The following is a 68,863-nucleotide window of genomic DNA, read 5'->3' as shown; positions in this document are numbered from 1 at the left end:
TATGTATAGCCAATTAAATGCTAAATAGCAAAAACATTTCACTTTTTTTCAAGTTGAAATGACATTAAAAGTTTCCTCTTTATATATTTGTTCTGGGAAGGCGCACAATTTTTCTACTCCAATGTGGTCCACGGACACGGTATACAGAATGCACCGTTTCATTGTTTTCTTTCTGCTTCGCTTCCTTTTATAATGCCTTCTCTGCTTCTCTTTCACAATGTGATAAGTCGTTTCTTATTACTACTGAGGAAAGTTGGCTATGATTTCTTATTTTTCTGATATTTTTAAAGATTCCTTTCTTTGGTTGTTGCGACTCAAAACGAACTAGAATAGGCCGGCTGTTATTGGTTATGTCACTGGACTCTGGTCTCTTTCCCAATCGTATAATTTTTCTAGGCCTATCTTTGTTTGACACTCCAACTATTTCGTCTTTGCTTGGTGCAGATTTCTCAGATTTCATTTCCAGTTTAGCGATTAACCCTTTTACCTCTCTTTCATATTGTTAAGAATTTAAACGCCGTTCAAACACTATCAGGATGAGAAAAGTCAAGGAGAAATTATACGTAGATTATTGCGTCACTAATGATTTTTAACGTGAAGCTACCTAAAATGATACAGATTTTCAATGTTTTACCTTAATATTCCTCCGTGTGTTGGTTGGGATCTATGAGCGCGTCAAGAACTCTCCTCCTCCCCCTCCACTCCACGTGCTAGATATATATATTTTTTGTTCATTTTGGCAAGTTAAATACCTTATGTAAGATGCATTACCTGTCACTGGCGTTTATTTGGAGAGAATTATCGAAAAGATAGCGGCAATGAGTTTATGGCATATTTTAGTTTAAACGTTAAAGTATAAAATTAGCTGAGAATATGGTTCACACGACATCCGTTCTCCTTGTTTGGTTGTCTTATGTTATATAAATTCAACCATAAAGAGATCTCACTTTCACGAAATGACGCATTCGACTGAAAATTGAACATCACATATATTTTCGTTGGTGTGGCATTTTCTCATTTTGTAATCACTGAATATAAACTAATATGAAGTCTTTTTCACATGTTGAACTGCCTATCTATCTTGACGTAGCCATCAGATCAGAAACCATTTTAGATATTTGGTGAACGAGAACGAAAACCTTGACTAGGCAATCTATAACAAAAACTTAAAGAATATTTTCTTGCTGTCGGGATTGTTCTACGTCCATCTACGAGATTATTGGGGAATCAGTGTTGTTGAAATCTCCAACAACGACATAATTACGTTTCTCCAAGACTACGCTACGGTGTAATTGACGTCATGTCAAGCTCTGTTACACTCACGGTACAAGTGCACGACGTTCCTGTGGTTTAGTCATCATGTTTTATCAAGATTACCCTCGTCAGTTCTCGATTACCATCATATTCTTACTACGACTGTGCTACCTATCACCATAAATTACTATGTTGCGCCAACGAATGAAAACGTGCTATAAATTGCCCAAGTTCTGATAAGTCTATTTTGAAAAGTCTATTATGAGCTTATTAACCTTACATTTTCCCAAGAGTTCTGAAGTCTGAGGTCGTGAGTCAGAATATGTATGTATGACTGGGTGTCGGTAAATATTTTATCAGTGTAGATTATATTACTCATAAAATAATTCTTGTCGAAATTCTGAATATTTTTGTTAGCGTTAACATTCAGCTCGCTCCTGGCACCCAAGATTATCTACCATCGATGAAGTTTAAGCTGCAAAGTCCCCCATAAAATAATTTAAGATCCTTGAAGTTGGTGACTAGAATTAATTTCTTATGGACTTATTGATGCTCTCTGAGGTATGTGTTGAGAAATAAGTTCCGTATGACCGGTAGGTGTACACTAAGAATGATATGATTTTGTGATGTTGTTCATTTAAGTTTGCCGGCTTTTATACCGTTAATCAGAAGAAGAGAAACTAGAAATGGTCTGTTTAATGTTTCATTCGCTGTTTTGGCTGTATCTAGCTCTAAATCTATACTGATAGGTGCTATTCATTTGTGTGTCTTTTGTACAATCTTTGTCAAAGTCTCGGTCAAAACTTATGATTTCTCCAATTGTTGACATATTCTCATTTGAATATCAAATGATATTCCGTCAGGTGATAGCAAACGCTCATTCATTTGATTGAAACTGCATATTCAAGAATTTTCAAAATAAAAATATTTCATGGAATGAGAAAGCTCTATAAATCTACTTGTGTTAACATTGACAGGTCATGGACATGGGATTCTGTGAATTAGGCGGGAAAAAAACACGAACATTAGTCAATTAACTGAATACACGATGGTTGTCAATGTGTACACAGCTCCATTCGAAATAACGAGGCGATCATTTCTGTTGATGGACCAATCAATGATACATTATGATTATTGGCTTGCCTGTAATCAAATACAGTGTGAAAGGCCTCGCGAATAGATCAAGCGGTGTGGACAATAAAGAAATCTCATTTAATCTCTAAAGATTGCTCAAGTCTCGTAAATCTTGCTGGCTTATGTTTCTGTTTCATTGTCAATATACCTTCGCCTCGAATATACATTGTACCTTTAATACAGCTAAGTTGTTAGTGATCTAAGAGTGTCTAATAATGCCGGCTATCAGATTTCACTAGTCCGGAAATAAGTGAACACCTTATGACATACTACTGCCACTGCAATATATACGTAAAAAATATATACACGATCAATAAAGTAATAACTACAGTCATTTTGGAGGCAATCTGTTTTATATCTGTGATGTAAATTTTGTAATACATTCTGTCTTGATAAAGGAACTGATTGCATCGATATGTATGTTAATTGTTAGAACTGTCGTAATTGCTTCATTTGTTCTCTACAGGTGTTCATCATCTTCCTACTTACAGATTTGAGCAGCTTTCTATCTACATATATTGATCTGTTTACTATCTACATATATTGATCAGCTTCATATCTACATATATTGATCAGTTTACTATCTACATATATTGATCTGTTTACTATCGACATATATTGATCATATACATATATTGATCTGTTTACTATCTACATATATTGATCTGTTTACTATCTACATATATTGATCTGTTTACTATCTACATATATTGATCTGTTTACTATCTATATATATTGATCAGATTCCTATCTACATATATTGATCTGCTACCTATCTACATATGTTGATCAGCTTCCTATCTACATATATTGATCTGCTACCTATCTACATATCTGCTACCTATCTACATATATTGATCAGATTCCTATCTACATATATTGATCTGTTTACTATCTACATATATTGATCTGTTTACTATCTACATATATTGATCTGTTTACTATCTACATATATTGATCTGTTTGCTATCGACATATATTGATCTGTTTACTATCTACATATATTGATCAGCTTCCTATCTACATATATTGATCAGCTTCCTATCTACATATATTGATCTGTTTACTATCTATATATTGATCTGTTTATATCTACATATATTGATCTGTTTACTATCTACATATATTGATCAGATTCCTATCTACATATATTGATCTGCTACCTATCTACATATGTTGATCAGCTTCCTATCTACATATATTGATCTGTTTACTATCTACATATATTGATCTACATATATATTGATCAGATTCCTATCTACATATATTGATCTGTTTACTATCTACATATATTGATCATATATATATTGATCAGATTCCTATCTACATATATTGATCTGTTTACTATCTACATATATTGATCAGCTACCTATCTACATATATTGATCTGTTTACTATCTACATATATTGATCAGTTTCCTATCTACATATATTGATCTTACTATCTACATATATTGATCAGCTACCTATCTACATATATTGATCTGTTTACTATCTACATATATTGATCTGTTTACTATCTACATATATTGATCAGCTTCATATCTACATATATTGATCAGTTTACTATCTACATATATTGATCTGTTTACTATCGACATATATTGATCTGTTTACTATCTACATATATTGATCTGTTTGCTATCGACATATATTGATCTGTTTACTATCTACATATATTGATCTGTTTACTATCTACATATATTGATCAGCTTCATATCTACATATATTGATCAGTTTACTATCTACATATATTGATCTGTTTACTATCTACATATATTGATCAGTTTACTATCTACATATATTGATCAGATTCCTATCTACATATATTGATCTGTTTACTATCTACATATATTGATCTGTTTACTATCTACATATATTGATCTGTTTACTATCTACATATATTGATCAGCTACCTATCTACATATATTGATCTGTTTACTATCTACATATATTGATCTGTTTACTATCTACATATATTGATCAGATTCCTATCTACATATATTGATCTGCTACCTATCTACATATATTGATCAGATTCCTATCTACATATGTTGATCAGCTTCCTATCTACATATATTGATCTGTTTACTATCTACATATATTGATCAGCTTCCTATCTACATATATTGATCAGCTTCCTATCTACATATATTGATCTGTTTACTATCTACATATGTTGATCAGTTTTCTATATGTTGATCAGCTTCCTATCTACATATATTGATCAGATTCCTATCTACATATATTGATCTGTTTACTATCTACATATATTGATCTGTACTATCTACATATATTGATCAGCTACCTATCTACATATATTGATCTGTTTACTATCTACATATATTGATCTGTTTACTATCTACATATATTGATCAGCTTCCTATCTACATATATTGATCAGATTCCTATCTACATATATTGATCTGTTTACTATCTACATATATTGATCTGTTTACTATCTACATATACTGATCAGCTTCCTATCTACATATATTGATCAGATTCCTATCTACATATATTGATCTGTTTACTATCTACATATATTGATCTGTTTACTATCTACATATATTGATCAGTTTCCTATCTACATATATTGATCAGCTTCCTATCTACATATATTGATCAGCTTCCTATCTACATATATTGATCAGCCCCCACCCCCTTCTAGGTTTCCGTAAAGAACGAAACAGTTGTACTTTAGTTTACATTTCCCCCTTGGTCCCCTACCCCCTTCTAGGTTTCCGTAATGGACGAGACAGCTGTACTTAAGTTTACATTCCCTCCTAGGTCCCCCACCCCCTGCTAGGTTTCCGTAAAGGACGAAACAGCTGTACTTTAGTTTACATTTCCCCCTAGGTTATTTATGAATATATCGTCTTGAGTGTTTATGTCATCATTTGTTGGTGCGTCTCCAACAAGTTCTCAATTGGCAACATTCAGTGTGTAAATACGTCATTGCTAGTATGGTAAATAAATTCAAATGGTTTTTGCATGTTTATATTCCTGAAATCATTTTAAAGTTTTATTATGACAATCCAATTAAAAGAGAGTATTTATGGATATTGTTTTTATTGTTTTTATGCATACTCAGTGACCCCTAGTTTAATTCTGAGTCTTAACATCATTACGTGTATATACTTACATAACGTATGTATATTTACACCCGACATACTGACCCCTAGTTTAATTCTGAGTCTTGAAAATATTACGTGTATATACTCACATAACGTAATGTATTTATTCCAATAAACGCCCCGGGGGCGTGAAATTTTTTATTAGACAGGGGGCGATTAACAGAACACAAAATTTCATAATTTGTTGGTCGCGACATGCCATGGCTGCCACTTAAAAACATTGTTTAACAAACTAACGAATTACTCAGCAAAGATTGCATTTGAAAATTGCAGTAATTCCAACATCGTTGTAGCTTTAAACATTGTTGTCAATTGCATTCTGATAACCTGAATTTTTGTATGAAATGACTCGATGTCAATCGTGTCAGCTTCAGTCAAAAACGTACAATGTTCATCATCGCTTGTAGACCTAGTTTGCATAACAAAATAAAAAAAACACAGCGGTATATAACCCAGTCTGTTTCTTAATAAATCCCACCTACCTGATAACAATGTATGGGACAAAACGAAATTACGACACTGCTTTCAAGCTTAAAGTAATCGCCTTCGCAGAGTACAAGGGTAAACATGCCGCCGCGAAAGTGTTTCGTGTTGACAGAAAACGAGTGCGGGACTGGTGTCAAAGCAAAGAAAAATTAAAAAAATCATTCTAAAACATCTAAACGCTGTAAAGGAGGTGGAAGGCATGTCAGATATGAAGATATTGACAAAAATCTGATGAGATGGCTACAGGACAGACGGGAGGCCGGAATACGAGTGACTGGGAGAGCATTGCGGTTTGAGGCCCTGCGTATGCATAAGGCAAATGGTAGTCAATCGTTCAAAGCCTCATATAGGTGGTTTTCTAAATTCAAAAAGAGACATAACATTTCGTGCAGGCGATCTACGCATGTGGCACAACATGAAGTTTCATTAATTGATGATCGTATTGAAAGTTTTTTTAATTTCGTGTTAAGAATGCATCGGCTACGAGAATACCCCGATAGCCATATTGCTAACATGGACGAAATCCCGGTGTGGTTTGACATGCCAGGAAAATCGACATTGGCCCCCCCTCCCCCGGGGCCAGACAAAAATCCTGGGCGAACGAGGGAAGTGTAAAATTTTGGTTAAAAAAACTCTGGGGTGTGAATAATACAAAAAATTAGTATGGTGACGCTTTCCGGCATCATATGCCAAGATGTAAAAAAAACGCTGGTTCGTCAAAAATATAATTCAGACATCTGTGTTATACCCGGAGGATGTACATGTAAGCTACAGTCAGCCGATGTGTCGTGGAATAAACCCTTCAAACAAAAACTTGGAGAGTTGTATTACGAATGGTGTTTCAGTGGCCCCATTGAGAAAACCAAAGCAGTGAATCGTAAAGCCCCATCTAAAGCTGTAATGTTGTCTTGGGTCAAGACAGCATGGGATAGCATTAGCCTGGACACAATCAGAAGATCGTTAAAAATGCGGTATCAAAAATTAGCTGGACGGTAGCGAGGATCATATTTTCCAGCATGATCCTGACGATGAGGAATTCCAGGGGTTTAGTGAAAAGGATGTCCAAGCTGCAGATGACGTTTTTTTTTTTTTTTTTGTAAAATTTAATGGGTGATGTGAACGCGCCTTCTATTCCACAAATAGAACTGAGTGAAAGCGAGACTGGCGAAAGTGAAAGTAAAAGTGAAGACAGCAGTTCGTACGGCAGTCCCGGCCGTTAGGACTGCAGTATATTGAAATGGACCGTGGATTAACTTGATATTACTTGTGTACATGTCGTGACAGTGTAATTTTCTTGTGCCAAAATTCATTTGTTCATGTTCATGGATACCAGGAATTTAAAATTTATTAAAAGGTAAGCTTTGTAACCTGACTCCTGAGTTGTTGAAATTTACTGAGAAAACAGGTGGGGGCGTTTATTAGAGACGGGGCGTTTATTGGAATAAATACGGTATGTAAATTTTCACCCGACATAGCGACCTCTTGTTTAATTCTGAGTGTTAAACGGTAGTAGATATGTTTACTTGTATGGTGTATGTATATAAAAAACGATAAATGTACAAGCTGATGATTTATTAAAGAAAATATAAACACATGGAAATGCAAACAACACGTAAACAATGGAAGTTGAATACAAATTAGGTAGCAGTTGCACGATATCAAATCATGTTTCGCCTGGATTGAAACAGTTATCATTAAAGCTTCGGTACATCAAACTGTCATATTTTACAGTATCTCCACCAGTTTGTTGGTGCATGATACAGCGGGTCTTTTTGTTTCACAAATACATAACGTACAAGATCACACAAGCAAAGCAGTAATAAAGTATAAACAACAAACACAGAAAGGACGAAGATTCTTACTTACAAAATTGACAAGTTACAAGAAAATAGAACTGTTGATATGGATGGACAATTCAAGTGATATGACGTCATTACAAGCCACTATATGGAAAAATGTCTCTTTATCGTAATCGTATTTTCAATATTTCACTTGTCCGTGTTTTTGATAGGTCAACTCTGTATCTTATATGACTAAAACACCAAAATGCGAAAAGTGTCAATCAAATACAAAATCAAAAATGAGTTGTCTGTGTGTTTATGTAATTTCGAATATCTTTTCTCTTCTGTCTGCTCATTCTGGAATGTCCTTTCTGTAACCGAGTTCTCGTAGAACTTCCGCTTCCGCTGGAATTTGACGATTGTCTTCGTTGGTGGTGCTGACCTACCGACAAACACGTGAAATAAATACAATTGTTGAGATGATTGTTTTGTCATTAAAACGTTTGAATACAATAACTTCTACGATCTAAGACTTGTGATTTTATTAAAGGTTTCGACTTTATTATGACGTAGGCCCACAGTATCACTGACGAGTCCTACAAGGACGAAACAGCTGTTTGATATAGCATCACTGACGAGTCCCAGAGGGACGAAACAAATGTATGATGCAGCATCACTGACGAGTCCTAGAAGGACGAAACAACTGTATGATGCAGCATCACTGACGAGTCCTAGAAGGACGAAACAACTGTATGATGTAGCATCACTGACGAGTCCCAGAGGGACGAAACAAATGTATGATGCAGCATCACTGACGAGTCCTAGAAGGACGAAACAACTGTATGATGTAGCTTCACTGACGAGTCCCAGAGGGACGAAACAGATGTATGATGCAGCATCACTGACGAGTCCTAGAAGGACGTAACAGCTGTATGATACAGTTTCTGTGTTGTATTATATATTATTTTCTAATGCGTCCTTTGTTAATGTTTGATAACATATATAGTCAATGACGTCAAAAGGTTGTAGAAAAACAAATAAGTGACTATTAGTCCAATACAATCTAGAATTAGACAAAGTGAAGCAGAATAATGAACTGAACTTTATCATAGCACTATTTTATCATTCTAGTACTCTTTAGCAATGTAAAGTACTACTTAATGGGAAACCAGGTGGCGACTGTGGAAAACCAAAACTATTCAAAAGAAATGTTTAGATGTAAAAATCTCATAATTCAATAAAACATTCTGAGTTTGCAACACACATACACACAGAAATATATCAGATTTACAAAATAAAAATACGTAAAAGTGTACACACTACTTACGTGTATCTGAGACGCCTTCCACTTTGGTCGTTTTGTTGCTGAAAATAAAAATGGCACTTGACAATCAAATCATTAAGTGGTAATGAATTGTTTTTCGATTGAGTGTTAATGAACTTAAATATAAGATAATTGTTTCGATTTGATGTCCAAGTTTAAATGCTTTTAGTCTGACATACATTTAGCAATATTCGCTGTTTACGACATACTGTATTTTCGTTGGACTTATTTTTTGCAGTTTTTCGAAAAAGGGAGAGAGAAAAAAAAGAAGAAAAATGTTGCTTTGTGGACATTTCATGTCACAGACAGATACACCACTATAATTGTATTTATACTGATTTTAACAGCTCATGGACAAGTGAACCCATGGATTAAGAGTACCGCAGACATCAACGAAAATCTTACCTGGTTCTCTGAAAGGTTTCCTTGAGACCATCCTTCCAGAAAGTAAGGAGACTGTGCTTTTTGATAAGATATCCTATTAGACATATCGAACCAACACTCGCCATACAAAATGAGGTCAGCCACGCAACATTCTTTGTGTCTTCAATGAAGGAAATGTACCTGTTCCCGGAGTCTGTGACGTCATTGGCTGACGTGGCGTAGTCAGGAATGATAATTGTTATCAAGGAAGTGTCTGAAAACGACATGGTTCCATGTCCTGTAAATCTGATATTTCTATCGAATATACAAATGAAGTGAAACACATTAAAACGATTATAAGGAATCCTGATAATGTACTGTAAAACATCAGTTTTCATACAGAATTTATTTTTGACGACAAAGAGATACACATAGATCATGGTTTTATATATTACTGATTACCTGAAGGATGAGCAAATGACATACATTCCAGAATTATTCGATCTCGTAAAAATAATCAATCTATGATACCAATTGTCGACTTAATGTTTTTTATCTTTGATAAACTTTTGCTCTGGAATAAATACTACAACTGTTAGAACAACGACCTCGTGGATTAGTGTATATAGTTGACAATGATGTCTCTTTTGTGTCAATCTAAATTTTGAACACAATTTGAATAAAGTCAAAACTTTAACAAAATAACCCACCAGAGTTACCATCTGTGTCTGAAGCGGTAACCGTTATATAATTAACTGTTCCATTCCCAAGTGTTGCGAGGTCACGTGCAGCAAATAACGACCCAGTTCCGGATATTCCAAAAAAGTTAGTACTAAGTAATGACTGATTGATTGTGTAAGAGACTGTTCCTGCAAAACAATAATAAAAAAAGAACGCTTTTTATCAATAAATTTCCAAATTCCGTCTAATATCGGGATATTTCTTTAGTTGTCACATCTAAGTCTCCTTCCATACATTTGAAAGCACACATTTGTTTCCTTTCAAGATATTATTTTAAACAGGGGATTTAGCGGATGTTTCTCTATTGATTTGATAAAAGGAAGAAAATCGCATCAAATAAAGATATCAAATTGATGCGATCATTTACTAACAGATTTTTTTTTATACCAGAACTGATTATTCTTTCAGCAAGACTGAGGTGAATATATATTTTCAAAGGTAGCTAAACCATCGCATTTACACAGGAAAATATCGACAGGCAAAGTAGCAGTAGTGATTAACGACAAATCTGAGGCGAATCGGAGACGATGGCACGACGGCTTTCAGCAAACGTTCGTATGTTTTCGGTAAATAGCTAAGGTGTCAATATCTTGCATAGAATTTGTCAGTTTTGTAATTTTTTTCAGCAAAGTACAAGTGGAACCAGACAATGGTAAACACATTGACAGATGATAAAGCACACGATCACTTTAAAGTGAACAAGTGTTTAAACAAAACAATAAAAGAAAAGAAGATATTGACGTATTTAGATGTGTTCCTCATATTTAAATATTATACATTGTATGGAATGTTTCGTCTGTTTGTCGCTGAGGAAGGATACCAGCAATTATCTGAAAGTGATGCCAACATGCTTCAGATTCAATCCACGTTTACATACAAATGTGTTAATATCCGTATCAGGCATTACAACTACCAAAGATAACTTTTGTAGACTTTTTCATTGTAGACTATAAAGAGTTGAAACAAATCCAAATATAAATATATCAAAAGCTTACTGATGATATCTTTACACACCAACCAATACAAGTCACCAGAATAGCAAAGCCTAGTACATACCATAGAGTGCTGAATAATCTGCATCATTAGCAGTCACGGTTCCTATGACGTCACCAGTTTTTGCGGATACGCTGGACGTAAATGTGTATGTTTCGTAATCAAATGTTGGGTTGTTATCATTAATATCGTTAATTGTAACCGTCAGTGAAGCAGTTCCGGTTAATTCACCGTCATCAGCAGTCACTACACAACTGATCGGCGACGATGAACCTTGCAAGTCAAGGTCATACGTGGCATAAAAAGTTATCTCCCCTGTTGAGGAATTAATCATTAACTGATAGCAGTCGATACTGTAGGATACCGTGTCGGATTCCGGATCAGTGACAGCAAATGAAGGCGTTCCCAAACTGGTACCTCGCTATGAATAAAGTTATGAATAAGATATAGATAATTATTTCTTAAAGATGTCCACGTTAACAAAATCATCATTTCAACTTAATTCTATATTATGAAGTAACATTATGTAAAAAGGAAAGATAACACGAATAAAACACAAGAAAATATAACATAATGCAAACATAGATTCGATATCATTAGAGCAAATTATGGACAAAAGAACGATTTCCATAGAGACTCCTCAAACTGTACAAGACAATACGGCTAGGTGTTCCAAAAGAGCAAGTGTCTTCTGCTTATAATAATAAACATTATTTACTTTACAATAATGTAGTGTTGTCTGTCATGATCGCAAATGAGCACAATATAGTTAGGTGCCAACGAAGGAATCAGGATTATTAACAAGCAAGAGAGAACACATCCCCCACCCCCTGAACCGTTGCAACGAGCGAAGTCTTCATCAACCTGACCTAACGTATTTCTGTTAACTTAGAGCGAAGTGATTTGAGTATGGTTTCCAAATCGAATTCCAACTATAAGATTCAACGAGCGCATTACTAGTGCAGTTAATCTCAATGTTTACTTCCGGTATTAATAATGAATGGACAGATAACTGAATAGTACATTTTAATATTTTAGAATTAGATGCATTGTAGCCATATGATAAAAACTGCATCATACCTTTGTATTATCAATTAAAGGCAAACTGGAAAACTTACAAGTTGTTCCTCGTTCGCAGAGAGGTAATATATAGCGCTTGAGAATCCGGGAGCTTCATTTACATTTTGTATGACGACATCAAGAGATTGAACGTCGCTTGCCTGTCCGTCAGATACCTCCACTGAGATGTTGAATAAGGTGTCTGTCAACGCTTCGAAATTGATCGACACTGACGTGGTGATCAAGCCATCTAAATAACAAAATGGCCGAAACAGACGAAAAAATATATCATAATATCTATCTGTTTTCAATTTAATTGAAAATAAGAAATACACATCTTACACACAAAAACAATTCACGACAACGAAAAATAATATCAGAAGCGTGAATATTGACATATTGATAACCGTTATGATGCTGACTGGCTTATGAAAAAATAGGAGTGACAGTGGCCTAATCTTGCGATCATTATTTCACTTATGTACTTGTCATCACCAGAATCGTCACAGCTTATTATACAGGAAAAACTTTCCACAGAAACTAAATCTATAACAAAAACACCAGCATACCGAAATGAGGTCAAAACCTGGTCATAATATGAACAAATGAATTACTTCTCACAAAACACTTGTTTAATAAACGAAAAGAAAACAGAACAAATTTCAACGGGGAATGGGTGTTGAGTACACGGGTTTGAACTCGCTATGTTTATCTATGCCAATCCAAGTAATGATCCGTTCTCAAAGCGGGAACCAAGTCAACAGTTAAAAAATCTCAATAGGATGTTATTGCATATTATAAAGTTTTGACTAACTCGAGTCTACTGTGAACATTGTTTGTCCAGAGCTTGGTGTGACTGTCAGAGAATAGACGAGAACCTGTCCTGCATCAACATCGATCGCCACTATCTGTAACACTGTGGTCCCAGCAGACTGGTTCTCCAAGATAGATATGTTCGAAGGATAAGGTAGGTTTTGAATAACGGGAGGCGAGTTTATGTCTGCAAATAAAATCGTCTAAATGTAATCAAAACCATAATGCCCTCTCGAAATCTGCGAAAATGAGGGAAATTATGTCAGTATTTATTGTTTATATTCAATTTCTTGTCTGATATCTGCTAGTGATTTATCCAAAAACCAACAAAGTCGCCATTAAAAGAATAAAAACAAGATGGCAAAATGGTACAATGTGTTATTTCATTATTGTTGGTAGCAATACGGTCATTCGCCCCACCATTAGAGTTTGTGCTGTCACGGATGCTTCAGTTTCCAATCGGATTAGCGACCTCACAGCATATGCGAGCAAGGTACAGGGACTTTAGCAGTTGATGCAATTTGTTATATAACTATCTTATAATATATAAAGTTGTTTCTGTACTAAAAGGGTCATTGGAATAAATTCATATAATAATAATCACAGGCGAGAATAAGAACACCCGATTAAGTTAAATTGCTCTGTTTTTTATTCAACCTACTCGATATTTTAACAGTAATAACGCGAGGTCCTACACTGGTGGTACTGTCTGTCACATGGACGTCTACGTCATATCCAACTGTACTTTCACCTATCACCTGATTGTTGCTAACTTCTCCTCCTGTCAAAAAACAACATGTCAGCATAAACATAATCCAAATGCAAACTATTCAATAAAACTAAGACGAAATATGGACAAAAGAAAGATTTATGTGGTGACTCCTGAAAAAGTACAAGGCGAATAAGACCAGGTGTTCCAGAAGATCGGGATACAGTGTAGTACAGACAGATATACACCAGTTTAAAAGACTAGGAGGTCTGAGATATTGGTACTGTGTAATGAAACAGAAAAAGAAGTGGGAGAATAATTTTGTCGTAGAGATATACTGTTAATTAGATTATTTATTTGCAGGCTGCACATTAATACTCAAAACCATCACACTTAGATATCAGTGGCCAACAATGGTATGAAAATGAGAAAAATATATTTAGTTATGGGGCTACTGTATCTCCTCATATAGAATTTTTCCGCAGTCGCCTCCTGGGCTCCTAAATTTAGGTCTTAAAATGACTGACGAGAAATAAAAATGTGAAACATTTGTATTATGCATTTTAATTCATTGTTTGACTCTACCGTATCTAATCCTAGCATTGCATAAATATGTGTTATTCACTTGTGTCTTTTGTAAATCCTTAAGGAAATAAAGTGGAACGTAATTGAGCAGAAAATGAAGAGTGAGAGCCTGAATGTTGTTTTTATTTTTTTTTTATAAAAAAAAATCATCTATCATCGTACGTTGCGATTTCAAACAATTCTGTTTGTGGACTACATAATTCACTAGTACTAAAGCGCTTAAAATTTTATTAATTGAGTTTTATATAAACTTCAAATTTCCAGCACAATTAGTATGTAAGGGTAATTATGGAACATCGGAAGGTTGCCTCAGTTTCTCATTTCAACAAAATGACCACCATTTTCTGATCAAAATCAAAATATCGTCCATTGTTTTTAATGAAATTGTGACTGTAGAAGTACGATAATGCTGATAAAGGAGGTTGTTTTGTTGTTCTGAAGGTTGGGGTGGCTTCTTCTACTTTTGATAACCGGGACTAAATGTTATTGTATTCACCACCTGTTGATGTTTTGGTCCATTCTTATAAATGTGAATTGTTTTATACTGCTATATTTAGCACTCAAGTGAAAATATTTCACCGTGAAGAACTATGATAGTGATGGTAAAAGTGACAATATTTTCTCTTGCGAAAGGGACAGATGTATGCATACCAGTTGTAATCTGAAACGGACATGAACTACAAGTCATGGAGTATGTTAAGGTATCGCCTTCTGCATCTGCTCCCGTCACCTGGTATACACTTGTACCTGAAGTGGTTGAGGTTGGTATCGATATTACATCTGGAATCGAGAACATGCAAATGTTACACCTAAATAGAAAATGATCAGTCTACTAAAAAAAAACAGAAAAAAGAAAATACACAAATATTGAGCCATGGAAATAAAACTGACAATTCAAAATGATGCAGGCTATATAGAATAATATAGGAAAAGAAGAAAAAACTGAATAACAATTAAGATATTAACAATAGTGCGAGATCAATGTTCATATGTTGGTGTGAAGAGGTTTATAAATACAATACAGTATTGTTGATTAAAGTGTTATAGATCACGTCTAGACCACATCTGTGCCGAGACAGCAAGGGGGACTTCCAGTGTCTATCTAATTTACATCCGTTGTATTGTAATGGACGGTGTTTTTTTGTTTGACTACTGTCGTGTCAGCACCTAGTTACTTACTTGGTAGATTTGCAAAAGTTGGTGGACTGTTTGGTAATATATAGACGTAAAAGGTCCCGCTGACATCGTCCTTTGTATCTGTACAATTGATTGTCAATTTGTAGCGTTTTGTGGTCGCATAGTTGAACGATGAGCTCGCTAAGGAATATATACCGTAAGCTGAAAAAGAGAACACAGACGTCAGACAAGACAGACAAGAAGTATAACTTTCATCTTTATCGAAATTTATCGCATATAATAGATATCAGAAATACAAAAATAAAGGAAACTGTGAATATATCATAAAACTGTGCTTAACTGTATCAAACAAGTTATAAATGTACTGCCTCCTTTTAATCAGCATAATCCTTTTCACCTCTCTGTCTCTCTCTCTCTCTCTCTCTTTCTCTCTCTCTCTAATATCTGTCTGTTGTTTTCTGGCCCTCAATATTTCATTTCTGTACAAAACAAAATCTTAATGCAAAATAAAAAAAGATTAAGATGTAAACGGAAAACCAGTACAAGAAAAAGGAAATTAAGTGTTCTTGAAAGGGAAGCGCCTTCTGTTTGATCGGCAACACCAGTCATGTCAATACTGGTCAATATTTATAGGTAATGTTCCCAAGTAAGGAACCACCAGCCATACTAATTACCATTGACAACGTTCAACAAATCAAACAAAACAAATGAAAGAAAACGTATATAACATACATAAGTAAATTAGTCAAAATCGAATGTTGTTTCGTGTTGTAATGACAATTCATATTACCGATTCGTTTCCTGGTCATGTCTTCGTCCCAGAATGGCAAAATTTTGCACGGTTGCTAGGTGGTATTGAATTAAAAGGCGCTTTCCCTTCTGAAACGCAAGGTCTTATTCTCGCCACTTGTACTCAAGGACCACCAAGTGATTGTTTGCTGACATTTTCCTATTGTGTTTATTGATAAAGAACCGTTTTTCAGGTTTTGTTAACAAATCCGTATTCTTCAGCTAATGATACTTAATAGCTACATAAATGATAAATTCATCCAGGCAACATGTAATAATATTTACCGTATACTAAAAGTGCAAACTTACAGCTTCCTGATATCACTTTAACAGTAAAGTAACTGGAGGAAGGATCAGATGCTGACAGTAGGCAAGTGACCGTGTCGGCTGGAGACGCATCACTTGTCACAATCGTGTGAAGAAGTGTTTCCACAACAGTCGTTTCTGTCAGATAAGCGTATGTAGGCAGACTCGGAATCAATGGTACCTGAAAGGAGCATCTAAAAATAATCTTAACGTTATATAGAAACAGTATGCGTCGAGTTGTTCATTCCCCCGATTCATTCAGTGATGATAAGCAAATGAAGAAAAAATTTGGAATAATATCGACACAGGCCTTAGTAATTTAAATATGTGTAATTTAAGGGAAAGGTGATATCATCATTCATCGATATATGCTGTTTTCAAATAAATTTGGAATTCCACAATTGTTCAGACAAATAAGACACATGGATGATCGTTATTATGAATAGGTTACTAGCAGAGCATACAGAGAGTTAATAATGAAAGTAGATCGTCAGAATCTAAAACTAAATAACAGACTTCAGTTATTGCATGAAAATATTCATAAATCAACTACTAAATTTATTTTGAAAACGCAATATATAAATTGGTTTGGTAATGGCCACTTAATAAACTGGATCAGTATGAGACAAGACACTGCTTTCTGCAGCTGTTTGGTTTTTGGGATTGTGCCTTCCTTTAGACTGTGTGCCTAATACCCAGACTTTGTGTGTGGAAGGGTGGAGCTGTCTTTTGTTTTTTGTGTTGCGGTGTTCTCATATATATATATATATATAATACTACTTTTTACTCGTATTTACCGCATTTCCGACAGTAATGTTGACTTGTGTAGTACCAATGTTTCCGTCGTTGTCCACCACTTGAAAGTCTAGTACGTATGTACCGGATGGCAAAGTTGATAATACTTTGATATCAACTACAAAACAAATATCTGATTATTTTGTATGTGATACATATTTGTTATAAATAACATGTTATGATTTAACATCTTAATCAACTAGTTAAGGCATCTTCTATCACATGATCGATCTGTTATCCATTAAATTTATCACTTGTGTAATATACCACTTAGCGGTTTCTATTGGTTGCGTCAGTCTGAAATAGATTGTCATGTGAAAATATAGACAATGCCGTAGCTTAATGATCTGAAAATGACACAGCAAAATGGTAGTTTCAGTTTGATTTTGTCCTCTTCATTTTCTATATTTAAACCTGTGAAAACTTTATGCGATGAAATGTGTCTTTATTGATGTTTGTTTCATACGAGACTTAATGAATATCGTCTCCAAATTTAATTTTTTGGCTCATGTTTTTGGCTTATATCAGGGGGTTAGATGTTTTATACAGAAGTTTGTGTGTGTAACCTTAACCCTTTCAACTCCTACATATTACCACATAAACGTAACAATACATAGAATTCAGGATGTCGTAATCTATTTTGAATTGATTATATTGGTAGTATATCAAGTTAACTGTACCGTCGATTTTTAGTTTTTACATTACAAATGATCAAGTGTTCCTCTAGACCGTATAACGATACAAATATATGATATGAATACGAATTCGAGTTGTCCCTGAATTCATGAACTATAGGAATCGGTAAACTGTCATTCAGAGAAAACATGCAGGAGAACAGCATATCTCAGAGACTTGAGTACATTTATATCAGCAAATCTTGTCAGTCAAACATCTCGAAAACACCAAAACGAACGTCATTCGATGTAATAAACTCATATGTACAGTATATACCAAACAAAGGACTGCATCACACATCATTTTATATTACGTACTCACTGCACCGTATTAACAAAATACAGAATTATATTGCCGGAAAAAATACAAGAGATGGCAGAACTTTCACCAATTGTAATATAAAAATAGCGTCCTTTGCAATTGCGATCGATGATAATTGTTCAGTATCGAAAAAAGCTATTGCAGCTAGAAGAAAGGCAACTGTGGGGATGCCGAATAAACGCTAATCAATACTTAGCTCTTTTGAACGATTTCAAAGTGAATATGCAACTCCCTTGTTCAATAATGGGTACTTGTGTCGAAACGATACTGTTGTTACGAGTTTATTGAGGTACACTCAGACACCTATCGTTTGTATTTTTGAGTTGGATGTCCGCTTACGTGTTACAGGGTCCAGTTCGAAGTATGCGGAAGATGACGTCATAGTGCTATTTGTTGTGCCGCCATCGGGGTCTGTCACTGTAAGACGTACGACGGTCGTACCTATCGGTGAATTCTCAGATATGGCGGGGGTGGCTGATGAGACGCTGAAGGTCGGAGTCACTTCACTTAAACTAAGTACTCTTACTGACAGGGAAGAGGTAGCCATGTTAGAACAGTCATCCGTTGTCTGAAAATCCAAACTGTAATTTCCAGCCGGAACGGTGGAAGCAACCTTCACTTCAACTGGAACGTGGAGAATTATTTAAATCATTTACATATTGTGAAGATAAAAACATCTGACTCACAAGTAAATAACACTTCTTAAAATAAATTTAGAATTAGGAATAGTGGAGTCAAACACCGAATAAAATATATCATACAGCTGGTTTTTTTTCCTTCAGGGACTCGTCAGTGATGTAACTGGACAAAGATTTAAAGACAAGACGGCGACTGATGGAAATTCATAAAATTATCGTTCGTAGATTGGAAAGTTAATAGCTTTATAATTGAATGCATTTTGTAATTAGAACGCGAAGTACGTGTGTATGTTCTGAACCTTATCAATTTTCGAGCGTGGTATGGAAGTTGCTGCAAACCTTGGGTACTAATATTACATCAGAAGTTCCACCACCTGTTATCTAGAATATTGTCCAAAGAAACATAAATAAATATCTCCTTTTAATACATATTAAAGTGTTAGAGCAACACAATAATTAAAACTGCATCATACAACTGTTTCGTCCTTCTAGGACTTGCCAATGATACTATGGGCGTAGTGTTTGAAGTCTGAGGCAAAAGAGAGATACCAATTTTTCTCTGGCATGGATTCCTTCAGCAGAGACATGTACTGACTTTATATCGATGTAGAACAGTTTTTAAAATGATAGAACTATATTTCATACATAATTTGACAAATCGCAACGACGGAAATAATCGTCATTGGGTGAACTTGTTTTTCGCTAGGATTAAAACATAGCTAAGACGTTAACAATACTCATGACCTTCCCAAGTTACCGCCAGCCTATATAGTAGTGAATAACTACATCGGCGGATTTTGTACTGGTTTGTATTTTCTTTAATATATGTACTGTTAGCAACAACTAGAATCTTCAAAACTTGAAAGAAACTGAAATGTCATGGGCATTTGTCTGAGCAGAAACTTAGGTCAAATAGTGTAAAGAACATTAAAATAAAATAAATAAATAAAATCAGTTTAGCTACTCACGTGTTGAAGAATCGAACGAAAAGGAATTCAGTTCACTAGATTACAGGCTGATTATGTGACAATAACTATTACCATATTCATGATCATTTAAAAGTTAACCTGGTGATATCACTTACGTGTAGACGTGTCGAACGAAAAGTAAGTTGATGATGACGTCATAACTGTACTGAGGGTGCCGCCGTCCACGTCCGACACTGTAAAGGTGTATACTGTTGTACCGACGGCGGCCGTCGTAGATATGGAGGCTGTTGGAGTGGCGTCGGAGAACGTCGGACTGGACGAGCCAGCACAGGGATCTGTAACAGTCACAGAGAGCGTGGCTGTCGCCGTGTTGGAACAGTCATCCGTCACTTCGAAATTCAGAGGGTAAGTTGCAGCAGGGACAGTCGATAAAACTTTTACCTCAACTGAAACATGAAATTACCTTATTTGTTATGAAAAATACCATTTTTTAAAATTTGACTAAAAGGGTGTATAGATAACTAATGTATTAAACCAACTCATATTATCTTACCGAGATAATAAAGCAAGACTTCAGAATGTGCCATTCCAAAATCTAAAACAATTTTGTACTACAGATTTATCAGTGTAGTTGATATTTGGATAATTTTAACATGTACATGGAAGGAAAATTAGATATGACTTTAATGAGATTGAACAACAATACTTTAAATATATATATATGTATACCCTATATCTATACCATGTTTGATATACACTGTTTCCAAAATACAAAAAAGTTCTTTTTTTTTTATTTTTTTTTTTTGTTTTACACAAACATTCACGATACGCGTCCCGATTCGTCTATTGATACAAATTAATCTACATGTATGAACAAAATCAACGCATATTCAATAATTTTTCTCACGTGTAGACGTGTCGAACGAAAAATAAGTTGATGATGACGTCATAACTGTACTGAGGGTGCCGCCGTCCACGTCCGACACTGTAAAGGTGTATACTGTTGTACCGACGGCGGCCGTCGTAGATATGGAGGCTGTCGGAGTGGCGTCGGAGAACGTCGGACTGGACGAGCCAGCACAGGGATCTGTAACAGTCACAGAGAGCGTGGCTGTCGCCGTGTTGGAACAGTCATCCGTCACTTCGAAATTCAGAGGGTAAGTTGCAGCAGGGACAGTCGATAAAACTTTTACCTCAACTGAAACATTAAGTGACCTATTTAGATGTATAATACAAGCACTTCACATATATATATATATAAGGTCTTGTTTTTAAGGTATACTTGATATCGGTTTGGAATCGTTAAGCAGTGATTAAGTTATCTTTTAGATTTCATTTCCTCTGGAATAGTGACATCCTTTATAAACATATGTTTTGTAGGAATCTTATAGGAAATTGAGAATTACTATCTAGTGTATTTAAGCTGTGACTTGAGACTCTGATGATGCTTCAGTTTATTAAATAACGGCATTACTGATGATATTTTTATCTTTTTTATCTTAAAAATTATATATACTGGGTCTGAGATAAGTTTTTTTTTTTCATTTCATGTGAGATTTTATAAAACAGGTCTAAGATATATTTTCTTAATATGAGCAAAGTAAAGAACTCTAAGACCAATTTCATAGATTCTCATTCTGAGACGAAAACTTCTTTAACATACGTTCTATCACATTGCGTTGAAGATGCATTTTGACAGATTTTAAAGTTCGGATGTAAATGACAAAAAAGTAACAAAAGCAGTTATTTCATTGCTCGATTTTCAACTAATGACGTAACGTCGTATGTCCCTGTTATGATATCATGATCGCTTTCTGTATTGCATAACCAATGACAACCGTTCCAGGATATAAATCACCAGTCACAAATATATATATATATATGATCAATGAAGTAATGGCACTTTATCAAGACATAGATATTACATGAATTTCTCACATACATAGAACATAAAACAAATACAAAGTTATATATCTAGATCGAGAGCGGGGGTGTAAATTTAGGTGTCTTAATAATCTCTTCGGCGGATGAACGCTGCAAGTCCTTTATAACGGAAAAAAACATTCAAAGTTGTTGTATGGAAGATAGTGATTGAAATGTAAGAAAAAATATTTCCTTCGATTCAATTTACTAGATAACAGGCTGATTATGTGACAGTAACTATTACAATTCATATATTCATGACCATTTTAAACTTAATCTGGTAATATCACTTACGTGTAGACGTGTCGAACGAAAAATAAGTTGATGATGACGTCATAACTGTACTGAGGGTGCCGCCGTCCACGTCCGACACTGTAAAGGTGTATACTGTTGTACCGACGGCGGCCGTCGTAGACATGGAGGCTGTCGGAGTGGCGTCGGAGAACGTCGGACTGGACGAGCCAGCACAGGGATCTGTAACAGTCACAGAGAGCGTGGCTGTCGCCGTGTTGGAACAGTCATCCGTCACTTCGAAATTCAGAGGATAAGTTGCAGCAGGGACAGTCGATAAAACTTTTACCTCAACTGAAACATGAAATTACCTTATATGATATACAAAGATTCAATGTGCTACTTCCTGCATAAAATCAACAGAATGTAATATTAGTCAACCAAAGATTCTACACTAAACAATGTGTTAATCTTAAACATTTTTAGGGAAAACGTTTGTAACATACCTACAGTTGTGGTAACCCACATCGCACCACATACTTCGTGCGCATGTCGTATGCAGACATTATGCACATTGTGCATACATCGTGCTGCATCGTGCGCCCGCACCACGGTATAGTGTAATTGTAATACTATGTATATAGTCGTTTACTAAATAAAATTCGGAAAAAAAAGATACGCAGTGACACCGCCTTTCCATTGTTTGTTAGTGGCATTCTACATTGAATACCATACCTGCTTGATATACTTCTGTTATGAAATGGGACTTCCTTGTCGTATGCCCATGAAGTATGCTGAATTTCAGTTTGAGTGACAGATTTCAAACGCTGAACTAGGAACGCAAGGAGCCAATCGACTAGGTACGTTCCCTTTTGAACGCTGTGCAAGGTCCTCACTGGATAGCGTGTGAGGACCTGTGTGCTGCGCAAGACCGCATAGGCGCTTCTCTGATGAACACTTGAACCAAAAACCTTCATGAAGTTCGGGATGTTGTATGCAAAGTTGACACGGCGACCAAAACTCAAACAGCCTTGGTGGTTCCATACGAAATCACCGCCGTGAAGTCACGAATTTGTATCGGAAAGTGGACTAGATGACAGCTATATTCCAACAAGGCCGCATGAAACCATCAGAGGACCACGACTTCCCACTATGAACCATGAGACGTAAAAACTACGCTGTGTTGGTGAGATTGATTCAGTAAACACCTTGTACAGTGAGGATGTGCAGATCTTCAACCTCTTTGGACTTGACCGGAGACCTGCACTGGGATTCCTTACATTTCTTCCCAAGCAAAAACTGGCAGCTGATCTACGGATAGGCGAGAATCTCGGCAGGCGCTGCCGAAAAGTCATCAGAATAGGAAGGGTATGAATCCAATTAGATCTAAAGAGCAGACAGAGAAGGATGCCTTTGCGAATTACAAAACAGGGAGAATGTAGTGAAATGGGACTTCTTTGTCGTATAAAACTGCAGTATCCTGAAGGAAGTTCCATTTGAGCGATTTGTCTTTTAAATACCGTGATGAATATGGAAAGTTCGTCAATTTCTTGACGTTGGCGCGAGATCTATTGTTAGTCAGTCTACAATTCAGCACGTCAGTAAACATATGCGTTTTTACAACTCCGCTACCTGCCTTCTTTGTACACAGTTGTCTTAGGTTATTGATAGCACACATAACAATACTATTGTGCAAGTCATAAGCAATGTTTAAACACAATGTTTATAAAATTAACTATTCATAAATGTCATTCTACATGTACGATCATTGTTTAAACACCATCTGGTATTTTTACTCACGTGTAGACGTGTCGAACGAAAAATAAGTTGATGATGACGTCATAACTGTACTGAGGGTGCCGCCGTCCACGTCCGACACTGTAAAGGTGTATACTGTTGTACCGACGGCGGCCGTCGTAGACATGGAGGCTGTCGGAGTGGCGTCGGAGAACGTCGGACTGGACGAGCCAGCACAGGGATCTGTAACAGTCACAGAGAGCGTGGCTGTCGCCGTGTTGGAACAGTCATCCGTCACTTCGAAATTCAGAGGGTAAGTTGCAGCAGGGACAGTCGATAAAACTTTTACCTCAACTGAAACATGAAATTACCTTATATGATATACAAAGATTCAACGTGCTACTTCCTGCATGAAATCAACAGAATGCAATATTAGTCAACCAAAGGGTCTCCACTAAACAATGTGTTAATCTAAAAAATATTTTAGGGAAAACGTTTGTAACCTAACTACAGTTTTTGGTAACCCACATCGCCCCACATACTTCGTGCGCACATCGTACGCAGGTCGTTCCACATTGTGCATACATCATGCCGTATCGTGCGCACGCATCCACGGTATAGTATCGTGCGCACAACTGTACGATAGGATCGCACATTTTGTGCTGTTTGGTAAAAATCGTAGGCGAATATTGCGTATTGATAATAAAAAGGAAAATTCATGAAGTTGTTGCTAAATAACTATCACATGAACATTAAAATTGATTGGTTATTACCAAAGTCATTTCCAATTCGACAGTTTTCGAAACAACACTACGAGTGTATCTAACTATTCGGTGTTTCCTGCCAATATATTAGAATTTTGATATATTTGTATCCTTACATATTTAAGAAAACATACATCAACACCATTCCATATTTATTTATAAATAATTTCTAAATGTATAACAACAATGATAGAATAGTACATTTGTGCAATATAACTGCACAACGTACGCCCAAATATGCTATGGCTCATTTCGTCCAATGTTTCTATCGTGCGCACATCAGGCATACATCGTGCGCACAACGCACCTTTGTTTAACGGTGTGCGATCCAAAGATTGTACCTCAATTGAATTATTGGCATGCAAAAGAAAGAAAACAACTTTGACGCCAATGAAGTAACACGATCGTACTACATGAAGTTATCAAAATAGTCCGTACATCAAATCATTGTTCCAGAAATGCTCAAAGTTAATCTTTGTTTTACACTAACATTTTCAGTACTCATCCCAGTTATATATGAACTTTGACCTAGCATTTTGACCTAGCATTTTTACAATTATGACCTTTTCATTGTAATGCATACCTTCAGATGCTTTATCTATAATGGGTGTATCTTAATCATCTTTCATACACAATACATAATTATACAACGGGTACATGAAGGCCAAACATTGTTGATAACAAATATAATGATGTTTGTTATGACTGGTAACAAGACAAATATGTTTACTATTTTGCAATTTTCACTATAGCATTAGATATAACGATTCCCATCCTACTTTTGATTGGTATCTTACAGACTACAATGGATATATCTAACACAAAATAATGAAGGTCACATTGTAAGAAGCATCATATATTTTGTACTACAAAGTCACATGAAAAAACAAACGAAAAATAAAATACTTGCTAGAATTTGAAAAATAGTGAATAAAGTTTTCTTCCTCAAATGCTGTGTTGTTTACTTATTTAAGAACAATATAATCATAAAATGAGATTCATTTTACAACTAAGATGTTGTTTTTTTTTCTTGATAAAATCAGTTTTCATTGCAAAAATTGTAATACTATGTATATAGTCTTTTACTTAATAAAGTTCGGAAAAAAGATACGCAGTGATGCCGCCTTTCCATTGTTTGTTAGTGGCATTCTACATGGAATACCGTACATGCTTGATATACTTCTGTTATGAAATGGGACTTCCTTGTCGTATACAACTGCAGTATACGGAGATGAATAAGAAAAGTTCGTCTATTTCTTGACGTTGGCGCGAGATATATTGTTAATCAGTCTACAATTCAGCACGTCAGTAAACAAATGCGTTTTTACAACTCCGCTACCTGCCTTCTTTGTACACAGTTGTTTTGGGTTATTGATAGCACATATAACAATACTATTGTGCAAGTCATAAGCAATGTTTAAACACAATGTTTATAAAATTAACTATTCATAAATGTCATTCTACATGTACGATGATTGTATAAACACCATCTGGTATTTTTACTCACGTGTAGACGTGTCGAACGAAAAATAAGTTGATGATGACGTCATAACTGTACTGAGGGTGCCGCCGTCCACGTCCGACACTGTAAAGGTGTATACTGTTGTACCGACGGCGGCCGTCGTAGATATGGAGGCTGTTGGAGTGGCGTCGGAGAACGTCGGACTTGACGAGCCGGCACAGGGATCTGTAACAGTCACAGAGAGCGTGGCTGTCGCCGTGTTGGAACAGTCATCCGTCACTTCGAAATTCAGAGGGTAAGTTGCAGCAGGGACAGTCGATAAAACTTTTACCTCAACTGAAACATGAAATTACCTTATTTGTTATGAAAAATACCATTTTTTAAAATTTGACAAAAAGGGTGTATAGATAACTAATGTATTAAACCAACTCATATTATCTTACCGAGATAATAAAGCAAGACTACAGAATGTGCCATTCCAAAATCTAAAACAATTTTGTACTACAGATTTATCAGTGTAGTTGATATTTGGATAATTTTAACATGTACATGGAAGGAAAATTAGATATGACTTTAATGAGATTGAACAACAATACTTTAAATGTATATATATGTATACCCTATATCTATACCATGTTTGATATACACTGTTTCCAAAATACAAAAAAGTTCTTTATTTTTTTTTTTTTTTTTTTTTACACAAACATTCACGATACGCGTCCCGATTCGTCTATTGATACAAATTAATCTACATGTATGAACAAAATCAACACATATTCAATAATTTTTCTCACGTGTAGACGTGTCGAACGAAAAATAAGTTGATGATGACGTCATAACTGTACTGAGGGTGCCGCCGTCCACGTCCGACACTGTAAAGGTGTATACTGTTGTACCGACGGCGGCCGTCGTAGATATGGAGGCTGTCGGAGTGGCGTCGGAGAACGTCGGACTGGACGAGCCAGCACAGGGATCTGCTACAGTCACAGTTAGTGTTCCTGTTGCAGTGTTAGCGCATCTGTCTGCGACTTCAAATACCAGTTGGTATGTGCTAGCTGGCACAGTCGACAGCAAACTAACTTCACCTGATTGTAGAGATACACAGCTTAAAGTGTTTGCAAATACGATCGACGTGCATGGCTCTCGAAAAACACCACTCGGACCTAAGATATAGCTTTAAGCATACGACATCAACAAATTGTTTAGTCCTCTGGTTCGGGAAAGGACTTTTGGTCTCTCTCATTACATTCTACATTATCAATTTATATTGGTAACCAATCGTCTTACGTGTTGCAGAGTCGAAGCTGAAATATGTTGAAACTGACGTCATCTCTGTCGACAAGATATCGCCATCTACATCAGACACGCCTACCGTATACACACTCGTCCCAGCTGTTGCACTGTCAGAAATACTGGCTGAACCGTCCAAATTGCCAAAAGTTGGACTGTTCGTTGGTACTACAATAAACAGATTAATAGATTTTGTTTGATATTTATAATATAACAATATTTAATCCTATAAGATAATTGAAACAAATGAAATAACATGTATATAGATAAAAGAGAATAAATACAAAACTCTTATGCGTTTCCTTTTCGTTGGAATGAAATGATCGTATTATGATAACGTAAACGAAACGCATATAAATGAAAAATATTTTGCTTATAACGCTTAATCCGAACTCAATGAATTATAACCAGAAACTAGAAGCTGCTATAGTATCAACAAAAACCATGAGAGGTTTTAAGAATATAGACCCGAAACAGACAGGTTTGCGAGATTATATTTTGACTTGAACTCATAATAAGCTGAAATCTGAATGTCCCTGGATGTTGTAAACGGTGATTAAGCTCATGTTTTGTGTTTCCTCCATTTTAATTTTGTATTGAGACTATAGCATTCAGTTATAACATTTAAGTAAAACTCTTTCAATATTTTACTGTGAATATTGGTGTCAGATTACATGTTGGTGGAGGTATATATTCCTTTGAAAACATGTTATTAATTGTAGGATGAAGCACAGCGTTATGTGTTTTGTATCCTTACGTGCTGTGAGCGTAATGCTACACACACGTGATCTTTCTTCAACGTATGTCTACATTGTATACTTCCGGTATTGCTCACCTCTTTTGTTACCTAGTAACGATACAAACAAATGGTGGAAACGTTGTCTTTCCCGATGGACAACAACAAACTTTACGATAGGGTAAGAAACATCCAACGATTCACTTTTGTTGCTTAATCACTTCCGCTCACCGTAATGCAATGCCTCGTCTGTCTTCTGTACTGTTAGAGTTGGATTATACTGTAGATTGTACTGTAGATTGTAGATTGTACTGTAGATTGTACTGTAGATTGTAGATTGTACTGTAGATTGTAGATTGTACTGTAGATTGTACTGTAGATTGTACTGTAGATTGTAGATTGTACTGTAGATTGTAGATTGTACTGTAGATTGTACTGTAGATTGTACTGTAGATTGTAGATTGTACTGTAGATTGTACTGTAGATTGTACTGTAGATTGTAGATTGTACTGTAGATTGTACTGTAGATCGTACTGTAGATTGTAGATTGTACTGTAGATTGTAGATTGTACTGTAGATTGTACTGTAGATTGTACTGTAGATTGTACTGTAGATTGTAGATTGTACTGTAGATTGTAGATTGTACTGTAGATTGTACTGTAGATTGTAGATTGTACTGTAGATTGTACTGTAGATTGTACTGTAGATTGTAGATTGTACTGTAGATTGTACTGTAGATTGTAGATTGTACTGTAGATTGTACTGTAGATTGTACTGTAGATTGTACTGTAGATTGTACTGTAGATTGTAGATTGTACTGTAGATTGTACTGTAGATTGTAGATTGTACTGTAGATTGTACTGTAGATTGTACTGTAGATTGTAGATTGTACTGTAGATTGTACTTGAGATCGTACTGTAGATTGTAGATTGTACTGTAGATTGTACTGTAGATTGTAGATTGTACTGTAGATTGTACTGTAGATTGTACTGTAGATTGTAGATTGTACTGTAGATTGTACTGTAGATTGTAGATTGTACTGTAGATTGTACTGTAGATTGTAGATTGTACTGTAGATTGTACTGTAGATTGTAGATTGTACTGTAGATTGTACTGTAGATTGTAGATTGTACTGTAGATTGTACTGTAGATTGTACTGTAGATTGTAGATTGTACTGTAGATTGTAGATTGTACTGTAGATTGTACTGTAGATTGTAGATTGTACTGTAGATTGTACTGTAGATTGTAGATTGTACTGTAGATTGTAGATTGTACTGTAGATTGTACTTTAGATTGTAGATTGTACTGTAGATTGTAGATTGTACTGTAGATTGTACTGTAGATTGTAGATTGTACTGTAGATTGTACTGTAGATTGTACTGTAGATTGTACTGTAGATTGTAGATTGTACTGTAGATTGTACTGTAGATTGTAGATTGTACTGTAGATTGTAGATTGTACTGTAGATTGTACTGTAGATTGTAGATTGTACTGTAGATTGTACTGTAGATTGTGCTGTAGATTGTAGATTGTACTGTAGATTGTAGATTGTACTGAGATTGTAGATTGTACTGTAGATTGTAGATTGTACTGTAGATTGTAGATTGTACTGTAGATTGTACTGTAGATTGTACTGTAGATTGTAGATTGTACTGTAGATTGTACTGTAGATTGTAGATTGTACTGTAGATTGTACTGTAGATTGTAGATTGTACTGTAGATTGTAGATTGTAGATTGTACTGTAGATTGTACTGTAGATTGTAGATTGTACTGTAGATTGTACTGTAGATTGTAGATTGTACTGTAGATTGTACTGTAGATTGTACTGTAGATTGTACTGTAGATTGTACTGTAGATTGTACTGTAGATTGTACTGTAGATTGTAGATTGTACTGTAGATTGTAGTTTGTACTGTAGATTGTACTGTAGATTGTAGATTGTACTGTAGATTGTAGATTGTACTGTAGATTGTACTGTAGATTGTACTGTAGATTGTAGATTGTACTGTAGATTGTAGATTGTACTGTAGATTGTACTGTAGATTGTAGATTGTACTGTATAATGTAGATTCTACTGTTTATTGTACTGTAGATTGTAGATTGTACTGTAGATTGTACTGTAGATTGTACTGTAGATTGTACTGTAGATTGTAGATTGTACTGTAGATTGTACTGTAGATTGTACTGTAGATTGTAGATTGTACTGTAGATTGTACTGTAGATTGTAGATTGTACTGTAGATTGTACTGTAGATTGTAGATTGTACTGTAGATTGTACTGTAGATGGTACTGTAGATTGTAGATTGTACTGTAGATTGTAGATTGTACTGTAGATTGTACTGTAGATTGTAGATTGTTCTGTAGATTGTACTGTAGATTGTAGATTGTACTGTAGATTGTACTGTAGATTGTACTGTAGATTGTACTGTAGATTGTAGATTGTACTGTAGATTGTAGATTGTACTGTAGATTGTACTGTAGATTGTAGATTGTACTGTAGATTGTAGATTGTACTGTAGATCGTATTGTAGATTGTACCGTAGATTATACTGTAGATTGTAGATCGTATTGTAGATTGTAGATTGTACTGTAGATTGTAGATTGTACTGTAGATTGTACTGTAGATTGTAGATTGTACTGTAGATTGTACTGTAGATTGTAGATTGTACTGTAGATTGTAGATTGTACTGTAGATTGTACTGTAGATTGTACTGTAGATTGTAGATTGTACTGTAGATTGTACTGTAGATTGTAGATTGTACCGTAGATTATACTGTAGATTGTAGATTGTACTGTAGATTGTACTGTAGATTGTAGATTGTACTATAGATTGTACTTAAGATTGTAGATTGTACCGTAGATTGTACTGTAGATTGTACTGTAGATTGTAGATTGTACTGTAGATTGTACTGTAGATTGTACTGTAGATTGTACTGTAGATTGTAGATTGTACTGTAGATCGTACTGTAGATTGTACTGTAGATTGTACTGTAGATTGTAGATTGTACTGTAGATTGTACTGTAGATTGTACTGTAGATTGTAGATTGTACTGTAGATTGTACTGTAGATTGTACTGTAGATTGTACTGTAGATTGTATATTGTACTGTAGATTGTAGAGATTGTAGATTGTACTGTAGATTGTAGATTGTACTGTAGATTGTAGATTGTACTGTAGATTGTACTGTAGATTGTGCTGTAGATTGTAGATTGTACTGTAGATTATAGATTGTACTGTAGATTGTAGATTGTACTGTAGATTGTAGATTGTACTGTAGATTGTACTGTAGATTGTACTGTAGATTGTACTGTAGATTGTAGATTGTACTGTAGATTGTAGATTGTACTGTAGATTGTACTGTAGATTGTAGATTGTACTGTAGATTGTAGATTGTACTGTAGATTGTACTGTAGATTGTACTGTAGATTGTAGATTGTTCTGTAGATCGTACTGTAGATTGTAGATTGTACTGTAGATTGTACTGTAGATTGTAGATTGTACTGTAGATTGTACTGTAGATTGTAGATTGTACTGTAGATTGTACTGTAGATTGTAGATTGTACTGGATATTGTACATTGTACTGTAGATTGTACTGTAGATTGTAGATTGTACTGTAGATTGTACTGTAGATTGTACTGTAGATTGTAGATTGTACTGTAGATTGTACTTGAGATCGTACTGTAGATTGTACTGTAGATTGTAGATTGTACTGTAGATTGTACTGTAGATCGTACTGTAGATTGTAGATTGTACTGTAGATTGTAGTTTGTACTGTAGATTGTACTGTAGATTGTACTGTTTGTACTGTAGATTGTACTGTAGATTGTACTGTAGATTGTACTGTAGATTGTACTGTAGATTGTAGATTGTACTGTAGATTGTACTGTAGATTGTAGATTGTACTGTAGATTGTACTGTAGATTGTAGATTGTACTGTAGATTGTACTGTAGATTGTAGATTGTACTATAGATTGTACTATAGATTGTACTGTAGATTGTAGATTGTACTGTAGATTGTACTGTAGATTGTAGATTGTACTGTAGATTGTAGATTGTACTGTAGATTGTACTGTAGATTGTAGATTGTACTGTAGATTGTACTGTAGATTGTACTGTAGATTGTACTGTAGATTGTACTGTAGACTGTAGATTGTACTGTAGATTGTAGATTGTACTGTAGATTGTACTGTAGATTGTAGATTGTACTGTAGATTGTAGATTGTACTGTAGATTGTACTGTAGATTGTAGATTGTACTGTAGATTGTACTGTAGATTGTAGATTGTACTGTAGATTGTACTGTAGATTGTAGATTGTACTGTAGATTGTACTGTAGATTGTAGTTTGTACTGTAGATTGTACTGTAGATTGTACTGTAGATTGTAGATTGTACTGTAGATTGTAGATTGTACTGTAGATTGTACTGTAGATTGTAGATTGTACTGTAGATTGTACTGTAGATTGTAGATTGTACTGTAGATTGTAGATTGTACTGTAGATTGTAGATTGTACTGTAGATTGTACTGTAGATTGTACTGTAGATTGTAGATTGTACTGTAGATTGTACTGTAGATTGTAGATTGTACTGTAGATTGTAGATTGTACTGTAGATTGTAGATTGTACTGTAGATTGTAGATTGTACTGTAGATTGTACTGTAAATTGTAGATTGTACTGTAGATTGTACTGTAGATATCTGAATTAAAGGAAAGGTATTTTTTAAAAAAATCTATATATATTCGCCACTTCCTGTCCTTTATGTCCCAAGAGTCCGGAAGCCTTGGTTAAAACTCCCTGAATCGTGACTAGCAGCGGTTTCTAAAAGAAAGTTGACGGATGCCAGACGCTAGATGACGGACGACAGACTCCGCGCCATGGCTTATAAACCCATCCGTCCTTTGGACCACGTAAAAAGTGAAATAAGAAAAATATATATACATATATGTTGAAGAACGATCAAAATGTGTGGAGTACTTTCTGTAAAGTACCTAATAAATTCCGTGAAATCATTCATTTTCGTGGGGGTTTCATTTTCGTTCATTTCGTGAATATTCCTCCACAATTTCAAATACATGAACTGTTAAACTGTTAGAATAAGCAGATTTAGTGAGCCAATGTTTATCATTGAAATCAAGTGTATACGAAATTTTGTATATTTGGAAAACCGCGAAAACTGACCCCACGAAATCATATTACTTCACAGCAATGAAATCATATGATGAAGAAAGTTGCGAAAAAATAATCTTGGTCCTGCCTGGATTCAGTTTTGCATTGAAAGCATAGTTTCTGGTTCCATCTACGGTCTCTGATCCCCAATCATACGTCGTGGCACCATTCACATTGGTGCTCCGTTTGAAGTCATTCACGTTCCCGTTACCATTACCATAGGGAATGACAGGTGCTCCAGGTTGATAACTGCAAAATCGATCAATGATATAAACATGTGTGGGTCCTTAGTGTTTTAGAATTATTATCATTATTCTTATTATTATTGTGTGATAAAACTATCAAATGCTATATTCTGTTAAGTATAATCCGACGCATTTTTTATAAATATTTTAAATGCTATTTCTGCATTAAGGGTTAGCATAAGATAAAACAGAACATCATACACTGAAACTGAAATGTTTCCATTGTGACGTCATAAACTATGACGTCACATACATTGTGACGTTTTCAAAGATGATACATATCGTAAATTGAAGGACAGGATGGCATATTTTGATTTTTCAGGAATTCATTTCCAATTGGCAGGTTATTCACAAAATTTAAAAGGACTTTTTCTAAATATATCTCACCAGAAGCTCACAGCCTCGTTTTAATCAGTATCAGATAACAAATACTCATACACGGGTACAAATCCCTTTAATGCTATTCTTTTCTCCGTGCAAACTATCTTAGGATATAGATCAGGTGATACTGATTTGCCACATAAAATACACAGATCATGTATCGAACCTCACAGCGATCAGATGAATCTTTCTCATTTACATTTCCAAATAATTACTGAAATATCCTATATTTTTCCATTTTCCTTGTTTTTTTTTATGTCGTGGATAAATATAAATATATAGATGTATTTCTGCTAACTATAACAGTTGGTAGACATTTAGTGTGGAATCAGAGCATCCACGGAATCAACAGAAATATCTCAAAAAAACTTCATTATTTTTCACTATATAAGACATACCTGATAGAACAAGAAATGAATGTTAATTTCTGATAACAATTATCTGTGGTCAGAATGATCAATCAAGATATCGGACATTAAATGTGGCAAATTTCACTCCAAACCAAACGGTTGACTACACCGATGTGATCAAAGTAAGGGAGACTTTTTGTTTAAAAAATAATATGATTATATATACAAAGTATTTGGGAACTGCGATTAATTTGAATAGAAAATATATTTAAGTGCATCTCTCAATTTCCCAAGCCATTCTTTAGGCGTGCAGACATTTTACGTCAAATGTGTTTAAGCTTGCCATATCAATGAGATGAGAATCTCGGAAGAAACAGTATGATCTTATCAACTTTATTATCATTTGTCTTATTTTTTTTTTCGTTTTAAATTCTTTTGTTTGTTCTCAGCTATGTTCAATTAACCAAATAACTTACAAAGCGAGGTAATCATCCTGTATGGCATATATTGTCCCAGTTGATATAGAGGTCGTGTCGAGTCCATCGTTTGATGCTGTAATGCAGGAACACTAATGGTCATACTCTATCTCGATGTGGTCATTTTGCATTTGGTGATATCTGAACAGGTATCAATCTATTTGACACACGTATTTCAGTTTATCAATTTCACGTTAAGGAATCGGTTCATCCCCCCACACACACACACACACTCTCTCTATCTCTCTGTGTCTCTATCTCTGTCTCTCCCCCTCTCTCTCTCTCTCTCTCTATCTCTCTCTCTCTCTCTCTCTCTCTCTCTCTCTCTCTCTCTCTCTCTCTCTCTCTATCTCTGTCTCTCTCTCCCCCCTCTCTGTCTCTCTCTGTGTCTCTCTCCCCCCTCTCTCTCTCTGTTTCTCTCTCTCCTCTCTGTCTCTCTCACTCCCTGTCTCTCCCCCCCTCTCTCTCTGTCTCTCTCTCTCTCCCTTTTCTGTCTCTCTCTCCCTGCCTCCCCCTCTCTCTCTCCCCTCTCTGTCTCTCTCTCCCTGCCCCCCCCCCTCCCCCTCTCTCTCTCTCTCTCGCTCTCGCCATATAAAATATCCTTTGCAATATAATGCGTAAATAGGCGTTTCATTATTTTTTTTTTTGCCGATGTAAATGTTTTGGAACACTCAAAACAAACATTATGCATTTTATCATAAATACCATACAACATAGATACACGAAAATAAACGCGATGGCACAGGTTTTGTAGATAACCTTTGCCGACTGAATTTCTATTTTAGACCAGTAAATGTAGGTAGATATATTCCTTACACGTGAAAGTTATTAGATTTTCCCCAACAAGCTCATAAGTACTTCCGGTGTCCCTCCACACCTGAAAGTAAACATCCCCATGTGCTCTAGCGTAGTGACCCCATTGGTAAATTTCCCCACAATCACATGGAACCTGATAGTCTGTATCGGAGTGTAGAACACTTAAACCTGTAAATAAATTGAGAACATTGTCAATGTTATTAAAGAGTCAAAATTAAAAAAAATAATAATAGAAAAAAAAAAAAAAAAAAAGAAACAAAACAAAATATGATCGTTCTGCAATCTACCTTGTGCACATATCTGAGCTAATCAGCGGATAGTGAAAAAAATTACATATCAATCCAACAGAACGGGAAACATTATTTTACTATCAACGTACAGCTCAAGACTGTTGAGACTGGCCATATTGACATTCCTTAGTGTTTACTTTGAGCTGAACATTTTTGTTTGAAATAATTGCAATAATTTAAAAATTTCACTAACCGCTGCTATAGTAACCTTTTACTCACCATTTTACTTCCATCAACCTAGTGATGATTAATAAAATGATAGAATCATACTTTGATTATGAGAAGAATTACATATTTAAATGTTATTTTATTCGGTTTGATAAGCGGCGCATATCAACCAGAACAAAAAAAGGAAAGGTGTCGAAATTCAACATTTTAAATACTTACTGCTCATATAAGAAAATATTCGAGAATTGTGTAAAGTGGTTATTATACAAGTTAGGTATGGGGTTTGAGAAACAAATATTTGGTTTCCAAAGCCTTGGAAAAAGGCCTTGTCTATGTCCTTCAAGCCCATAATTAAAGCGACTATAATGTTAAAAAACACTACGAGAAAACGATATAAAACGCTCTATTTTCCAATAGTATGTTACAAAACTAAGACTTTCTGTTAATTACTAAAATAAAAAGTCACTGCAACCATTTTTATTGATTTCTAGAAAATAAAGATTGTAAACATTGCGGTCCTTTTCTAATTAATACATTACTGCTCGTAACCCTGATGCTGCACATGCGTATAAGCCTAGAAAGAGGCAATATGGCGGACGCAAATACGAAAAGGCGACGAGGACCTAAAAGTCACCTTACAGAAAGTGCAAGAAATCGTAAGAGGAAGGAGTCAGACCAGAAAAGAGGACAGACAAGAATTTATATTAGAAAGGAGATCGATATTGTCTCTTCTGAATTACAATACTGACAGTCTGGTAAGACATCTTAAACCAATGTTCTGATAGCACGTTTTAGTTTAGTTGTCTCTAATCTTTGTCTTGTAATAAAATATCTTCTAATTCATTTCGTTGTAATGCTTTTTGGTTTGATATTTTTATCTGTGATTTCCCCTAGGTTATTTATATATATTTCTTTCTTGGATAATGTCACTTTACATTCTTGTGTGTTATTCTGAAGAGAGGTCGTCAGCTTTTTATTTCCAGGTATATTGATATATGATGGTACATACTCAAAATTTGCCAAAATTCTGTTGTTTTGAGTCTTGTTGAATAAATTTCGTATAGAATTAATTATATCGTGTCTTACATTGTTTCAAGTTTGATTGTAATGAGGAAAGAGTAGCTGTGAGAATGACTGCTCTGTTTGTGAACCTTTTAACGTTGAGAAGTGCTAGTTAAACGGACCACTGATCGGTCAATCTGAGTGATGATAAGCTGTTGCTTTCTGCGGATAAAATACCTAACACTATTCTTTTTGTTTACGGATTTTCTTTATCCGTCAATATACTATCTAATATGACTGTTGCATTTCTCGTTAAGTATAGATTATACAATTATCCTAGTTTCTGCAGGATTTATGTCATCTCTCTGACGTGTGAAACTATACGATATAAAGGCTGATCAGTGCAGGGTCCAGTACTATTGCCAAAAACTGACAAATTAGAATGACTTTTATAATCACCGATCAATTTTGATACGTCTATGATTGCTATTATGTTATAGCTATATACAGTAATGCAGTGAAAAATTCTATGTTTCGTCTGGCGCTCTTCAACATGTAAAGACTTCTTGGTGGGTAAACCATCCCATATACACTGCCTAAACTTTAAGTGAATACCAATATGTGTATTTCGGCGTAGTCAGACAATTTCGTACATGGTCAGTCTTTTTATGGTGGAGGAGTGCTGGTTTTGTTTACCTAACGTGATTGACTCTAAGTATGGATACTTACCAGTGGAAGAGTCCTGATTCTGTTTATCACTTTGAGGATTGCTGTTCCCAACAAGTTCACCACTACTACAAGCCGCACCTAGTAAACACGACAAAGCACGTTAGTACTAGGTACTGTAAAGGCTGTTATTTTCGTAGCGGTATAACGTTTCGTTATTTTCAGGGATAAAATAAAGAATATGAAAAAATAAAGGCTGTGAAATATTTATATATGCCCTTTTAAAATGATATAGAATTTTCAACTATGGGATCATTACTGGTATAAAATAGACAGTGTATTTGATGCGGACTTAAGATCGACGAGAATGAAAACTGATTGAATTGTAATGAATATTTCTAAATTAAAAGTGTCTTTTTCAAGTGTCGAAATCAACAAACATGTAAATATATTTATCTATCAAAGGATTCGCCTTTAACCTAGTGAATTTTTCCAGGTAAAGAGGCAAGAAGTTTAGTCGAGTACTTGAGAAGTTGAGCTCTCAAGATAATAAGTCGAAGTGAATTCGAGTGTTCGAGAAGTTAAGTTGAGCTCCTGAGGTAATATGTCGAGCACTTGAGAAAGTATGTCGTGCGCTCGCGAAGGTCAATTGAACGCTCAAGAAGTTAAGTTGAGATCTAGAGATAATGTGTCGAGCGCTGGAGAGGTTATGTCGCGCGTTCGAGATAACTAATACAGAAAATAATATTGTTTATATCCTAAATAGTCCTCCGTGATAAGGAACCCCGAACTGTTCACAATATTTTGTTTATTACAACGTCTTCATAATAAAGTTCTGGTATTAAATAAACAAAACACATTGTATCATATTTCCTACAGAAACATCGTTTGCTATTTATTTTTGTTATCACGTGACAAAAACAACAACGGAGCTGACCTACTTAAAAAGATTGTGTTTATTCAAGATCAACCGCCTGTTACAAATACAAAACTTAGTTTCAACAGTGGTCTGACAATATATGGGTCACACGAGAACAGAATATTAGGGGTACCTTCGATGTGCTTTTTAACCTTTTACCAAGAACGAACAACTGTGATAGTGTGTAGTGCCTGTTAGAGAGTCAGCGGTAACACATTAATCAAATACGTTACAAAAAACGAGAACGAGAAGAAGGGATACCCAAAGGTTGAGGAACTGTATCTACAACATTGTGTTATCGATACAAAGTGTGTCGTCAAATATCTATATGTTGTATAAGTAAGCCATGTTCATTTTTTAGCTATACTGATTAACAGCTTTAGGTTTCAATAGTAAATAATAAATCACTTTCAAAACGACATCCCTCTTTTATATACAGTGAAAATGTATACCATCCCTTATTTATATACTGTAAAAATGTATACCATCCCTCGTTTATATACAGTGCAAATGTATACCATCTCTCGTTTATATACAGTGAAAATGTATACCATCCCTCGTTTATATACAGTGAAAATGTATACCATCCCTCGTTTATATACAGTGAAAATGTATACCATCCCTCGATTATATACAGTGAAAATGTATACCATCCCCAGTTTCTATACAGTGAAAATGTCTACCATCCCTCGTTTATATACAGTGAAAATGTACACCATCCCTCGTTTATATACAGTGAAAATGTATACCATCCCCCTTTTATATACAATGAAAATGTATACTATCCCTCGTTTATATACAGTGAAAATGTATACCATCCCTCTTTTATACACAGTGAAAATGTATACCATCCCCAGTTTATATACAGTGAAAATGTATACCATCACTCGTTTATATACAGTGAAAATGTATACCATCCCTCGTTTATATACAATGAAAATGTATACCATCCCTCGTTTATATACAGTGAAAATGTATACCATTCCTCGTTTATATACAGTAAAAATGTATACCATCCCTCTTTTATATATAGTGAAAATGTATACCATCCCCCATTTATATACAGTGAAAATGTATACCATCCCCAATTTATATACAGTAAAAATGTATACCATTCCCCGTTTATATACAGTGAAAATGTATACCATTCCTCGTTTATATATAGTGAAAATGTATACCATCCTTCGTTTAGATGCAGTGAGAATGTATTACATCCCTCGTTTATATATAGTGGAAATGTTTACCATCCCTCGTTTATATACAGTGGAAATGTATACCATCCCCCGTTTATATACAGTGAAAATGTATACCATCCCTCTTTTATATAGAGTGAAAATGTATATCATCCCCCGTTTATATACAGTAAAAATGTATACCATCCCTCGTTTATATACAGTGAAAATGTATACCATTCCTCGTTTATATACAGTGAAAATGTATACCATCCCCCATTTATATACAGTAAAAATGTATACCATCCCCCATTTATATACAGTGAAAATGTGTTACATCCCTCGTTTATATACAGTAAAAATCTATACCATCCCTCGTTTATATACAGTAAAAATCTATACCATCCCTCGTTTATATACTGTGAAAATGTATACCATCCCCCATTTATATACAGTGAAAATGTATACCATCCCCCGTTTATATACAGTGAAAATGTATACCATCCCCCGTTTATATACAGTGAAAATGTATACCATCCCTCGTTTATATACAGTGAAAATGTATACCATCCCTCGTTTATATGCAGTGGAAATGTATATACCATCCCTCGTTTATATATAGTAAAAATGTATACCATCCCTCTTTTTTATACATTGAAATTGTATACCATCCCCAATTGATATACAGTAAAAATGTATACCATCCCCCGTTTATATACAGTGAAAATGTATACCATATACAGTGAAAATATATACCATCCCCCATCGTTTATATATATATACAGTAAAAATGTATACCATCCCTCGAAAATGTATACCATCCTCGTTTATATACAGTGAAATGTATATCCATCTAACGTTTATATACAGTGAAAATGTATACCATCCCTCGTTTATATACAGTGAAAATGTATACCATCCCTTGTTTATATACAGTGAAAATGTATATCCCTCTTTTATATACCCAGTGAAAATGTATATCCGTTTATATACAGTGAAAATGTATACCATCCCTCGTTTATATACAGTGAAAATGTATACCATCCCTCGTTTATATACAGTGAAAATGTATACCATCCCTCGTTTATATACAGTGAAAATGTTTATATACATCCCTCCCCCGTTTATATACAGTTTATATATATACAGTGAAAATGTATACCATCCCTCGTTTATATACAGTGAAAATGTATACCATCCCCCATTTATATACAGTGAAAATGTATACCATTCCTCGTTTATATACAGTGAAAATGTATACCATCCCTCGTTTATATACAGTGAAAATGTATACCATCCCTCGTTTATATACAGTGAAAATGTATACTATCCCCCGTTTATATACAGTGAAAATGTATACCATCCCCCGTTTATATACAGTGAAAATGTATACCATCCCTCGTTTATATATAGTGAAAATGCATACCATCCCTCTTTTATATACATTGAAAATGTAGACCATCCCCCGTTTATATACAGTGAAAATGTATACCATCCCTCGTTTATATACAGTGAAAATGTTAACCATCCCTCTTTTATATACAGTGAAAAGGCATTACATTCCCCGTTTATATACAGTGAAAATGTATACCATCACTCGTTTATATACAGTGAAAATGTATACCATCCCTCGTTTATATACAATGAAAATGTAGTATACCATCCCCCGTTTATATACAGTGAAAATGTATACCATCCCCCCGTTTATATACAGTGAAAATGTATACCATCCCCCATTTATATACAGTGAAAATGTATACCCTCCCTCGTTTATATACAGTGAAAATGTATACCCTCCCTCGTTTATATACAGTGCAAATGTATACCATCCCTCGTTTATATACAGTGAAAATGTATACCATCCCCAATTGATATACAGTAAAAATGTATACCATCCCCCGTTTATATACAGTGATAATGTATACCATTCCTCGTTTATATACAGTGAAAATATATACCATCCCTCTTTTATATACAGTGAGGGAAATGTATACCAAATGTATACCATCCCTCGTTTATATACTGTATACAGTAAAAATGTATACCATCCCCCGTTTATATACAGTGAAAATGTATACCATCCCCCGTTTATATACAGTGAAAATGTATACCATCCCCCATTTATATACAGTGAAAATGTATACCATCCCTTGTTTATATACTGTAAAAATGTATACCATCCCTCGTTTATATACAGTGAAAATGTATACCATCCCCCGTTTATATACAGTGAAAATGTATACCATCCCCCGTTTATATACAGTGAAAATGTATACCATCCCTCGTTTATATACAGTGAAAATGTATACCATCCCTCGTTTATATACAGTGAAAATGTATACCATCTCTCGTTTATATACAGTGAAAATGTATACCATCCCTCGTTTATATACAGTGAAAATGTATACCATCCCTCGTTTATATACAGTGAAAATGTATACAATCCCTCGTTTATATACAGTAAAAATGTATACCATCCCCCGTTTATATACAGTGAAAATGTATACCATTCCTCGTTTATATACAGTGAAAATATATACCATCCCTCTTTTATATACAGTGAAAATGTATACCATCCCCAATTTATATACAGTAAAAATGTATACCATCCCCCGTTTATATACAGTGAAAATGTATACCATTCCTCGTTTATATACAGTGAAAATGTATACCATCTCTCGTTTATATACTGTGAATATGTACACCATCCCTCGTTTATATACTGTAAAAAATATACCATTGCTCATTAATGTACAGAAAATATAAATTTGTAAGACACAACTAACGAAAATGATGAGTGACTGATTCATTAGGTGATTTGGTGTCGAAAATTGAGAATTCTAGACTCCTTAGTCAGTTGTGTTATATGTACAATGTCCAGTATACATATGTGCATCATCGTTTGTATGCTAATACATGTATGATAGATTGGTAGTAATACTTAACTAACATCATGTAATATATCTGTGATAGATTGGTAGTAACACTTAACTAACCTCGTGGTAATATATCTGTGATAGATTGGTAGTAACACTTAACTAACCTCGTGGTAATATATCTGTGATAGATTGATAGTAACACTTAACTAACACCATGTAATATCTCTGTGATAGATTGGTAGTAACACTTAATTAACCTCGTGGTAATATATCTGTGATAGATTGGTAGTAACACTTAATTAACCTCGCGGTAATATCTCTGTGATAGATTGGTAGTAACACTTAACTAACCTCGTGGTAATATATCTGTGATAGATTGGTAGTAACACTTAACTAACCTCGCGGTAATATCTCTGTGATAGATTGGTAGTAACACTTAACTAACCTCGTGGTAATATATCTGTGATAGATTGGTAGTAACACTTAACTAACCTCGTGGTAATATCTGTGATAGATTGCTAGTAACACTTAATTAACCTAGTGGTAACATCTCTGTGATAGATTGGTAGTAACACTTAACTAACCTCGTGGTAATATCTCTGTGATAGATTGCTAGTAACACTTAACTAACCTCGTGGTAATATCTCTACGATAGATTGGTAGTAACACTTAACTAACGCCATGCAATATGTCTGTGATAGATTGGTAGTAACACTTAACTAACGCCATGCAATATGTCTGTGATAGATTGGTCTAATTTGATTTCAATTATTTTCCATTTCATATATCATTAGTGTATCTTAGCCTACACATGTTTCATTAAGATTTTAGGGATGGGATATTGTCTACACGGAGAAACATTCGTCCAGTGATAATGACTTCTTTCAATCGAAATATCTGTAACCAGTTTTAAATTATCCGTTAAAAACACAATACCTTACTTTTCACCTTTAGTTTAAATATACCACAACCGTTTTTCGCCTTATTGACAAAAGGGCAAAATACGCGAAATTTCAGTTATGCCAGTTTCACAGTACAGATTAACTAATTATTTCATATATCTTACAGATTACCTATACCAAATCTGTTTCGCGTCAATATCCAAAAAATTATCGACATTTTCACGTCGTATTTTCCTTTTAAATATGAAGACATCTATTTTATTTATCAAAATACGTTATCAAGAAGAGATTTTTTTGTGTGATATGGACTGAACACACTACTTAATAGCAAATCAGATACCAATGATATTTTTATACACCAAACTCGTTATGTATTCATACCGTATTAGAGTTGAGTATGTCTTTTCTACGTGTCCTTGTGAAACACGAGTCAAACACTCATTAACACAAATGAATAGTTCACCTGTTTGTTAGTCTTACTCACTATTCGAGACATGACAAAACGGATAAATTGTGTCATTGAAGGACATAGAAAACGATTTATCACGGTAACTGTAAATCATTCTCCCGGCGCCTACTTTACTGACCCATAGTGACCCGCTATCTGAGTGATCATACACATTCTGTGGACAATAACATAACGGGGCTGATTGGCTTGAGACGTCACAAGTGACTTTCGCGCACTGGAAACACAAGGTATGGCCATGAATCAGCTAAAACTCATGTCCAGTTCCATATATGTGAACCTTATATGATATTTGATACTTTTTCATTACTAAATCAATAAGACCGCGTTCTTGTTCTTTAAAGAATAAGAGTTAAACAGGCAGAGACGAAAAGATCAGATGAAAAATATCGGTATTTGGAAAAAATATCAACAGTTTCCCTGTTCACAGAATAACATTTTTGCTAGTCATGTTACGCTGAAAACCTGATGAAACCCACTAGCATACGTTCGTCTTGTCCTGGAAAAGTTGTAGTGTTGTATCCGCGTGCACCAGCATCAGTCTTTGGAGAAATCATAACATTAAGTTGCGATTGAGTAATTTAGACTGTGTCTGTGTGCTAGATTAGGTTTCTATGTCTGAAGCAGAGATGGCGAAATTTCGGTATATTTTCGCGCTGTGCAATATGTGCGAAAATCCACAAAACTCTTGCATTTTTTTATTGTTTATATTTTTTTTTTTGCGATTTTATCGTTTCAGAAATTTGGAAGGTCTCAATTTTGACAATATATCTAAACCTTATTTTGTTAGTGTTTAGATACATTACGTTACACCCTTGAATACTTTAAATACTTCAGACACATCCTTACTTACATCTTTGTAGATTGTATCACCAACTGGACATCAAACTGACCATTCATACAGTCATGCATTTACATACAGAAAACATGCAAATTTGACGATTTTGAAACTGTCCTATTTTGCAAACATTACCTACGTACAAAGCAGCCACGTTAAATCACTTTCCCTGAAGATACTTACTTTGAAGATGCGAATTGTGAAATCATATACATACCTGGCTGAGGAATTATCATAGAGCAAAACGTAGCCATCTCACTCGATTTAATATACGTCTTCTTCGTCAAGTAACAAAGAAAGTCATCCAAATTGTATTTTTTTCTCTTTTATTTTGCTTGCCATTACGGATTTTCTCCGAAGAGATAGAGGATATGTAATAGCTTCTCGGTTAACATTAAATATATTTAGAGGATATGTAATAGTTTCCGGTTTAACATTAAATATATTTAGAGGATATGTAATAGTTTCCGGTTTACCATTACATATATTTAGAGGATATGTAATAGTTTCCCGTTTAACATTAAATATTTTTAGAGGATATGTAAAAGTTTCTCGGTTTAACATTAAATATATTTAGAGGATATGTAATAGTTTCTCGGTTTAACATTAAATATATTTAGAGGATATGTAATACTTTCCCATTTAACATTAAATATATTTGGAGGATATGTAATAGTTTCCGGTTTAACATTAAATATATTTGGAGGATATGTAATAGTTTCTCGGTTTAACATTAAATATATTTAGAGGATATGTAATAGTTTCCGGTTTAACATTAAATATATTTAGAGGATATGTAATAGTTTCTCGGTTAACATTAAATATATTTAGAGGATATGTAATAGTTTCCGGTTTAACATTAGATATATTTAGAGGATATGTAATAGTTTCCCGTTTAACATTAAATATATTTAAAGGATATGTAATAGTTTCCCGTTTAACATTAAATATTTTTAGAGGATATGTAATAGTTTCCGGTTTAACATTAAATATATTTAGAGGATATGTAATACTTTCCCGTTTAACATTAAATATATTTGGAGGATATGTAATAGTTTCCCGTTTAACATTAAATATATTTAGAGGATATGTAAAAGTTTCTCGTTTAACATTAAATATTTTAGAGGATATGTAATAGTTTCCGGTTTAACATTAAATATATTTAGAGGATATGTAATACTTTCCCGTTTAACATTAAATATATTTGGAGGATATGTAATAGTTTCCCGTTTAACATTAAATATATTTAGAGGATATGTAATAGTTTCTCGGTTTAACATTAAATATTTTTAGAGGATATGTAATAGTTTCTCGGTTTAACATTAGATATATTTAGAGGATATGTAATAGTTTCCCGTTTAACATTAAATATATTTAGAGGATATGTGATAGTTTCCCGTTTAACATTAGATATATTTAGAGGATATGTAATAGTTTCCCGTTTAACATTAGATATATTTAGAGGATATGTTTTAGTTTCCGGTTTAACATTAAATATATTTAGAGGATATGTAAAAGTTTCTCGTTCAAAATTGAATATATTTAAAGGATATGTAATAGTTTCCGGTTTAACATTACATATATTTAGAGGATATGTAATAGTTTCCGGTTAAACATTAAATATATTTAGAGGATATGTGATAGTTTCCCGTTTAACATTAAATATGTTTAGAGGATATATAATAGTTTCTCGTTTAACATTAAATATATTTAGAGGATATGTAATAGTTTCCGGTTGGACAATAAATATTTTTAGAGGATATGTTTTAGTTTCCCGTTTAACATTAAATACATTTAGAGGATATGTTTTAGTTTCCCGTTTAACATTAAATATATTTAGAGGATATGTAAAAGTTTCTCGGTTAACATTAGATATATTTAGAGGATATGTAATAGTTTCTCGTTTAACATTAAATATATTTAGAGGATATGTAATAGTTTCCGGTTTAACATTAAATATTTTTAGAGGATATATTTTAGTTTACCGTTTAACATTAAATATATTTAGAGGATATGTAAAAGTTTCCCGTTTAAAATTAAATACATTTAGAGGATATGTTTTAGTTTCCCGTTTAACATTAAATATATTTAAAGGATATGTAATTGTTACCCTTAATACCATATATATTTCATCAATACGATTAAATATCTCTATGTTTCGCGAAGTCGGATCCACTAATGAAAATATAGATATATTCTGTCATACGAGTGAAATATTTGCAATACAAACTGGAAAATAAAGAAACTACATCAGCCGATCCAAACAGAATGTAAAGCAGGTGTTCAAACATTTAATCGCATTCTTTGATGTCAAATAGTTCGACGTTGCGCTTGCCAACATTTTGAATTGACTGCTTATGTGATGTTCTACCATTGTATTATATCTGCTGAGAATTGCTCATACAGCTATATCTCTTTGCCAAATTTTAGAAAAACAGAAATGTACATTTGAATTATTTTATCTGAAAGCCAACTATTTCGTCCTTCGTTTCATTTGCGTTCAATCAGAAAAATCGGAGAATTTCAATGCAGTGGTTATAAAGCACTGCTCTGATTGGTCAAAACTACGATAGGTATATCATCACTAGTGAGGACATAAATTGTGTATCATGCCAACATTTATGATCTAAAAAAAAAAACAAGAAAATACCAACTTGTCAACATATTATAATCCAAACTCTTATTCAATAAAACTAGTGCAAAATATGACTACTAGAAAGATTTGCATGGAGACTTCTGCAAAAGAATACAGTGAATAAGACCATGTGTTCCGGAAGAGAGAGCGTATTCTGCTTCACCAACAGAATCCGCCATGTAAACCTTCTCAATCCAATTAAGTAATGTCACGTTCTCAAATTAATGCAATGTTTACAACAAGGGAACCGACAGGAAAATTAACGAGCATCAAACACGTCCATATTCATATCCCTCAAAGAAAGTAGAATATTTTTCTATGAGACCACTCTGACGACCACAAATCTTTCATCCACCAGCATCTTTTGAATTATCAGTTTTTCCATGTTAAATTAATATATTTCACAGGCAAAAATGAAACAAATTGCCATTTTCACTTGTGATACTCATGAAGGTACACGGCAAACCGTTAAAAATGCTCCAACCATACGAAACGAGTTCATTTTTTTCCTCTTTTTTACTGTAAACTAAAAAGAAGCTATATGTATTTTGCAGGATGGCTATCTTTATAAACATGTAAATATTTACTTACCGAAAGTCTCTATAATGATTTCCCCAAACACAAGAATAAATAGGATACTACGCTCCCTCATGGTGTTGTGCCTTGAACGATCGCCCGGAGCGATATCTCTAACACAAGCGTGGACTATTTTAGACCTTTAAACAAATATACAGTTCAATTCTTTAGTCCGTGTGAACTTTTCTTTACAGAAAATCAAGCAAGTATTCAAAGTAAGGTGTGACGCATAACCGATATAATAAAAATCGAACAGGGCGAACTCGACACTCAGCTCTCATTTATCGGTTGTCATATATAGTGTTATTTGAGACGGCGTGGTATTTTATTCAATGGGTGATCAGTTATTAACACTAAATTGACTGATGGTTCCATATGTTATTGTCAAAAGTACGAAAATTGTCCAGTACAATTCAAAAGCTTTAGAGTTCCTGGCGTAAACGGAATCTGCATTGATAAATGCGGTTTTAATATATGGAGCCCAAGTCTGTCCTTTTCTTGCGATAAAATTCGTTTGATAGATAATAATGACAATGATTATAAATGTATACGTGTTTATTTTATTTTCATTGATTTATTTATCTTTAAGGTGATAGCATTTTTATCGAAATATTCCACTAGTTATTCTATATTCTTTCTAAAAACCCAACTACCACAACAATTTTGACACAAGTTTTTCCAACTTACATTAACTACTTGTGAGGTCCCGGGAGAAAACGCACGAAGGGTATCGCCTGGATGAGCAGATGACACCATACCCATTTTCACGTCTGTTCCAGGAATCGAACCCCGGTCGCTTAAAGTATAAGGCGGATGCGTTAGCACTGCGCCACTCAATCACTTTCCGTGAATGTATCATTTATATGTTATAACCAACACTTTTACATACAAACTAAATTATCAGCCATGTCATTGATGTGATTTTATCTACTTGTACCTGCCGTCGTTCCTGATGACACACAGCATCTGTGTGCGCTAAAAAGAGTTACAGGTGGCCTCGCTGTAATTTGACGTCACAATGTTAGCCGTTCCCTGTTTCGGCTGTCCCATTAACGAATGAACTTTTGTTGGACATCGTATAGGTTAGAGTATTTCGCTAAATACAACCAGATAAATAATGATGAATATTGTCCAAATTAATATCGGTGATACATATACAATATTTTTTATTGCTTTATATGTGGTTGACGAATTTAATTGGATTTACCAGATGGTCGGTTACATAGACTATAACAACACCCAGAAAACACGTTTGTTTAACTATATCTAATCGCTTAAGTTTTTTTCACTTTTTGTTAAAACATTGTCTTTAAATGGCGGAGTAGTACATGCAAGAATGATTTTTCACGTGATTCACCACTCGGCTGTGAAAAGATGCATTAGTTGTGAAGTTGGTCATCTGGTAAGTAATACAGTGTGTCTGTAATTGTCTCCTGTGTGAACCAGTTGGAACATTGACAGGTGACCTGTAAGCTGTGTGTTAATTGATTCGAATGGGTGCCGTTTTCAGAATATACCTGTGTATTTGAAGTGCGTTCGAAGTCATGTAATATCATTGAAATCTATGAAATTGATGTGATTTTGGGATTGGTGCACTGTCAAGTCTGGCCTTGATATTTTGTTTGGACAATTTGATTTTTCTCCGTCACCTAAAAGGTTTCATGATTTAGGCACTCGGCATCAATCACGAAATCTAGAAGGTCGAAACATGTGTTAGATGCAGTTTAATTCATAATATGATTCTACTAGATCAAATTCTACTTTCTTATTGAAAGACGCGGTTCACTGACGTGTAATCTCTCACCTGATAATTATCTACAACTTCCAGATCTCTTGGGGGTCGATTTTATGAATATTTCATCTAATCAAAGGGACATCAAACAAGCTATTTTTCTGTCGTTTTTAGTGCAATAATTGCACTGGTAATTTTGTCCCTTCCCTACTCTATCGCCCTTTTTGGCGGAGTCACTGTGTAAACAGAGATAATTGTAGGACGGACATTCTGACATAAACCCAGTGTTTGATGTCTTATAAAAATTGATAAAGATGTCTCATGTGTGATATCGTCATTGATTAGTACACATGTACCTGGTTTAGAAATAAAATAATAAATCTATCTTACAGTTTATTAGTAAAAAAAAGTATTTCAAACAAAATCAGATAAAAGCCACCTGTGCTGTATATAGATAATCAAACATTCTTACTCCTCAAACTTAAAACAAATTATCGTGACTTTTGTTGAGATAAACTCTATTTACGAAGTTGTATGGCAATTTAAACGGTCTATCAATATGAATGTATATAAAACCTTGAAATACATACTGTGATATCAGTGTTAGTCAATTGTTGTTGAGAAAGAATTGAACGCTTGTATATGTGGCGTGTATATACTCATAAAAACCTCTTCAAACGATACATTAATGTTACATTTAACACGACCGTAAAATGTCAACAATATTTTTCTCTGTGTGTTTTTGTATTTGAGAAGTCAGTTACACTCATCTAAAAGGCATTTCTATAGCTATGTTGATGCTTTTTTATCAAACAGATCGAATTTTCTATCAAATAAAATCATACATGTATGTTTTATTTACTTTGATCTTTTTGATATAGTATTTAACAATAGATGCCAAAATTACGGAAAGAAATGTAAACTTTATAATTATTACCTACCTCTACCAGTCATCTAATTGCTTTGATACTGTCTGATTTGAGCTATTACATTAACCTAAATCTGTTATCAGTTATCCTATAGGTGCAACGAGTGTATTGTAAGTAAATGACCTAGAAGACAGTCTGTGACCTTTTTGCACTTAACAGTATGTGATATCACTCGTGAAGTTCGATATTGTACTCTGTCCACACAATTACGTTTCAGTTTTGAATATTGTTTACATTTGTTAATCAACCAGGATCCATGGAGCTGGTTTATAAAACTCGGCATCAACTTAACAAAAGCAGAAAAAACAAATCACAGAAATAAAAGTGAGACATCCGGTCTATATACTTATCAGGATAGTGTATTGTATCAGTGGAACTATCGATTCTTATAAGACATCAAAATGATTTTGCACTTAAATGTCGATACAACAATAATGATTTTAAAGTTATGTAAGGATTGTTTTTATTTCTTATATCGTGTAAGTCTATTGGTTATGTGCAGGTGAATGTAAGGAGGACACATATCTTACAAAACAACACATCGAGAAAATTATATACACATATCTCTCTACACATACGTCATAATAGCCTTTCTCTCTGGTATACTAGTATTGAAGATATTTTGTAATACTTGAATTTTTTTTCCATTCAACATCTCTTCGTTATTGTCAGTATCCAATTTATATTCTTATTTTATCTATGCCATACTGTAACACATATAATATATATACCGGTAACACAACTGACAAAAAATAACATACATATATATATATCCCTAGTAACACAACTGATAAAGTATAACATACATATATATATCTCCCTAGTAACACAACTGACAAAGTATAACATACATATATATATCTCCCTAGTAACACAACTGATAAAGTATAACATACATATATATATCTCCCTAGTAACACAACTGATAAAGTATAACATACATATATATATCTCCCTAGTAACACAACTGACAAAGTATAACATACATATATATATCTCCCTAGTAACACAACTGATAAAGTATAACATACATATATATATATATCCCTAGTAACACAACTGATAAAGTATAACATACATATATATATCTCCCTAGTAACACAACTGACAAAGTATAACATACATATATATCTCCCTAGTAACACAACTGATAAAATATAACATACATATATATATCTCCCTAGTAACACATTAACATTAACGGAACTCTTTTATGTTCCTGGTACACGCGTCCATGACAACGTCCGTAGTAACAAGTCAGAAAATGTATTCAATCACAGAAATCTTCCGAAATTCGTTTCAAAAAGACATGGAATGCTGTATGGATACTAGAAATATACTATAAAAGTAACTATACAACAGTAAAACAGCTGTAAAGATACATATAATTAATGTCGGGATATTAAGCATCATAAACAAAACTAAATACTGCATCGACAGAGACGAGTCGCTGGACACTCGGATAGGAAATGACAATACTTAATGTGTTGGCGTTGACCTACATTTAACATATAAATCATAAACGCATTTGTGTGAAAGTAAATTACAATGTAAATATGTATTTCTTACCTTTTGACGAAAATAACATTTAAGATATGATTATGCGACTTTCATCAACCCGCAATTGGGAACACTTCTTATTTTCTCGCTTGAGGAAAGTTCCGAGGGTTCCCGATTGATCAACTCCTTCATCAAGATTGTCGCGTCGTAAACACATTGACGTCATGAATTTAAGAATTTGTTCCAATGAACACCAGTAATGCAAGCATATATGACGTAACAGCTTCCATGTAACCTTTTCACTGCCACAACAAATTCCGAAGTTGACAACATTTTGATTTGATAACGTTGGATTTCGACGAAGAACAAGCTTGCAAGCAAGTAAATAACTAACTAACTAAACAAACAAAGAAATGACTAAAAACTTATAACCCTAACCTGTATTAAAACCACGGTAACCCTTACTCATCTGCATTGTAACCACGGTTACCCTAACCTGTCTGTATTGTAACCACGGTTACCAAACCTGTACATATTGTAACCATGGTAACCCAAACCTGTACGTATTGTAACCATGGTTACCATAACCTGTACGTATTGTAACTACGGTTACCCCAACCTGTACGTATTGTAATCACGGTTACCCTTACCCGTCTGAATGTAACCACGGTTACCGTAACTCGTCTGTATTGTAACCACGGTTACCCTAACCCGGCTTTACTGTAACCACGGTTACCGAAACCTGTACGTATTGTAACTACGGTTACGCTAACCCGTCTGATTGTAACCACGGTTATCGTAACCTATATGTATTGTAACCACGGTTACCGTAACCTGTCTGTATTGTAACCATGGTTAGCCTAACCTGCACGTACTGTAATCACGGTTACTCTAACTCGTTTGTATTGTTACCACGGTTACCCAAACCTGTACGTATTGTAACCGCAGTTACCCTAACCCTTCTGTATTGTAACCACGGTTACCCTCACTCGTCTGTATTGTAATCACGGCTACCCTTACCCGGCTTTATTGTTACCACGGTTACCCTAACCCGTCTGCATTGTAACCACGGTTACCCTTACTCGTCCGTATTGTAACCACGGTTACCTTTACCCGGCTTTATTGTAACCACGGTTAACATAACCTGTTTGTATTGTAACCATGGTTACCAAAACATGTACGTATTGTAACCATGGTTACCCCAACCTGTACGTATTGTAACCACGGTTACCCTAACCCGTCTGAATGTAACCACAGTTACCGTAACTCGTCTGTATTGTAACCACGGTTACCCTAACCCGGCTTTATTGTAACCACGGTTAACACTTACTAGCTGGATGGCCTGTCTGTACTGAGACTTACTATCTAAGCTTTCTTTACACAGCATACATATAAGATTAATACATATAAGATTAATTAATTGACAATTTCAGTATTGAGTTAAAAACAATCAAGAACAACAAAATGGTATTTTTTTCCTTTTATTCAGATAAAAAATATTAACAGATCATGTTTCTTTTCTTATTAAAAATGCTGATATGTTTAATCATCCAAAATCTCGTCTGCCCGCGATTACAGCGAGATTTAGGTGCACTTCCATGGTTCGAAATCTGTAAGGTTGGCGATGGGAGTGGGGTTCTGTACCCATTGGAGAGCCTGTATCTGGGTAACAACCCACACATCCTAAAATAACAAACAAATTGAATTAATCGTGGTCATGTGAAAGATATAGACATGACTTAAATGGGTTGACATTTTCTCTATTTCAACAATTCAGCATTCGGCATGATATTAAACCCTACACGATAATACATTCCGCAATTAATTTCGATTCGAAACATTAATGTTTTCATAACCTTGAAACGGAAAATTCATATTTTCATAAACTCTGTACAAATTTTTCATATTTTTTATTAATTCGAACACAACTACTTCTGCCCCTTTTCAATACCAATTAAGATCGAAATAACCTTGGATATAGAAACGTTAGCCATGTCATCGAATTAAACTGACAATGTACAAAGTAAGTAATTCTATTTGTACAAGTATTTCAAAACGTGACTAGTTCGGTACTGTGAATTTTCCTGCTTCCAAAAATTACAAATTTAACATGTTTCAACTGATTATCTTTCAAAGTTGTATTTACATTATGTCGATTTCTGCGCAAATACAGGCTTTCGCTGCAAGCCTTGCAATGTTTTTGTCCACAATAGATTTGTGGAGCTTGTTGTGTATCTATTTTTTTTTTAATTTTGAGTTGTTTTAACGATTACCAAATCATGATAACCAATTTTTCAGCCCATCATCATACATTCTTTACTTACATCAAAGGCTGCTCGGATGTACTCCACAAATTGTATGAGTCCCTCCAGTTTGAAGTCAGTCTTCATCCAAACGGGGTCTACAACTACGGTGTAAGGGGCACGATTTCCGTCGTAGTGTTTGACAAAACTACAAACATAATAGATAAACATAGGGAATGAGAAAGGACACCGGCAGTGAATTCAGCGGGGAAATACAACAGCATACATAGCACACATGGAATTTTCGAGGAGGTGACATCTTAAAAGGTAGCTATAGTGGCTTAAGGCACGGACTTATGAAAATGGGTGCATTTGGAGACATTAGCTCTATGCATTCCTGGAACAGTTCATAACAAATTTGAAGGTTTCGTTTGTGACTCATTTTGGACAAGACGAGAAAACAAGTTTTATCCTTTCATGTACATCAAACTTATCCCGAGGTCGCTTAACACATGTTGTACTGGCTCTCATGTTTTGTGTCGCTCCTTTGTAATTTTCAAAAGAACGTATCAGTCAGGGTCTGACTGTTTTTCACCCCTGAAGATAATCAACTTAATTCGTGTTTGCCTTCAATCTTGCCGTAAAATGTTCCAGGGATTAAGAGCGCGAAAGTGATCAAAACCCTTCTGGTATCGAGGATGGCAATATGAATTGGCTTTTGTTGTGTGATTTAGTAATTTCAAAACAAAATATTGAGGACCTCCCCTTCACCAATCAAACACGAACTTTAAAATGTCACATTCGAATGCAAGTTAAAGTAATAATTATACACGAATGCAAAATCATTGATATAATGTATGTTGACTAGTACTTAAAGGATAAACATGTCATTCAGAGAAAGAAGTTATCGGTACGTCACGTGACAGACACTTTAATGAGCTTAAATATATCGACGGATATGCTGATCATATACAAAAGCGTAACCAAATATGTTCATAATGTAAACGAAGAAAACAATTTAGGAGAAAGCATTTTTTTTTAACTTTACTAAACTGGAATAAAGAAAGAATGTAAACCACAGGCACCAGCATATCAATACACTTAGATGTAAACTATCAACAAGGTTGGAACTCAATCAGACGAGAATAGGACCCAACTTCGTTAGACTTGTGATTTTCAGCAGATCGTTCGGGATGTCTCGCTGAGGGTACACTAAACTGACAGTTAACTATTCTTATTTTTATTTGGTATCTAGTTCACTTCAAATCACCCCTAAAACTCTTTGTCAGACTTCATTAAACATCGCTAAATTGTCCGATTTTCATTACGGTTGATATATTTAAAAAGGTGCTCACCGCCAACTTAATGAAATATTGGCGAGCTTTTCATTTTCTCACATAATAAGCATTATTCTTAAATGTTTAATCCCGTTTTTACCTGTATCTGAAGATCAGTTTCAAGCTTAACCCGTTGAATACTTTCCTAAAATAGTGCGATATCTAGCTTAATTCAGAAGAATTATGATGTATGTCGAAAACAAGTAAGATTATGTAAAAAAAATGCTCACATCCATGAAAGCAAGACGATTCTTCTGTACATGTGCCATGATTCGAAGGTTTTATTCAGCTGTTTAACTTACATGTTATCCAGTCAGTCCGACAAGTGAATGTCCTTCATTAGTTATACAAATAACCCTTACTCCGATGTCAGCGACTCAGTTAGGGATAAAGACAACTTTTTATTTGTACTTTGTTCAATCCTATCGGAAAATTAATATTTTCTGCAACGGAGACGACCCGAGATAGATTATTTGATATGTACAAAATACAAATTACATATTACTGTGGACAGGTATTGGTGTTCTATTGGTCGTAATTAAAAGGTGTAAAATAACAAGGTGGGATAGTGGAAGACCTACTTGTTGTAGAGGATATCAAATGCATCTTTTTTCGTCATGATATTGGTACAGCTTTGGGGTGTTGCACACTTCTGATCATTGAAATCCAGTTCTGGAATTAACACCTGCCACCGACCTGAAAGTTTATGGTAGAATGTGTCTCGGCAAGTGTGATTCAAAGTGGAAAGGGTCAAGTCACGAAGTAGAAATGGGAAAATATGATAACAAAACAGAAACAAACAAATATTTGGTTACAATGTATGTTTCACTAATATCTACAGGTTTTTAATGTAGATATTTTGCTGTGATGGACCTCCCGTATGGTCTTCAGTGCATCAAGTAACTACTACAACGAAGCATCTCCTTAAAAAGTACCCTGAATGTTGACGAGACAAGAACGCCAGAAAACTAACAAATAAGCACGCAGAATAGTAGAAATTATCACAAAATACAAAGTAATGTTTTTTTTCCTTGGTAATCAGGTAAAAATCACTCGCCGAAGCATTCCCTATGCGACTGAATAGTCCAAAGGTTTAGTTTTCAACAGGTGGTTGTTCGTTTTTTCATACAATGATATCACGGAATTTCTCTCAAGTTTATATATCTGGATGTACAAATATATCACGGACTTTTTTCTGAAAAATATCCATTATACTTCACTGTTAATCAGATGTGAAAATATACCTTAATTACTTTCTCATGAGCATTGTTATCATGTCGTCAGTAGGCTTATTTGATTATGCAACACAAAGCTGATAACCTGCAGATTATAGGTGGAAATTCAACCGAAAGTGTTACTTTTTTATCCATCAATATTCACCCGAAAAACACAGTGAACAAACCATTACACATTCGTCACTTTCTGGACATGTAAATAGGAAACCTTGTAACTGTTCAATCTTAAAGATAACAAGAATACAGAACATTTACCACACCTGGAAATTTCAAGCTGACGGCCTGACCACCGTTACACGTGAATGATCCATAATCATAGTCATACGTAAATGGCCACTTGAGTGTCGTCTGCGAAGCGTATTCCGCCGTCCCGCAACTGGAGTCGTACAGCAACGCTTGGTCGGCGAGACCTGCAACAACGCCAGCGCAATCCTCGAGATGTCAACAAATTTTGATGATCACTAAGGAGACATATACATGACTTACAACTCTTCTGTTTTACTGTAAATCTTCAAAAAATATTCATTTATGATATAATTACCGACCTGATTTTAGGCAAATACGATAACTGGTCAAACTGAGAAAGTTATATGTCCTTCGGAGTTGAGAATATCACTTTCTCAAGTTAATAGATAAATTTCACCAATATTTTCGCTTTTCAAAAACAACCATTTCCTGCCATTTGATAGACGCGGGATAAAATATTCTATGATACGTTCCTGCTAAAACTAAACAAGACCAAAAGGCATTATGATGTTGAACTTAATGAATAATTGTGTATAACAATTAATCGTTTATCTAGGACTTTCTCCAATGAAGATAACCAGGAGGGTCTTCTTTGCTATATCTGTTGTCTTTTTGATGCTTTTCAAGTCTATTTTCCTCCCAACAAACTTTAAAACTGTTCTTCATTTATCACGGTAAATATTCCGCCATCTTTGTAGCAAATGACCTCAGCAGAACTTACTCTGACGTAACGTTACTATGTTTGGGTAGGAAGTGATGGTGTAAAATTGTTATACTCACCTGAAAATCTATTATGACGTCATGAAAAGTACCTCGTTTCAATATTTGGGTACGAACTAGTATCGCTGCATTGATTTAAAGTTGATTTAATTTTTGAGCAATGTTGGAATATTTAGAATCGGACAATCAAAGATGTTGTCATGTTAAAACCACGTAGAAGATCATGATCGCTTAGTCATGTATCAGTATATAAAAACAAGTTTTCCAAGTCATACTTTGAAATGTACAATATTAAATCTTTGAAATATTCAACATCCCATCGTTAAAATCAAACATACTCAATTTTTGAAATCAACTAAACCCAATCATCGATATAAAAAAAAGCAATTTCCGAAATCAACAATGGTCAATCGTTGAAACCAATAATGTTAAATCTTTGTAGTCAATTTAGTAAGTATTTAGAATACAAAATATTCGATAAATGAAATCAACAATATCCAATGTTTGAAATTATCAATGGTTAATTTTTTGTGATCAACTATATTCAATCCAGGTTTTGAGATCAAACAGCAATCAAAGGGAGGTAACTCAGACTCATTCTCAGCCAGACTTACCTATAAACATATCGTCCCCACCAGGTGACAGTTGAGGCGCCCGATATCCATATATTTCCTTTTCGTCTACTGGGGCTGTTGTGATTTTGTCTTTGACAGCTTTCATACAAATAAATAAGACAGACACTGTTAAGCATGACGGTAAATAGTGACAACAAACGTATGATAATAACCAGGTGGCTGAAGTCTTTAATTGATCTTATCTAAACGATAGTATGGTAAATGTGTTGCTCTGATAGTTATATATGTCTCTTCAAATGTTTTGTTTTATCAACAAATGTTAAACGATTTAGCTTAAAATATTCTATATATAATGTCGTAATGGACATATCAGTTAAACCTATAAAGCGGGGGAGAGATTTCATCTTTACACTTAGAATATAATCAAAACCGTTTCGTTACACGTATCAGCGAAGGAGAAAAATAATACAAATATAACCAGCCTTGTCATGTTGAATTTTGACCGAGTTATATATGTATCTATTTACTTATCTATATATACATTTCATTAATTCGATCCATTCTGTTGACGTTGTCGGAAGAGTACCGTCGATGGAGCTCACGCCTATCTCGAACTTTTTGTCATGATATGATTTCACTAATGCGTAATTAGTGTTGAGATCCTGGATGTAAAACGTTCCTGTGATCTTACATCCGTTTGGGTTGTTGACAACAAAGATCTAAAACAACAATTTCAAATTGAATTTCATAGTTCTAATAAAAATAATATTTAAAAATAAAATCCTAGACAGAAGATCAACTGTGCATCAACTGTATATCTTTGAACAGCATTCCTACAAATAAAATCTCAACTTATTTGGGCGATAATACCTACACACACATGCATATATATAGATGTTCATACTTACGATTTTCTCAGGATCTGCACTAAGCACTTTTTCTGGACCAGCTTTAGAATAAACATTGAACCTCAAAATTGAGAAAGTAAATATGTATTTTTATCACGATCTCTTGTTGAATAACTCACAACGGTTTAGCATATCACTGTCATAGTTTAGAGCCTGAAAGGTATGTTAATTTCTGAATCTTTCATGCGAGTGTTATCAAAGGTGTATCGAAAGGATTCGCGATGCAAATCTCATTTTTTCTTCACCAGAACTCAAGTATCAGAAACATGAAACTAGCATCGTGCAGGACATCACCTATACCAACACTCGTGACATTAATAGAGCTCTTATAGACACCACGAAATGTACTAATGTACATCACAATGTATCTGGACCGAACGGATGACATCTTTAAACTGTTTCCTTAACTAGACACAACAGTTTACAGGTATAGAAATTGTATTCCATAGATAGACACAACAGTTCACAGGTACAGAAAATGTATTCCTTAAGTGGACACAACAGTTCACAGGTACAGAAAATGTATTCCTTAAGAAGACACAACAGTTCACAGGTACAGAAAATGTATTCCTTAAGTAGACACAACAGTTCACAGGTACAGCAAATGTATTCCTTAGATAGACACAACAGATCACAGGTACAGAAAATGTATTCCTTAAGTAGACACAACAGTTCACAGGTACGGGAAATGTATTCCTTAAGTAGACACAACAGTTTACAGGTATAGAAATTGTATTCCATAGATAGACACAACAGTTCACAGGTATAGAACATGTATTCCTTAAGTAGACACAACAGTTCACAGGTACGGGAAATGTATTCCTTAAGTAGACACAACAGTTCACAGGTACGGGAAATGTATTCCTTAAGTAGACACAACAGTTCACAGGTACAGAACATGTATTCCTTAGATAGACACAACAGTTCACAGGTATAGAAAATGTATTCCTTAAGCAGAAACAACAGTTCACAGGTACAGAAAATGTATTCCTTAGATAGACACAACAGTTCACAGGTACAGAACATGTATTCCTTAAGTGGACACAACAGTTCACAGGTATAGAAAATGTATTCCTTAGATAGACACAACAGTTCACGGGTACGGGAAATGTATTCCTTAAGTAGACACAACAGTTCACAGGTACGGGAAATGTATTCCTTAGATAGACACAACAGTTTACAGGTACAGAAAATGTATTCCTTAAATCTCGCCGATCGATAGGACATCAGCAAGGTGAACTGATTTTCATATACATCTTAATACTACAGGAAGCTATATATATTTTAATCCTTTCATTCAAGTAAATGTTTCATGTTTCCATTTAACAATGGGAAAATTCAATTTATATAGCAAGGCGTGTCTAATGCTCGTTAGCATACCTGGTTGTTTCCGTGTTCTCATTAGGGTAAATGACATTACTTACTTAGATTGACCAAGATTTACATGGCGGATGACTTTGAGGAAGCAGAAGACGCTTACTCTTCCGGAACAACAAATCTAAATATCCTATTACCGTTTAGGAATATCCGTGTAGAGATCTATGTTGTTCACAGTTTGCCCTTGTTTAATTTAATTTGAGCAAAAATTGTGATCTTGTTTACCTGTTTGTATTTTTGTTTGTTGTTTTTGGCGAGTATCTATTGTAATACAAATGAAAGATATACCGTATCTAGCAACCACGAATTTATCTGACCTGTTTCTACCACAATGTATAAGCTCATCTGTAGGAGTATTTGTTTCAGCGTTATGATAAGCAAAATGGAAGATTTCAGAAACACACTGTTATGGGAATATCATAATGCATTACAAATCAAAGCAAATTAAACAACGAGTTTGTTATCTTCAATAAAACGATAGAAATCCGTATCGAAATCAAATTAATACAAAATACGATGTGAATATACTTCAAGATGATCTGGATCGCCTTTCAGCTTGGAGTGAAAAATGGTTATTGAAATTTCATCCTCAAAAATATAAATTTTTGCGCATTGGCAGGCAAAGTGGAGACAGAAAATATTATTCAAACAACGAAGAATTACAGGAAGTCTACCAAGAAAAAGATATAGGAGTAATTGTAGACAATTCTTTATCATTTGATGAACACATAAGTACACAGGTCAGAAAAGCAGACTCTATGTTTGCACTAATAAGGAGAACGTTTCAATTTCTCGATGAACATAACTTCCCATTATTGTACAAAACAATAGTAAGGGTTCATCTGGAACATTATATTACTGTATGGCATCCATTTAAAGTCAAACATATAGATAAGATCGAGGCAGTGAAACGGAGAGCAACAAAACAATTATCAGGATTTAAGGAACTGACTTATTCGGAAAGACTGAAATGCCTAAAATTACTAACATTGGCATTCAGGAGGATTCGTGGGGATATGATTGAAGTCTTCAAAATTACGAACAATTTTTGTGATAGTAACGCTGCTGATTTCCTTAAATTGTGGATCGACAAAGTTCAAGTTCAGCGGACAAGGGGTCACTCCAAAAAACTTTACATGCAGCACTGTAAACTTGACATCGGGAAACATTCTTTTTCTTTGCGTGTGGTCAAAATATAAAACAATCTTCCGGAGGATATTGTATTGGCACCAACAGTTAACTCTTTCAAAATTAGATTTGATGAACACTAAGCAAATCAAGAACTGGTATATAATTATAAAGCAGAAATTCCGTAGTACCTGGATCTGACGTCTCAAATGACAATAATTATAAACATTATCATTGTATCACCGAGACCGGTATAGAGGATCTTAACGATCCTGCACTGGTAATAAACTAAACTAAACTAAACTAAACTAAAAAAGTCCTGAAAAACTTATTGGACATTTTGTTTTGCGCCAGCATGCTTTCTGTCAAGGTTAAACTTCTCAATCAGTCACGTGACCAGAAGGTGATATATCGTGAGTGGTATATATCCTATATATGGTCTGTGAGGAGAATAACACAGGTGTGGTAGATAATTATTTACACACAACTAAATCATAGCATTACCGTGTCTTACCTGGTCATAAAGAGGTTCATATTCGCTATTCAGGGTGTAGTCCATTGAAATGGTAACGATTTGCGGAGTTTCCGCTGCGGTTAGTCCTCCCGGAATATCTGGATCGGAGAAACACCGGCAATTCGGGAGCTGGCAGGCATCTTTGTCACATGGTTCCGCGATCTGTGCTAAACCTAGTCCTACGCACACAGTTATAGTTATTAGGAACATCATTTTGTCTCTAATATCTCTGTGGTGTTTTCAGTTCAAGTCAAGCTCACACAGACACGGTCAGTGTTAGTGTGAATACCTGGTATATCTGGAGGGAAGCGACGTACAAAAGGTACCTTATCTAACATTGTGACACCTAAGTACTGTTGCCCGGGTGTTATCAGTGCTAGCGGCCCCAATATTGTCACAAGTGATTTTATCATAGTCAGCATGTACTTGGTCTTCAATGTGCATATGGGTGTAACAGCCGGATCTCAGCCACACCCGGTGACCTTGAAAGGAGAGGGAACGACGCCGTGTAGATTCCAGAATTGTTTACTGACGAACTCACTTTACAATACAACTACAAATAACAATGACATCCAACACAAGCAAGTACAATACATTATTATACATTTAGCGTTGTTGTTGTCTATGGGTTTTACAATACAATCTAGCTTACAATGAGAAATAATCGACTGACTTTGACTAGTTGGCATAACTGACAACAAGTTGTACTAGGTTATAACTAATTGACAACTGATAGCTTTATAGTAACAAATTATAGTATGACAACTGAATGACAAACATGACAACTAAATGACATAGTAGTACAACTGCGGAATAGTCAACAAACCCCGATGGATGACAGCTGAATAGGAAATGGAGTTGACAAACAACAAATGAATGACAACTATACCTACAACCTGAAAGGAGAGGGAACGACGCCGTGTAGATTTCAGAATTGTTTACTGACGAACTAACGTCAGACCCCAAAAGCCGGACCAATATTCCAGATTTCCCAAATTTCATGGAGTTATCTCCCCTTTGACCATAAATTTACAGCAATAGATAAATGACCAAAAAAAATTGGGGTACAACTATTTCTGAATTTACACCTCGTTACACTATCCCCTCCAAACTGGAAGCCGTCCCGACTTGTAAATACCTAATTAATAGTTCGACTACAAAAACAACAAAAAATAACTTTCTCTGTACCTTATTTTTCCGTTTCAGCACGAACAATTATGAATCGTTATTAAACTGACTTGACCTCAATTTGCCAGCAATACTGATCTCTATACTGGTATTCTACATTATATAGATTTGGCAACACTAAGATAGCTGTTTCGCTTGGCAAAACTTTTCAACACTTAACTATCAGATGGTCAGTCTGTAGTAAAAGCCTCAGCACGCAGGCTGATTACTCATGAGTACATGAGGCCTATCTGATACTAAACGACTACATTGTGGAAAGATTCCAAATCAACTTCTCTTTCCACCTTAACCGTTGTAACAGTCCTCAGTATCACCACTTCTGGTAAATAATAATTCTTATAGATATCTAGCAAATTCACCTAAGATGAGGTTCCTCATAATTTCCTATGCTAAACAATTAACTGTTAACCAAATCACTTTTCAGAAACGCACTACACATAATTGTTGAAGTCACAAATAAACTGAATCAAAAGTTACACATAAACCGGTTCATCGGTAGTGGAAATGACCCATACGCTACTGGTCGGCTGGCCAGGTTCATTATAAGTAAACCTCATGGGAGGTCTTATGGATCGCGATCCTCTGTTCGCGGTGGTTACAGAACCGCTTCCGTCAGAATCGGTTTCCGCTCCTGCCTCAACTACGGTGGTTGCGGTATCACTTGGGGTCTCGAAGTCGTCGCCTTCGGTGTCGGACTCCCCATCTATAGACTGGGAAACAGAAGTTCACTTCCGGATTCCAAAAAGTCGCTTTCCGACGGTGTATTAGACCGTTGATCTGAATGAGACTCTGGTCCACCTCGATGTCTCCCCTTCCCTGCAGTCCTTGCGACACAGGCGCAAACGGAGCATCATTTGGATTTAAATCGGATACCGGCAGACCCAGATTTGATACACAGGGACTCCGAGAATTCATTTCTGTTAACTGTTCATCATCACTTGACGAGACTTCGGGCACCACAGGTTTTGGCTGCAGCTTTCGAGGCCGCCTCATTGGTCGTTCTTTCTTTGTCGGCCCAGGGACCAATGGCAGATCATTGCATTGGAGAAGCAAATTACGGTGTAGTCTCCGAACTCCCTTGTCTCCATTCTCCTGACGCACTTCATAAACGGGAGAATCTGGAGCCATCCGTTTAACTACCACATGAACTTTGTCTTCCCAGTATGACCTGATTTTTCCTGGCCCTCCCTTCTCCCGCAGGTTGCGTACCAGAACACGGTCCCCCGTTTTCAATTGAGCACTGGGCAGGTTTTGGCCACGATGTTTCCGTGCATAATCCTTAGAATTAGCAGAGTTCTTGGTAGCAATGCGGTAGGCCTCCTGCATCCTGCTTGAACAACGTTCGACATAGCCTTTATGTGAGTGGTGCTCCAAATCATCATCCCTTAGGCCAAAGATCAAGTCAATTGGTAAAAAGTAGGAAAAATGGAGAGAAACCAGTGCTGTCATTGCGAGTTCAGTTGTAAGCATGCACCATCTTATTCAAGTGTTCTTCCAGTCACTTTTGAAATCCCTCGGTAATGTTCGCAACATACTTAGCAAAGTTCGGTTCAGGCGTTCACACTGTCCATTCCCTTGAGGGTGATAGGGTGTGGTCCGAGAGTGCTGAATGTTGCAATACTTCTGCAGACGCTCAAAAAGCTGATTTTCCAATTCCGCCCCTTGATCGTGATGCAGTCTTTCTGGAAACCCATATCGCAGAGCGAAATCATTAAAAATTTTCTCAGCAGCTGTTTTGCCAGACTTATTGTTTGTTGCGTAGGCGGTGGCGAAATTGGTGTAATGATCCACGATGACTAGGATATACTCGTAACCCCCTACACTTCTCTCCAAGTGGAGGTAATCGATGTAAACCATCTGGAATGGGTATGTATGTTTCAGTGGAGCACAGGTATTGCGGTGGGGTGGCTTGTCCTTGAGACACAGACAGACGCGCCTAACATAATATTCAATTTTTGATGACATGCGGGGCCAATAAAATCTGTCTCTAGCTAGAGCCAACAACCTGTCGGTGCCAAGATGGCCCATCGTGTAACTGTTGCATCATGAATTGGTGAGATGTCGCGGGCAGAACAAGTTGGTGACATTTTCCTTGAGGTGTTCGAGTGACGCGTTTCAAGAGCCCATCCTCATCGACTTGAAGTAACAACCATTCCTTTACTAGCCGACGACTGTCTGCACTAAAACCCTTCTTGTCTCTTTCGGTTGGGCGCTTTGCACGAGACACATAATTTTTAACAATACCAATATCTGGGTCATTGTCCTGTCCCTGCCTCAACTCTCTGATACTGAAATGTTCTTTTGAGGTTGACCACAGTGCTTCTTCCTTAAGTGGAACTTTCGGGTCAAGATTCGGTAATAACGTAACTCGCCGCTTCCTTGTGCTTTAACAACACTTGCAGTCATTTGAACGGTTTCGGGTGTCATTTCTTCAGAACATTCGCAGATGTATTTGCCAAAATCTAACGGCATCCGACTCAAACGTCTGCGTTCACATTCAATCGACCTGGTTTATACTTAACGGTAAAACGGAAGTCCGTCAGTTCTGTGACCCACCTAAGACGGGTTGCGTCTAACCTAGGTATTGACAATATATAACTCAAGGGATTGTTATCGCTTTAGACGGATGCGTAGTACAGGTAATCACGGAACCGCTCCGTAATGGCCCATTTTAGAGCTAAAAACTCCAACTTGCCAGAATGCATATGATAATTACTTTCAGCTGGCGTTAAAGTTCTAGAAGCATAAGCGACTACTCGGAACTGCTTGTTTTCATCCTCTTGATAAAGTATGGCCCCAAGTCCGTCACCAGAAGCATCAACGTGCAGTGCAAACGGATGGTCAAACCTCCGATAGGCCATGACAGGTGGTCTAACTAGGTGATCAATAAGCTGGTTTAGTATCGACTGATGCTCTCCTGTCCATTGAATCTTTTGGTTAGATGATAACTGACACTCTTAAGTTGCTTGGGTTTAAGTCCTTGACCGTGTTTTTCTTTACTCGGAACCTTTAGAAGATTGTACAGAGGTTTGGCCATCAGGGATGAACTTGCGATAGTAGCTAGTCAGGCCTAGCAGTTTTCTGACCTCAACGATATTTGCTGGTTTTTTTCGATCGTAGACATTCAATGGCTTCCTTGTCTGCCGGATCGACTGTGTAGCCATTAAATGTCACCATGTGTCCCAAATACCTGACTTGCTTGCAGAACATCTTGCACGTAGCTGGCTTAAGTTTAACCCCATACTTTCGCAGTCTATCAAACACTTGGTGTAAATGTTTCAGGTGATCTGAGAAAGTTGCACTGTAGACAAGAATGTCGTCTAGACAGGGCAGGCATATCTTTTCACGCAATCCCTCGAGGAATTCGTTCATGAAATTTTGGAACGCGGCCGGAGCTCCTGACAGCCAAAAAGGTATTCTTTTCCATTCGTATAAACCCCACGGGGTTACAAAGGCAGTGTAGGGCTCACTCCCTTCCTCCATCATTCCCTGATGATAAGCTTTCCCCTGATCTAGGATGGAGAACCATTGGCTACCGCCAAGACTGTCAAGAGCATCTTCAATCCGGCCGACTATCAGCGACTCTCTTCTGGTTGACCTTTCGATAGTCTACACAGAGACGCAAGGTGCCATCCTTTTTCCGAACACAAACCAAAGGGCTGCAATAAGGAGATTTTGATTTACGAATAAACCCCTTGTTTATCAAATCTTGCAAGTAGTCTTTAACCTCATTGTATAACGGGTTAGGAATGAACCGGTATGCATGACGTACCGGAATATCGTTCTTCAGCTGAAGATCCAGTTTCAAATTTGGGATGAAACCGATGTCGTAATTAGTTCTTGAAAAAACATCACAATACTCTTGCAACAACTTAACCACCTTTGCCTTCTGGTTGGCTGCTAGCAATTTATCGTCTAATTCGACTGATGGTATCCACAACTGTCCTTCGGATTCCACCTGTGCTGACATATCTTCATCTGGTTCCTCTAATTTTCCTTCTTCATGTTCCCGTACGTACATTTGCATTATGGAGGAAACTGGCTGTAAGTAACCCAACAGGGTATTTTTGGGTAGGTAAATAGTGTTATCTGAGGTGTTATGGATGCCTTCTCTCACTCTAGTTGGTTTCTCGATTTTCACTAATGTTTCTTGGAGTTCAATACCAGGTATGGGACTGATGTCCTCAACAGGAGTGAAGAGGCAATTTAGCGACTTGGTAGACCCAGAAACCCCAGATCTCACGGCCGCTCGGATGATCTTTGACCCTCTCTTTGGAACAGATACTCGCCGCGAGGCTGGCGCCATCTTGCTAATAAAACCATCTGAGTTATCGCTGACGATACTAGCTAACGACTTCAATGCTGTCTCATTGAGGTTGCTTGTAGCACTTTTCAGACTTGCGAGAAGTCTGTTTACCCCTTTGGCCGTGTAGTAATGTTCTATCACATTGTAACCAAGGATTGGCATGTCAAAGGCCGCTTCATTTGTTACTAAAAATTGGACAGCAATAGGGTCATCTCCTCTCAATTGGACATTCACTTCTATCCATCCACAAAATGGTATCGAGTCCCCACTGGCAGAAGTAAGTTGTAACCCCTGGGCTGCGAGTTCACTAATTTCCCTCATCTTTGTTTCGGGTAGCAATGACTTAACATGCTGTTCATTCACCAAGGACACTTGAGCTCTCGTATCCCACAGTGCTGTAGTTGGTACTCCATCAAACCTACACTGCACCTGACAGGCCTCTCCTATCAATTTCACCAGCTTTTTGTGATTGTGTTGAGATAAGTTGGAGACCTTCCCCTTCAATTCGTCAACAGAAATCTACACCGCAGGAGGGGTTGTCAGCTGGTTTATCTTCTGACAGATAGGTTTATGGTGTAAAAATGCTTTTGCTGACAAGTCTTGGAAGAATAATTTGATGATTCACAACTGGTACAGAATGTTAGCGTCTGAGAGGTGCTCTTACAGTATGAACAAGACGAAGAAGTCGCGTCGGGGCTACTTTTCTGGTTCAGGGTCACTCCTGTCCCCTCTGGGAGGACCCATGCGCGTTTCCCGACTGCTTTGCACGACATCCTCGTGCAAAATGTGCCTCGCTTCCACATCTCCAACAGTGAGTACATCTAGTATCCTGAGCGGTGCAGGCAGTACATCTCCTCATGGGAACC

General features: G+C 35.5%; 2 protein-coding genes across 2 annotated transcripts; both read right to left on the bottom strand.

Moving 5' to 3' along the window:
• Positions 1-9,634: 9,634 nt before the first annotated feature.
• On the bottom strand, positions 9,635-48,135 carry LOC132562743 (protocadherin Fat 3-like; the record flags this gene model as incomplete). The annotated part of the gene is made up of 22 exons (XM_060227501.1): positions 48,075-48,135; positions 37,736-37,813; positions 35,547-35,714; positions 34,731-34,806; positions 33,367-33,527; positions 27,374-27,544; positions 26,983-27,171; positions 26,132-26,422; positions 23,924-24,214; positions 22,187-22,477; positions 20,979-21,167; positions 20,125-20,415; positions 18,742-19,026; positions 17,409-17,524; positions 16,615-16,792; positions 15,559-15,717; positions 13,747-13,866; positions 13,087-13,272; positions 12,332-12,453; positions 11,277-11,634; positions 10,199-10,348; positions 9,635-9,753 (listed from the first exon to the last, which is right to left on the bottom strand). Coding segments are annotated over exons 1-22 (4,050 nt in total), but the record flags the coding sequence as incomplete, so codon positions are not given.
• Positions 48,136-53,757: 5,622 nt separating this feature from the next.
• Positions 53,758-62,731, bottom strand: LOC132562751 (chitin deacetylase 1-like). Its single transcript, XM_060227509.1, has 7 exons — positions 62,504-62,731; positions 59,118-59,295; positions 58,616-58,714; positions 57,296-57,445; positions 56,382-56,496; positions 54,545-54,671; positions 53,758-53,903 (listed from the first exon to the last, which is right to left on the bottom strand). Exons 1-7 carry the CDS (start codon positions 62,714-62,716, stop codon positions 53,805-53,807), a joined length of 981 nt encoding a protein of 326 aa, XP_060083492.1. The 5' UTR covers positions 62,717-62,731; the 3' UTR covers positions 53,758-53,804.
• Between the last annotated feature and the right edge of the window lie 6,132 nt (positions 62,732-68,863).

The sequence above is a fragment of the Ylistrum balloti genome, unplaced genomic scaffold (assembly GCF_031769215.1).
Source record: "Ylistrum balloti isolate Yb309-2 unplaced genomic scaffold, AGI_CSIRO_Ybal_v1 Utg371500, whole genome shotgun sequence".
In the NCBI taxonomy this organism is placed as follows: domain Eukaryota; kingdom Metazoa; phylum Mollusca; class Bivalvia; order Pectinida; family Pectinidae; genus Ylistrum; species Ylistrum balloti.
Note: the sequence above shows the minus strand (reverse complement) of the source record. Positions and strands in the feature narration are given on the sequence as shown.

Bases quoted from the DNA above. Each gene is read 5' to 3' on its own strand.
- LOC132562751 (XM_060227509.1), bottom strand. From the start codon at position 62,716: ATGATGTTCCTAATAACTATAACTGTGTGCGTAGGACTAGGTTTAGCA. The intron at 57,446-58,615 runs GTAAGTCTGGCT...GCGTTGTTGCAG, and splicing joins TGGGGACGATATGTTTATAG to GTCTCGCCGACCAAGCGTTG. The intron at 53,904-54,544 runs GTAAGTAAAGAA...TTGTTATTTTAG, and splicing joins ACATCCGAGCAGCCTTTGAT to GATGTGTGGGTTGTTACCCA.